Raw genomic sequence first — 71205 nt, 5'->3', positions numbered from 1 at the left:
GTCAAGCTCTCAAATCAATCATGACTGCTATGCTCAGATTGCAAATGAAATGGCTTCTGTACGTGAACAACTCTCAGATATTGAGAATAAACAGTCACGTTTAATAGATCAGCTACAGGTCAGTGGATTACCGGTCACAATCTATAATGTCTTTGCCCAGTTTACAAATTTATCGATGCTCTATTCAACCTTTTCATCTTCAGGATGCGTGCTCTCAATATCTCACCATGATTTTTTGAACTGTCTTACACCATCCTATGCTTAAGAAATGGCTGGTAAACATGAGGGCAAACTAACATACCTTTTTCTTCTTCTGTTAAACTTTTAGGCCTTTTCAACAGGAATAATGAACAACTTTTCGGTTCTTCAATCCAAGGTGTCAAGCTTAGAATATGCAGTGGAGGGGATAGCTCAGAACGTTGTCCTGCATACAGATATATCAAACTCCAATTTTGTGAAGCACAACCAAGGTACCCAGTCACCGAGGCTCTCTAGTTGCACTTCAAGAACTTCTATGGATATCCGCAATCGGCAATCTACATTATCATTTTCCAAGTACTCGATGACAAGGGAGAACAAAACACATGGAAGAAGCAGACTAAATGAATCACAGGGCATGGAGAAGACGAGGGGTAATCCTTCAGGTAAGACTGGTCAACAACATACTAGAGAGGACATTTGGAACAACATTGGACAGGGGAGACAAACATTGATCCAGACCAGGACATCTTCTGATTCAATTCAAAGCATAAGACAACATTACGCAGAGGTGATGAGTGGATCAAGGAAACCTGTGACAGGTGTTTCCTGTGAAGATGTTGTTGAATCAGAGTATATAGAAGTGCTTTCTTCTGGTGATGAGCTAGCGCTTGTCGAGCTTCTTGACAGAACCGGTCCTGTGCTGGAGAGTATGTCATTGCAGACCATAAATGAAATTCTCAGTATACTCCTGTCATACCTCCTCGAACGAAGATTCATGAATTCAATACTTCCTTGGTTGCATCAGGTAAGTTTGTTGAAATCATGCTGGATTTGCTATCACTACTACTACTGGAATAATCTTTCTTGAATTCAACTCTATTACTTCAACTAGGTCGCTGACTTGAGCACTACAAACGGAGCTAATTATCTTATTCCATCTGCGAGAAAGAGAGCCCAAATGTTGTCTGCAATTCAGGAGGCTTCAGGCATGGACTTTTCAAATCTTGCTGAGAGGAGAGCAGTTACTCAAATAGCAATGAAGTTACGTAAACTATGGGGTAAGCTATGATCTCTCCTTGCACAGAAAACTTGCTTATATGTTTATAAACATTGTACATTCATAGAAGCTGTAATCGTTAAGACGTTACACTATTAAATCCGGTGTGGTTCAGCAAGTAAAATCTTTTACTTTCAAATTAAAGACATCTTTCTTCTTTGCAGGAAAATGCTCCTGATCATTAGGCGTTCTGAAGTAAACAAGACAATGTTTAGCTACAAGCAGATGTTTTTCCCAAGTAGTGGAACTAAAACTTGTCAGTGTGGATTTTTTGAAAACTTTTTAGTTCCTTACCCTTTATCCCCCTGTTTTCCACGTGCAAACCACAAATGAGATCATTTGGATTAACCAAGTGTGTTCTAAAACTTTAGATTTCACTTACTACTCACCCACACAGCCAACAAAAAAGATTGTCTTCAAAAATTCATTTGAATTTCAGAGAAACATCAAATTGCATATTGCACTAATATTTGTAATCCCAAAAAACAGATCCCAAAACGAAGACTCAACTTATTTATACATTAAGCCAACTCTGCTACTTTCTTATCTTACAGTCTCAAATCACTGGTGAATTCTTTTTGTCTTGAGTCTTAAATTTTGGTAGTATCTGGTTCTGAAAGAGCAGAAACATATTTGTCAGTGTCGACTGAGGCTTCGCTCTTGCTTCGACCACTTTCCGGTCTTCTCCTCCTCTGTCCATCCCCATCTCTCGTGCCTTGGGAATCACTAGAAGCATCATATAAGGTTACAGACTTGCCCCTACTATGGAGGTTAGTCATGACATCCTCTTGAGCATCATCACCATCATCCTTGAGAGTCTCAAGAACTTCTACAACATGATTCATGAGGGGCCTTCCTTTCGGGTTTTGGCTTAGGCATTGGTACGCCAAACCAGCTACTTTCATCAACGCCTTAGTGCCATACTGTCCATCCATTCGAGGGTCTATGATCCTCAAAAGCTTTTTGTTGTGATTCAACAGTGGTCGTGCCCACTCTACCAAGTTATGCTCCCTGCAAGGTCTGCTTTTGTCCATCGCCCTCTTCCCAAGGAGCATCTCAAGGAGAAGTACTCCAAATCCATAAACATCACTTCTGGATGTCAAGTGTCCTATTACAACAATCAAATTTTTGACCCATTTACAAAGCGATTACCTAATGTGACAATATCAGTATGCATATATTTTAAAAGGGTCATTTTTAACACTGGTAGAAGAACCAGCTACGATTTCACTAGGTACTTGACAGTTGACCATGCTGACATCGATCTTATTTTACCAATTATGAATGCATATGGAAAAATAGTAAAGACAGACCTGTCATTACGTACTCAGGAGCAGCGTATCCGTAAGTCCCCATAACACGTGTTGAGACATGTGTTTGATCTCCTCTTGGACCATCCTTTGCTAGTCCAAAGTCAGAGAGTTTAGCATTGTAACCCTGCACAAGCATTACAACTTTCAGGGGCAGACAAATTGGAAAAGTAGAAAACAAGGTTATTTCAATGACAACTCTATGTCTTTGTAGACTACCCCTATTGAAGAAATCTATGTAATTTCAAAACAAAGGACGCAATAGCTGACCTCATCTAGCAATATATTTGCAGTCTTCAGATCCCGATATATGATGGAGCGTTCAGCACCATGTAGAAATGCAAGACCCTTGGCTGCATCAAGAGCAATCTTCATTCTTTTCGACCATGTCAAAGTGCATCCAACTCCTGCCAGTGAATTCCAAAAGAAGACACATATCGTCACTACTCCATTTATAACAGTCATTTTATTTGTAATAATTTTTGTTCAGAAACATTAACATCACGTCTAACAACTCGTCCGAACCTTAAATCATTTATTTTTGCTTCATATTTTACCAGTTACTAACTCCCACCTCATCTTAAACTACGCCTTCGTAAGTGGTTTTTACGTTAAACTATTGGGTACATATAGTCTATTGACTGTTCTTTAGAACACTAGAAAGTGCTTGGTTTGCAAAGCATATTTCAACAATGTATTTAGTCGGTATTAAAAGATCTTGTTCATATGATGCTTTATTCTTTCTTCAAGAATATTTTACTTAAAAGACTGGAATAACTCAAACTCAGATATGCTCCATCTTCAACAAGTATATGCAATGCAAGAATGGCATTTAATATGAAAGTGTATGTCAAGAAAAACTAAAACCAAAATCTCAAGGAAAAAAAAAGTCATTTGTGGTTTACGATAAAGCAAGTACAGTAAAGAGGGCATACTTAATTTCAATCTTCACGTTTTAGATTATGGGAAACTTACTTCGGAAAAGATGTTTCTCAAGGCTCCCCATTGCCATGTATTCATAGACTAATAATCTGTGATCATCTTCACAGCAGTAGCCAATGAGCTTGACCAAATTCGGGTGACTAAGCAGTCCTAAATAGTTGACTTCAGCCTACAGGAAATGAATATCACATTCCCAAGTACATTTAGTGTGCCAGTCACTGCTTTTTAAGTTTTTGAATAAAATAAAAAATAAAAAAGACCAATTTTACCAGCCACTCTCGGTCTCCCTGGAAGCCCTCTGGATTAAGCTCTTTGATGGCAACTTTGGTAGACTTGTAACCAGCCCTGACAGACTCATCTATAACTCCTTTATAGACCACTCCGAAACCTCCTTCACCAAGAATATAATCTGGCCTGAACTGCTTAGTAGCAACCTTCATCTCCTCGTAGGTGAAAATATCAACATTTTCATATCCTGGATTAGACTGAAGATCTTTAATGTTTTTAGGAGCCAAAGACAAGCCACCACTTGCACTCACTTTACCAACAGAAGAAGAATCTTGACAATCTGACTTCATTAGATACACAGCTGATTTTTTCCCTGCTGTCCCAACAAAACCAACATAGTGCAGAAACAACACAACGCATCATCAGCACAAGATAAGTTGAAATTTTTCAGCAAACTACATCCAAATTTAGTAACTTTTTTTTTTTTTTTTTTTTCTCTGGAAAATTTTAATACGAAATCACCATGATCCCAATTTACCCAGAAACCTAAAGAAAAAAAATTGAAAAGTTTTCCAATTTCATCCAAATTCAGTAACTTTTTTTGATTATTAAGAAACCCAAATTTGTATTTTTCCAATAGAACATCACCAGAGCCCTAAAAGAAAAAGAATCCTAAGAATTGGAAAGAACCTGGTGTTGTCTTCTTCTGATAGTTTTGCTGTTGAGAGAATTGGTACTGCTCTTCAGCGCTAAAGCAAATCCCCATCCGAATCTTAAAAAATTCGTTTAAAAAAAAAAAAAAAAAGAAACACTCTCGAGGGCAAAAAGGCGTTATGTGCTATTCGATTGCCATCACATTATCCGAAGACAGATCCAAAAAAAAAAAAAAAAGCAAACCCGATCTCTGACGGGGCTCCGAGAAACTCTGAGGAGATATGATGGGTTTCTCGGAGGGCGAGGTCGGAGAGAGAAGACAAAATGATGAAGAAACAAAAAAAAAAAAAAGAAAAAAAAAAAAAAGGGGAAGAAGATAATTGTAGAGAGAGAAGGAGAGAAAATGAATGATCCGTTGGAATCGATGGATTTGAGACTAGCCGCCAAAAACGCAAAGCCAAGCGACCCTGACGACAACGACTTTTTCTTCCCTTCTTCAACGGTTAATACGTTTATAAAATAATTTATTATTTTTGTATGCTTTATGTAAAAAAAACTCTATTTTTTTTCTTTTTTCTTTTTAGGTTCGAATGGTAACTGCGGATTTTGTAGTGCGGGACAAATAATTTGATAGTGCGGTACGGTTCAACTGCGGTACGTGCGGGACAAATGTATTTGCGGGATAAGTGCGGTTACTCTAAAATAAGCGGTACAAAATAAAGTTTGATTGGTGAAAAACAATTTGCAGTGCGGATTTCATATTATTTTATTAATAACTAATGATTCTATATTTTAATTTGTTTTGTATTTATAAATAAAAATTTTGATTTCTGTAATTTGTTAATTAAAATAGAGATTATTTGTAAATTATATATATTCTAAAATGATACTAAAAAAAACTGTGTTAAAAAATATTCAACAAACTTATTATTTTTTAATCGAAATTTTTGTTAAAGAAAAAGATTATCAAATTTTTTTAACAACATAAGCTTAAAACAAAAAATAAATATACTAAGAAAATTTGTTGTTATGAATATTTTTTTTATAAAGAAAATCTTCTTTCGATATTATTTTCCTTTTTATAAACATTTTCTTTCAATTATTAAGGCTTTATCATACCAAATAAACGATATATATTGCCATATAAATACTGGTTATTGCCATGTAAATACTGGTTATACACGTATACAATGACAAAGCCTTAATAATAAATAACCAGTATACACGTTTATTATTGCCATATAAATATTGCTTATTTTTTTCTAAATGAAAATATGATAAAAGAAGCCACGTGTTTCTTAGAAGTTAAAAACCCTAATTGTGCTTCTTCTTCTCCCTTTATTACTTGTAGGCTTGTAGCCGTCTATGGTTTTTCTTCTTTTTGATAAAATATTTCTATCTTTTTTTTTTGGATTTAAACTCAAAATTCATCTATTTCATCTCGTGTAATCAAAATTGAACAAGCAACATACAAAGATTCAGTTAACTTCACAAGTGGCTTTGGTCATAACGCTTCCATTCATTTCTCATACTTTTCCAGATCGAAATCTTGCGATTCCTTTAAGCTTCCAGATTGTCTTTTCTCAGAATCGCGATTCTGCCATGCTTCCATGCGATTCCGGTCGCTTCTGATTTCGTTTCCGATTCAGAGTCGGGAATTGACGGACGGTCTACCGATGCTTCCGTGTAATGTGGATAAAATTTTTTTTATTTATTATTATAATAAAACTATAAAAATTTATACATTGGCGTTTTTCAGAAAAACCGCTGGTTAAATGGTGTGTCTCTCTGGGAAAGCGGTCCAAGGCTTAAATCAAAGGCTAAAACCGCATGTGCGTTTTTGTTTTTGTTTTTTTTGGAAAAATGCAAATAATAAAAAAACTTATGATTGGTGTAAGGAAAGCGGTTTTCATATAAAACGCTTTGAAATCCGTTTTGAGTGGTTTCCAATCACAACCTTAAAGTAATTTCATTCAAATCTGATTTTCATTTAGAATTTCCATAAAACTGCACCTACTTCTTACCAAATTTGTTTTTTTTTTTTAAATATACAGTCAGTTGTTATAAAGTTTCCAAATCTATGTACATGGGAAAATATTGGTCAACGGTCAATATTTTGAATGTTGGTAATGCATTAATTAGTAACGTTAAACCACAAATTTTTTAATTTCTTTTGGAGAATTTGCAAACAAAGCAAAATTGTTTCTTTTTCTTCTCTTGCATGGTTATTTTTTATTATTATTTTTTTTTACAACAAAAAATCAACTCATATGAGCTAATGTAAAAGAAAATCGTTTACAAACAACACATGTTGCATGGTTATTTCTTTTTAAATTCAATAAATTTTTATTTACTTTTAGTTGAAAAAATTAAATACAAACTGTTTGGGAGCATACTACACTTCTAGAATCTTTCGACAAAATTGAAGCAAAACAATTAGGAATCGATTCTAACAAATGAAAACCTAAATATAAACAAAAAATATTGTTTGTTAATCCACCGACTAGACATAGCTTTCCTATATACGTAAAAGATACAGATTTTTCAGTCTTTTGATATGAAGTCATGGCATAACTATATCAAGAACAACATCGAGTACACATTACTAATCTCTGCCATAAGAAATTTTATTCACCATCGTTTCCAAATCCACTTTCAAAACCAACCGTATTACCCGCCTCATTTGGACTATATATAGGCCACAAAAGACACCCCATAGTTCTGCCATCCATGTCGAGCGTATCCCTATGTTTAGTGTAAAACCTACTCGTCAAACCCTAGAAGCATCCCACAACACACCCCCAATCGTAGCCAGTCCCAGGTTTCCATGTGATGCCTCATCCGTGTTAAGTTTCATCCACCCCAACCCTAAGAGACTCCATAATACCATCCCTTCCACTCGCACGAGGTTCACCCTCGAACCTCGTTTCACCAAGTTAGCCTTCAAGACTTCTCTGGTTAGATCTTTAACAAACTGTACTGTATCTCGACATTTGTCACTCGTACCAAAAACTTAACCTCATCTCCACTTCCAACCCCACCAAAGTGTCATTCCAAAAAGGATACGCCAAGAACATGACGCTGAACTCCTTTTCCCACCCAAATTCCCATACATCCATTCGAGAAAGGAGGTGTTAAAAAATTGATGCTTTTGTCTTGTCGGAATAATACGCTGCCATAGGCCAGCCATAGTCAGACAATCTCTCAAAATATGTGAAACACACCTATTTTTTTAATTAGTTATCTAATATTCTCATAAATATTAATTAATTTCCCAATTATAATCATGCCAAAACCAACACAAATTAAAACAAAAAAAAAAACTAAATTCAATATTAAACATAAATAATCCAAATTTCAACAACAACAACTCTAACGAAATAGACAACATGCAACCACCAGTTTCAACAAATCTCAAAAATAAAGCTGGAAACATAAACGAACAACAAAAAAGCGAGACCCTAGATCATCCTCATCTCCTCACTATGATTCCATAGTCAGAAATCGCACATTTTCATTTCTTTCAACATAAAAGATATGTGTAAGTATTTTGACAATTACTTAGTGAGGCGATCCTTCCATCTATGGGCTATACACACAAGAAAAAATTAAAAACAAAACAACCGAACCATGAGTAATTAGGAAAAATCTGCACAATCGCTAGCTGATGGTGTCAACCGAAACCTACCCTCGCTTTCGTGCTGGTGTCGATTAAACTGCAATAAAATCCACTTTTGCTCCTCGTCTCCCTCGACAATAGATCTTCCACCACCTCGTTCTCCCCACGAACAAGCACACACAAGCACATTCACAAAACCAAAACAAGCCACCAACACAAAGGAATCATTCCATACATCAAAACAAACAATCTTAATTACATGGTCACACATTCAACCCAAAACAAGAATTGTCTTTGGACAAGAAAATAGCAACACTAGTCAATGATGGCTTCCTCCTCACACCAACAGCTCGATCTCCTCTCTTTCATACACCAAAAATCTAGCTCTTCTCCCCCATTTTCTCTCATGAAAAAGCTAAGCTCTTCTACTTTCTCTCTCACTTGATCTCACAAAGCCCAATTCTCATTCTCTTCTCTAAGGGATGGACAAAGGCAACTGGGTAGAAAAGAGAAGATGCATCAAGTTTTAAAGAGAGTAGTTGATAACTCTCTAATTTACATGTTTTAGACACCCTTTTTTGTCCATATTTTGCATTAGATATAAAAATGTCCTTAACTGTAGGAATTTGCATTTAGGCCATTTAGGGTGCTGCATTGTTGCATTTGTGCATTTTGGATAAAAACAGGTGCTTTGGAGCCCAAAATGGGGAAGAATGAGGTCAAACCCGAGCATGTAACCGAAGGAGCGATCGTGCAAGAAGAACAGTGCAAACCTCAACCCGATTAATGAGGATCTAAGAGCAGGAAGAATAACCCAAAGACTTACCCAAGGAACTACCCGACTTGAACCTCATGCACCGCCTCGAACAGACCCTCGGGCAGAATTGAGCAGCTAGGTTAAATGGGTTTCCATATATAAACCCCCTCTTCTTCTTCTCGCCCTAGCACGCCGCAGACACTCAAACCAGAGAGCGAGAGCTTCTGAGAGAGAGAGAGAGAGAGAGAGAGAGAGAGAGAGAGAGAGAGAGAGAGAGAGAGAGAGAGAGAGCGATTCAAACACTTTTTCTACTTTGTTAGGATTCGATTTTATTTCTTTTTGCTATTCTTTTCAGTTTTGATTCTGTACTCTATTACTTTTATTTTTTTTTCAATACAATACAATTTTCATTCATTTGTGTTTTTATGCTTTTTGCCATGAGATTTGAGTAGTGAACCAAGGTTTCTAAAGATGGATAGACAAGTAAGTGTTCTTGATCGATTAGGATGTCTTAGCTTGAATGTTTATTTTATAGAATTTCCTTTCTAGATTGGTGTTTTTAATGCTATTTTCAGACCGAGAGGTTGAGATTAGATCTAGGGTGTTTTGCGATCGAGAGATGTTGTTAAAATGCTTGAATCAATCAATGCTAGAGATTTACTCACTTAGACTAAGAGATTAGATGTGTAAGGAGTTTATTGACAATAATGAATATGATTTTAATGCCTGCTTAGTCATGTTTCTCCAACGAGAGTTGGGTAGGGGAGTGAATAAGGTTGATTTTTTCTATCACGAGAGTGTTTTAGCAAGGTTAGGAGATTCTTTGTCTAGGGAATATTTGCTTGAGGCATGTAAGACATCCCAAATTTATCAGGAGCACTTGTGAGTCGATTACCCCATCCTTAGGAGCCTTCTTATCTTGATTATTTAGTTTTTATCTATAACTTGACCCCTTACCCGAACTGGTACTCGATCACCAACTTCGTGTATACTTTTGAGCTGTTCATCCTTGTCTTCTTGATCCGATCATCCCACCCGATCCTGTATCCGAATGCTTGCATCGGGTACTTAAGTCGTGTGATTCTTGTTCATTTTATTTACTTTTGCTTATTTTAGGTTGTTAGAAAAACCCCATGACTTGTATTGTTCTGATCATATCTTATCTGCTAGCATAACAACCATTTGGATTGATAACCCTTCGTACTACAACTGCATAGGAAATTGATACCCTGGGTGAAAATCCTGTTATCAGGAGTCTAGGGTTTTCACATCATGGAACTCATTGCTCACAATTCACACCATACCACTCCACTCTCACACGCAAAGTCTTTCAAGTTCTGGGTATCCCATACCACTCTGCTCTCAGGCCAATAAAAGGAAACATGGATTTTTGAACTACATATAGTGACTATATTTAGTCACCAATGATTACATATCTGATTTTCTCCTCTAAGATCCATCTCCAAGCTCTATGCTTTTTTCACCATATGTTCCCAAACTCTTGAGAGCTTGCCAATCCCCCGAGCACTTCAGATCCTCTTAAGCTCTATCGTTTCCTATTCCCGAGCTCTTTCGCCTTCTGGCACCTCTTGTGACACATGTCGCCCTTTATCTATAATGAGTTTCGACAGAGGATCCATGCTTGCTTAAGCATGATGAAGTTTATGGTTATTACAGTTAGAGTTTATTAACCAATGGTTACAATTATCTAATATAATAAAATAGGCTTACACCCTCTAAGAAGCTCTATCTATCTACCATGTGACACCTCTAAATCCTCTGTTTTATTTTTTAACGTTTTATCTCATGTTTAAGCCAATTGGTAATAGGCTGTAAATGGTTAATGGACCACATAATTTTTTCGACTTCTCAAAAAAAAACCAAAAGAATCTCTGAGTTACTAAGTAAGCTACGTTGTCATTGATCTCTTCCTCTTCTTTTCTTCTATTTTACAAAAAAACGAGAATATATCTTTATTGAGACTTCAAATGTTTAGCTCTTCCGCAGCTTTGGCCAACAGTTATAATGAGCACAGTTTTTTTAAGAAACGATTCACAAAAGCTGAAGAGAGGAAAGATAGCGAGAGGGTCCCAGCTAAAAACCACCGACAAGGTCCATCTGGTATGAACTTCTTCTCTTTACTCTTTGTTTTAATGGAGACTCTATTAGTTTATTTAGATAGCTTTGACGGACAACGTATGCGAGAGAGAAAACAACACACATTTGCTTTCCACAACACCCACCACCAACAGAAAAGGTGCATCACAAAGAGAAAAAGGTATCCTTTCTACAAAAATATATTTATACTCAAATTAATAAAATAGCAAAATTAGTGAAATGAAACACAAACCTCAACCAGATAAATCAACTAAACGGAGGACCAAACCAAAAGGATAGGAAACGATGTCAAGCAATACAAGACCAAGGTAAATGAAGATCATCAAAGAATACAACCTAAAAGTATCTTTAACATGGGGGACACCCAAAGTATCCTTATACTCGATATATTTATATTTTCACACTTCACTTTATATAATCTGTACATATACCAGTGTATTGTTTTCCTTGTGGGGACACACACCTACTAGATATACAACTAAATAGAGGATACAAAACTACATATCCATATGCCATTACTTCAATTCCAAAACGCGAAAGAGATGAGAATGCAGAGAAAGCCAGCCTCACCTAAACTGTTTCCCCAAAGTTTTATTATATGATTTCCCCTACTCTAACTTCATTACAAATAGATGTATTTCTAATCTGTAGGCAAGTCATTAACGTGTAAACAACATCAGAGGTGTTTTCCAACATATTTTAGTGGATGTTGAGAGGTCAGTCTCTCCACAGACGTAGTGGCTGCCACCTTGAACTGGGTTAACAAAAATCTTTGTTTTTTCCCAATTTTATTCAAACTACAAAAAGATAAATTTAATCAACCAACCAAATAAAAAGGCTGGAAAAATAATAAACAGTATTCATAAAACCAACAATACACGACCTGTGATAAACAATAGATTGTCACTTCAATTTTTAATTTTAAAAAAACCTCCGATTATCAATTTAAATTTGAAATCAAAAACCACAAAAAATACAAACACACTGAATATACACAGGATCGCAAGTAAACAACTAAATCAAAACAGACACAATTAAATGCCCAGTAATTACAAACAACTATATGACCACAAGCAAACTGAATATACACAAAATCTTTATTTACACAAATATAATATTCTACAAAAAATAAAAAATACAGAGTTCCTTAAATAAAAACCACAAAGATCCCAAAAAAGAAAAAACACAAACAAACGGGCAGATCACCATATATATAAATACCCACACAAAAAAAGACAACAAAAACAAAAGATAAGCACACCTATCACAAATAATTCATATCACAACAAAGAGGGAAACAAATGTAATTAAAAAAAAAAAAAACCAATATTTCAATTAGCGTCTACTGAGGTATTCTCTCTTGTAATAAAAAAATATTTCAAACACTAACACTAAAATAAAAGGAAAAAAAAACCATACACTTTTAATTAAATAAAAAATGTTAACGAATTTTACATAATATAACAAATATATGTAACTATCTTATTTTGGAAAAAGTAAAAGTACTATTGATGCAAAACTAAAAATACATAACTATATTTTAATATATATATATATATATATATATATATATATATAATACTACTATCTTATTATAGTTGAGTTTTCAAAGTTAGCCAATAACATGATCATGACACGTGTCAAGTATACTGATGAGATATTGACATGTGTCAAAAAAAATTATTATTTTTTAAAACAGCTAATTAAGATAATAACATAAAGATTATTATTTTTCAAACAGCTAATTAAGATAATAACATTAAATTTATATTTTTATATCTAAAAAAAATTCCTAAACTAAAAAAAAAATTGACAAGACTAATATATTTTCCATTGTACGCTAATTATATTATATGTGTTTTTTCAATTAGATTTTGACATGTATAAACAAAAAATAATTCATTAAGCATGTATATTACTATTAATCAAGAATAGTGAATAATAAATCTAAAAAAATAACATAAGTGAAACGATCTGACCCGTTTTTTTTTAGTAAAATAATAAATAATAAATATAAAAATAATAATAATAAATAAACTACAACTAGTGGTTCCATATCCACTAGCCACCTAACCACAATCACAATTAATAGTGAAAATATTCAATATCAATATCCAATAAATAACCAATAATAAATAGCTAATATTCAAAACATAAGCATATCCAATAACCAAACAACAGGAATCATAGAACCATCAACCTAGCAATGTTTCTAATGACCCAACTCTAGCAACCTAGCAATGCCAGACAACAACCAATTGAGTCCCTAGAACATCCTCCTCTTCGATTCCATGATCACACTTTGCCTATACCTGCACCACAAACACAAATTGCAATGCATGAGTATTTTATAAACACTCAGTAAGGCAATTGATGTTTATACATTTCTCCTTGTTTTACCTTAGTTTATTTACATCTTTTGCATGATTTACTATCTAGTTTAGCCATTATTGAGTAGTTTAGGACTGTTTGTGCGTTAGAGTAGAATTGCATTGCATTTGTATGGTTTCTTGCATAAACAGGTGATTTGAGACTCAAGGAGCATGGAGAAGTGCTGAAGGAGAGTTGAGCCATCAAGTGAAGCAGATAAAGGAGCTAGAGCAGAAGAGAAGCAAGGTCCGGAAGTCCACTCGACCGCAGCACTCGACTAGACACTCGACCGTGTGCAGAGAAGGACTCGACTGACTGGAAGAATCAGAAGAAGAAGTTACTTGACCGAGCACCTAGTCGAGTTCACCGAGCCGCCTCTCTATTTTGTCTTCTAGCTATTTTAGGGCTTCCCCTATTTTTTATATAAAACCTTGTACCCTGCAGCCACCAAAGAGAGCCACTTTTTAAAGAAACAATATCTAGACCTAGTATTTACCCTTTTGGGAATTATCTACTTTTTGTTTTTTTTTTTGCTTAGATCATTAGCCACTTTTGTATTGTCTCAAGAAATCTTTGATACTTGTTGGTTCCATAACTTTCTAAGTATTGAGAATTTGAGTTTGATTTCTTCTTCAATATTGTAGATCTCTATCTCATCTATCTAATCATGCAAGTTTCATTGATTTCTGGGTTTAGGATTTTGTGTGAGTAGTGTGTAGAGATCTTAAGGATGGATTAGGCTGGATAAGGGTCATGGTTGTTTAGATTGGTCAAGCTTGCTTGTTTATAGATCTCTTCTAGGTTAGATGCACTCTATGCTATTCTTATACTGAGAGGGTAAGGATAGATCTTAAACTTCTTAGCATCACACCAATGTCTAAGTTGTTAGATAAGGCTAATACTAGAGATTATCATGAAGCATGCTAAGAGATTAGATGTTTAATATGATTTTTGACATTGATGATCTGGTTGTTTATTGCCTGCTTTTATATGTTCTTAGCTAGTGAGAACTAGGTCTAGGAGTATCTAAGCTTGATTGTTATTGTCATGAGAATGAATTAACAAGTATTCGAAGATCATTGTCTAGAGATAGCTCATGTTTGATTGAGGTTTGTTGACCAGTTTAGATAACCATAACTTAAGTCCAGCCCATGAATCCATCCTTAGGACCTTTCTTTGTCTATTGATTTCTTTGTTTAAATCCTGTTAATCGCTTGCTGTTTGATATGCTTTTGTTTTGCTCTGTTTTAATTGTTGACTTTGTTTCTGTTCTGAGTTTTCAACCCACTCGACCCTAGTACTCGATCGAGCATCAGATCGAGTGCTTGCTCGAGCACCATCCAATGTTCTTGTTTATGTTATGCATCTTTCCTGCTTCATTTCCTGTTTCATTCTAGTTTCATTCCTGTTTCATTGCATTCGTTCCTCTTCAGTCCTATTTCATTACTTGTCTTGCATTAGTTTAATTCTTGTTCTTGTTTAGTATCATCTCTGCTTTGTTTACATTGTTTACCTTGCATTTAGTATCTTGTCTTAGTAGCTTTACATTCTGCATTTTATCATTATCATTAGGTTGCTAGTTAAAAACATTCATCATATTTGGCTTAACTTAGATAAGTGTTCACATCCTGATTGCTTGCATCACACTCATTATGGTTTGACATCCTTTATGCTACAACTACATAAGGGTAATTGAAACACCTTGCATTCCATCACTCATCATCTCTATCTTCATTCATATCATCATCCACACAAAAGTACTTGTGTTCAATTTGGTGCTGTTGCCATTTGAGTGTTTGTTTGTGACATTTAGGATCTACATAAGTCTAAGATTAAGTTCTATTGTTCCTTTGATCACTACTAATTTTGATTCTTCATCTGATTGGTTGTTTTGAGTCTCAGGTACCAACTCGACCATCCAATCGACCGTCTGCACGATCGAGTACCTGATCGAGCCACAACCCGAATTCAAAAGGAATACTCGTCTCAGTCAGTTCGACCTTCAACTCGAGCCAGTGCTCGACCGAGTGCCTGTCCGAGTTAGTGATCAAAGGAACAATAGAACTTAATCTTCAGAGGTACCTTGATCACATCAACCGACTACCAAGAGACCTGAGACAGTAGAGAACAAGAATCCTCCAAGAACAAGAAAATCAGTTGCTAATGGAGCAACAAAATAATCAAGATCAAAGGCCAAGGAACATTGGTGCTGGAGATGCACCAAATACACATAACCAAAGAGCTGGCATAGTTCCTCCTGCAGTTGCCAACAACAACATGAGATCAAGAGTGGTCTAATCACCATGATTCAAGCTAATAAGTTCCATGGTTTGCCAATGGAAGATCCCTTAGATCATCTTGATGAGTTTGATAGGATTTGTGGACTCACCAAGATCAATGGTGTTAGTGAAGATGGCTTCAAGCTTAGGCTGTTTCCTTTCTCACTTGGAGACAAAGCTCATCTATGGGAGAAGACACTTCCAACTGGTGCTATCACTAGATGGGATGCTTGTAAGAAGGCCTTTCTAGCTAAGTTCTTCTCCAATGCAAGAACTGCAAGGTTGAGGAATGAGATTTCTGGGTTTGCACAAAAGAACAATGAAAGCTTTTGTGAGGCATGGGAGAGATTCAAGGGCTTCCAAACTCAATGTCCACACCATGGATTCAGCAATGAGTCTTTGCTCAGTACCTTATATAGAGGGGTCCTACCTAAGATAAGGATGCTTTTGGACACAGCCTCCAATGGCAATTTCCTCAACAAAAATGTAGAAGAAGGCTGGGAATTGGTAGAGAATCTAGCTCAATCAGATGGAAATTATAATGAAGACTATGACAGAACAGTAAGGTTTGTCTCCAATGATCAAGAGGAGAAGTACAAGAAGGACTTGAAAGTAGTCAATGAGAAGCTATATAGAATTCTACTCAGCCAACAAAAGATCATTCACTTCATTGGTGAAGAAGACTCTCAAGTTCAAGATGGGGAGAGAGAGTTTGCTGAGCTCTGCTACATGCAGAATCAAGGAGGATTCAAGGGTTACAATCAATTCAAGAACAACAATCTCTCCTATAGAAGCACCAATATAGCCAGTCCTCAAGATAGAGTTTATCCACCTCAACAGCCCCAACAACAAAAAAACTATGCACACAAGCAACATCAAGAAGGGTTCCAGCCTCAATTGTGTCCCCCTCCAGGGTTTCAGACCTTCCAAGGCCAAGAACCAGATTTGAGAGCTATGATGCAGCAAATGTTGCTTGGACAAGCAAATGGGTCGATTGAGGATGCAAAGAAGTTTGTTGAGTTGAACCAAAAGCTGACTTCTCAATATAATGATCTCAACATAAAGTTTGAAAGTCTGAACTCTAGAGTCAAGTACATGGAGAGCAACATTGCTTCTACTTCAGCTCCAAAGCCTAATCAACTTCCTGGAAAAGTTATTCAAAACCCAAGGGAGTTTACTGCTAAAGCTATTCATCTCTATGAGGAAGCTGTCACTAAGGACAGTGAGGTTCAAGCTAGGGAGGATTTGTCACTTATTGAAGCCCAGAGTAAAGGTTTTTCAAAGCAGACTGAAGCCGTCAAAGCACTCGACCAGGTGCTCGACCACACACATGATCGAGTACCTGATTGAGTGACCGATCGAGTTGTTGTCACAGAAGCTGTTAAGCCTGTTAGATACATTCCTCCTGCTTACAAACCACCTCTGCCATTCCCAGGACGTTTCAAGGAACAAAAGCTGAAGGACCTCATGGAGATAATTGAAAGGAAGGAAGTGATGGCTTTGAAAGAAGAGGTTATCATAACATTCAAAGAAGAAGAGAGAGGACCTGCTTTGGAACAGTATGCTCCATATCCTCTCTACCAAGATATGCTACTTGAGATGTCAAAGCAGAAAGCTCAGAATCAAGACAAGAAGGATCTTGAGGAGATTAAGGGAGTTATCATCCCAACTAAAGTTGAAGACCCAGGTCCATTCAATCTGCCTTGCTCCTTTAGCTATCTTCACTTCAACAAGTGCTTATGTGACTTGGGAGCATCTATCAGTGTAATGCCTTACTCTATAGCACAAAAGCTTGGACACACTGAATTCAAGTCCACCAACCTTCACATAAGTCTAGCTGATGGATCAAACAAGGATGTGGTTGGTAAATTGGAGAGCCTCCCAGTCAAGATAGGCAAGGCAAGAATTCCTACTGATTTTGTGGTTATAGAGATGGATAAGGAGCTAGAAGATCCTATCATCCTAGGGAGACCATTCCTAGCCACTGCTAGAGCTGTTATTGATGTTAAGGAGGGGCTGATAAGTTTGAACATAGCTGAGGGTTTGACCATGAAATTTGATATTAATAACTCAACCAACTTGCCCTCCATCAAAGGTCAACCTTTTACTATCAAGGAAAAAGGTGATTATGAGGTCTCAAGTGAAGTGGAAACTTCAAAAGCTAAGCTCTCATCTCATGAGGAATCAGTTGAAAAGCTCAAGGGTTCAGTTCAAGAGTTGACTGATCTAGTGAAGGATCTTCAAGTGCCACTCAACAAGAGGTCTTTGAAGAAGGCAAGACCAAGGCTCAAGATTAAGAAGAAACAAGGTTCAAGTTTTAATGAGGTAGTAATCAAGAAGGAACACCAAAGTGATCAAGTTGTACCAAGGAGGATCACCTCCTTGATCTCTAAACCAAGCCTGAAAAGGCATCAAAGTCAAGCTTAATGACTTAAAACAAGCTCACTAGGGAGGAAGTCCCTAAGGTATCATTGTATATATGTTTAATTTTCCTTGTAGTTTTGATCTTTTTGTTTTATGTTTGTGTTGGGCAGGCTATTTTATGAGAATGTAGATGGGTTTGGAGAGAATTGGACTTGTAGAAATGGATTCGAAAGCCCACTCGACCAGCCCACAAGAGGTACTCGATCAAGTGGAGGGAGAAAGGAGTTCGAATTCAAATTTTGGTCAAGCACTTGACCACGTGGGGTCGAGTGGCAGCAAAAGTGAGTCAAAGATTCCCAATTCAAATTTGAATGGTATGGACGCTCCACCCTTGTCTCCTTGTCCCCTTAGCTTCTTTATAAAGAGCTAAACTCGATCCTATGCTTCTCACACTCTCTCATTTGCTTAAAACAATAAAAATCTAGCTTAAAATCTCTCTCAAGTTCATCTTCTTGCTCAAAGCTTAGTTCTTTTGGTTTTTGTGTCACTAACCTATTAACTTTGAGTTTTGAGTCTATTTCTTTCAGTTCTCTTTCAAAATGTCTTCAAGGTATACAAGAACATCACAACAAGCTGCTGATCGCTCCTTGGATTGACGTGATGCACAACTCACTTCAAGAAGAGAAGCTGGTGGAAATACTCGACCACCTACTCGAGCAGGCAAACGACCGAGTGCTGGTTCAAGTACTCAGTCAAGTGGCGTGACGAAGAAGAAACATCAGCCAGTTGAGGAGGATCCTGAGCGAACTGAAAGTGAAGATGAGATGGAATACACTCTTCAAGAGCACATGAGAAGGAACAAAGCAAGGGGAAAGAGGCCAGCAGCTGAAGTTCAACAAGAAGAGGTTGAAAGTGAGAGTGAAGAAGAAGAAGAAGAGGAGGAAGAAGAAGAAGAATCTGGTGGTTTAACTCCAAGACAGTTCTATGAAGCTTTCATGAAGATGAGCTTTCAAGGAACTAGATATCCACACAAGCAGACCATGGAAAGGCTAGATATTGCTGAAGATGTAGAGTTTCTCTTTGAGAAGTGCAATCTAAGCAAGTTCATGGGATTGTGCATGGAAGGGTATAGAGAAGAGAGCTGTGAGTTCTTAGCCACCATCAAGTTTCACTTCTTCCCAAGGATGGATAAAGAGTTAGGAGCTGGTTGTTGTGACTTCATCACCAAAGAGAAGAGATATGAACTTTCATTCAAGAAGATAGCCAATATCTTTGGATTTGAAGTTGGTAGTGAGAGGAATATGGTTACACCAAGGAAGAGCTCTTTGCTGTTTGGGAAACAATTGGAGATAAAAACATCTACTCATCCTCCAAGTCCAAGAGCTCAAAGATAAGGAGTCCAGTCCTAAGGTACTTCCACAAGGCCTTAGCAAATACTTTCTTTGCTAGAAAGGAAACTGGAAATTTGAATGAGGGAGAGCTTAAGATGATTGATGTAGCACTCAATGGCATCATCCTTCAAGCAAGAGATGGGACCATTATCCTTGGGAGTAGTGTGGAGACTGATCTTGCCATGGTCCTCATTGACCAATTGATCTATTATAGAAGCTGGGTGAGCAAGCTATACAAAAGGGGCTCAACTGGAGTTCTAACCATTGGAGGCATCATCACTCTAATGCTAGTAGCTGCCAAAGTACCACTTCAAGGAAAGAAGGCCAAGCCAAGATGGATTGACACCAACTATCTTACCTCCACTCTCATTCTATCCAAGGAGATGCACCATGGGAAGCACCTCTTCAACTTTGAGCTTCCAATACTAGGGAAGACTCAACTTGTTCTACCCAACAAGGCACTTACCACCATAAGTGAAGGACTAAACATTGATTTTTGGCCAGCTGCTGAGTTTTTGTTTGATGGGACAGCCCAAGTAAGAGTAGATCAATTTGGAGATGTGGAGATGGCTGATGGGGAAGATCAATTTTATTTTGAAGATTATGAGCCAAGTCCAAGAGATAGTAGAGGAGTGAGAGAGACTAGCAAGAGGTTGAAACTCCTACAAAAGTGGAACAAGTAGCATGGCAATAATTTTGACAAGTTGAAGAAGAAGGTGGGAAGGATGACTAGGTCTATCAAGGGTTTAAAGAATGAGATTGCTATATTGAAGAGTGGGAATTCTTCACCAGCACCATCTAGCCCATTGAGGAGGAGTAGCTCAACTAGAGCATTGTATAGAGCTGAAAAAATGGTGGAACCAGCAAGAGCTTTGATGCATGAGCCAATTCAGAGGAGGAGAGGTTCAAGTCGCCCAGAACAACAGTTTCCAAGGCAATCGACCGGATCACTCGAGCACCCACTCGACCTAGCACCTCTAATGCACTCGGCCGAGTACCTTCCCAGACCTCCTTATGGTTTCCCAGCTCCAGCAGGCTATCCAAGCTATCCCTATGGCCAAGCTTACCCTTCCATCCCTCCCCAATACTTCATGGATCCAGCCCTCTTGCAGCAATACTACCAGCAGCAAGGACAACAATTTTTCCCACCACTACCAACTCGACCAGCCCACTCGACCGAGCACTCGACCGAGTACCAGTCGATGGCCATCGTCGAGTTGCCTCCTTCTCCCTCTCCAAGTCAGCAAAAAGACCCCAACTACACATTTGAAAGCATGAATGAGGATGTGGACAGCTTCTTCCACAACCCATGAGGTACCAACATCACCTTTTCATTGTAAATACCATTGCATCTCTAGTTTTTATTTTGTTTTGAGTCTTGAATCCTCTTTCAAATTTCTCTTACACAGTGGACTGTGTAATTTAAGTTTGGGGGAGGGTTTGAGATAGTATTTGATGCTGTGTTTTGTTTTCTTATTTCACATTTTAGCATTATCATGTTAGTACTTGCATTTCATCTAAGGCATAGAATAAACAAAATTTTTTTTGAAATTTTTTGCAAAAATCTTTATAAAAATAAAGTGTTCATATAGTTTGCATTGCATATTAGGATCTTGTTTAACATGTTTCATATAGGACTGTTTTATATTTTTGCATTAGGGATCTATGATGAGTTTTGCCTTGTTAGCTTGTTTAAATTCACTAAACTAGGATCAATGCCCAAGTTAATAGTACTTTGATGCTAGTTGAGTGGTTAGAAGCATAAGATTGAACCAAGCCTTGAATTCCTATATTGCATTTGATCTAAATTGAAGCATGTTGTGATTTGATGCTATTTCCTATTTATAAGAACCTAATATTGACTTTTAATTATCAATTTGTGCATTGCTTTAAACTCATGGATACCATATAAATATTTGGATCATCTTTCTCCTTTTTACCACTCTTGTTGATCCAAGTAGCTGATTGCACCATTAAAATCAGTTTCCCCTACCCTTCTTTCAAGCCATGTTTATTCTTGTGTGTGTAAGGCCTTTTTAGGATTGAGCTTGGTAGAAAGTGTTAGGTTTGAGCTGACAAGAGTAAAGCCTTGTGTAGTTCTAGTTTACAATTTTCAAACTAGATAGGACTAAGTGGTTCAATTGTTGGGTTTGGGACTTGGTTGGTTTGAAAAAGAAAAGAAAAGAGAAAAAGAGAAAGGAAAAGGTTAGAGTCTTTAGGAGGGGAATGTGTTTAAGAGAATTTAAGTTCTAGTGAAAGAATGGGAAGTATAAGATTGTTAAAGATGGTTCTAGTAAAAAAAAAAAGAAAGAAAAGAAGAGTCTAGCAAAAAGCTTTTATGTCTTAAGAAACAAGAAAGAAAGGGAACCATAGCAAATAAGAAAGAAACCCCATTCCACTAGATGATTCAAACAAGAAACCTCTCCTAAGACTTGAAACAAAAGAGAAAAGGTTAGGATCATCTAGCCTTTGGGTACCTTTGGGTAGACAAGGTTTTGTTTTTGTATATGTCTAAGTGTTCTTACCTTTAGCCTTCTTCTAAAGCTCAATCCGTTTTTATGAGAGAACCTTGATATTGATAAGCCCCACTCTAAAGAGAGACCATCATTGTCTGTAAGCCTTTATTACCAAGCCAAATGAGTTTAAACATTGCATAAGATTGATTCATGTTCTTGATTAATGAATGTTAAAGGAAATGGTTGATTTGAATGCATGTGGATGTCTAAGGCTCAAATCAATAAAGGTTGTGATAGGCTTGTCTAAAATCTTTAAGTACAGCTCATTCAACTTGCATCATAGTACTAGTAACTTGGACATTGATTCTAGCTAGTTTATTAGCAAGCTTTAGGAGCTGAGATCCCATTTTCAAACCTCACCTACCTTCTTATGTTTTGTTTATTTGCTTGAGGGCAAGCAAAGACTAAGTTTGGGGGTGTTGATGTTCATATATTTCTCTTTGTTTTACCTTAGTTTATTCATATCTTTTGCATGATTTACTATCTAGTTTAGCCATTATTAAGTATTTTAGGACTGTTTGTGCACTATAGTAGAATTGCATTGCATTTGCATGGTTTCTTGCATAAACAGGTGATTTGAGACTCAAGGAGCATGGAGAAGTGCTGAAGGAGAGTTGAGCCATCAAGTGAAGCAGATAAAGGAGCTAGAGCAGAAGAGAAGCAAGGTCCGGAAGTCCACTCGACCGCAGTACTCGACCAGACACTCGACCGTGTGCGGAGAAGGACTCGACCGGCTGGAAGAAGCAGAAGAAGAAGTCACTCGACCAAGCACTCGACCGAGCACCTGGTCGAGTTGACCGAGCCGCCTCTCTATTTTGTCTTCTAGCTATTTTAGGGCTTCCCCTCTTTTCTATATTAAGCCTTGTACCCTGCAGCCAGTAATGAGAGCCACTTTTTAGAGAAACAATATCTAGACCTAGTAATTACCCTTTTGGGAATTATCTACTTTTTGCTTTTCTTTTGCTTAGATCATTAGCCACTTTTGTATTGTCTCAAGAAATCTTTGATACTTGTTGATTCCATAACTTTCTTAGTATTGAGAATTTGAGTTTGATTTCTTCTTCAATATTGTAGATCTCTTTCTCATCTATCTAATCATGCAAGTTTCATTGATTTCTGGGTTTATGATTTTTTTCATCATGTTTAGTGATTGTGAGTAGTGTGTAGAGATCTTAAGGATGGATTAGGCTGGATAAGGGTCATGGTTGTTTAGATTGGTCAAGCTTGCTTGTTTATAGATCTCTTCTAGGTTAGATGCACTCTATGCTATTTTTATACTGAGAGGGTAATGATAGATCTTAAGCTTCTTAGCATCACACCAATGTCTAAGTTGTTAGATAAGGCTAATACTAGAGATTATCATGAAACATGCTAAGCGATTAGATGTTTAATATGATTTTTGACATTGATGATCTGGTTGTTTATTGCCTGCTTTTATATGTTCTTAGCTAGTGAGAACTAGGTCTAGGAGTATCTAAGCTTGATTGTTATTGTCATGAGAATAGATATACAAGTATTAGAAGATCATTGTCTAGAGATAGCTCATGTTTGATTGTGGTTTGTTGACCAGTTTAGATAACCAAAGCTTAAGTCCAACCTATGAATCCATCCTTAGGACCTTTCTTTGTCTAGTGATTTCTTTGTTTAAATACTGTTAATCGCTTGCTGTTTGATTTGGTTTTTTTTTTTGCTCTGTTTTAATTGTTGACTCTGTTTCTGTTCTGAGTTTTCAACCCACTCGACCTAGTACTCGATCGAGCATCCGATCGAGTGCTTGCTCGAGCACCATCCAGTGTTCTTGTTTATGTTCTGCATCTTTCCTGCTTCATTTCCTGTTTCATTCTAGTTTCATTCCTGTTTCATTGCATTCGTTCCTGTTCAGTCCTAATTCATTACTTGTCTTGCATTAGATTAATTCATGTTCTTGTTTAGTACCATCTCTGCTTGGTTTACATTGTTTACCTTGCATTTAGTATCTTGTCCTAGTATTTTTACATTCTGCATTTTATCATTATCATTAGTTGCTAGTTAAAAACATTCATCATATTTGTCTTAACTTAGATAAGTGTTCACATCCTGATTGCTTGCATCACACTCATTATGGTTTGACATCCTTTATGCTACAACTACATAAGGGTAATTGAAACACCTTGCATTCCATCATTCATCATCTCTATCTTCATTCATATCATCATCCACACAAAAGTACTTGTTTCAGCAATCCTCCCATCTACTGGACTATACACACAAGCAATAGAGACATCTCTAACCATCAACCAACAATCAACAATCAACAATAACAATCCAAAACTCTGCATCGACCGACACCGAGTATGCATCGACCGACACCAGTTGGGGGTTGCGTCGACCGAAGCAAGATCTGCATCGACCGATGCAAGGTTAACTTGCATCGACCGATGCAAGGTTAAATTGCATTGACCAATGCAAGGTTAGCTTGCATCGACCAATGCTCCCATTGCCTCGACCGATGCATGCTTGACATAGCACAAAAAACCTAGATTTTGCATGCCGTCCTTGCATTTGCATCGACCGACGCACAAAATGCATCGACCGATGCAATGCCGAGCATCGTTTTCCCCCGAAGCTTCTCGCGGGATCTTCGTTCCTACAATCACAAAACTCAATCCAATGCCGCAAGAAAGCTTCCTAACGTCCCAAATAACAATCTAACAAGCCTAACAACACATAACAAGCAAATCAGATATATCTACAGCTTATATAAGCCATGGTCATGCACTTACCTTTGCCAAGAAGTTTCTGAACCTTAAACAAGCAAGAACACGCTCCTAGGAAGCTCCTACAACGATCTCAACTACAGATCTCTACAGGAAACGCCTCCAATCACCAGAAATCACCAAAAACACTCAAGAACACTTAGGGAACTTTTCTCGCCTTTCTTTTCTCTCAAAAGCGGCTAAACACGACTAATGAGACAAAAAAACTCGAGTTAAGGGTTTTCCTAACCCAAAACGCAGCGTTTAACTTTAACTCGTCCGCAGAAAACCGACCTTGCATCGACCGATGCACATAGTGCATCGACCGATGCAACCACTAAACCGGAATTTTGGTTCGCGGATGTTACAATTCTCCCCCACCAACATAGATTCGTCCTCGAATCTCGAACAACCATCGGCCAAGGACTCCCGTGCAACCGTCTCCCAGCCTGCACTCCTCCGACCGATCTACAAAAGGTCACCTCTAGGCGATATATTCACTCTCCAGGCATTATTTGCTCTCGACTTTTGGACTTTACTTTACTCTTAGGCCTAAAACTTGATTTTTTATTGGCTCCTCATCAGGCCTAAGCTTGCATGCTATAATGTTGGCTCCTCATCGGGCCTAAGCCCGCATGCCATAATATGTAAGGAAAAATCCAATATTCATCTCTCGGGTTGCCACCCTACAGCGCGCCCCCGGATCGTCATCCGAAGTCGATATACCAACCATACTCCCAAGTCACAAAGTCTCAGAATATGGTAGTACTAGGAGAACCAAAGTCCCCTAAGAGTCGCGAGCAAACAATTTTGAACACGTCTGAGTCCTATCCCTATCCAGGTTTCCTTCATGTGGCTCGCGTAAAACATCACAACGTCCTACCAACCACATATCCCCTCTCTGGTGGTCATGAACATGCCACAAGGCCAAACAAATGTTCTAAACAGGACCGCCACAAAGACCAAACAAATGTCCTAAACAGAACCGCCACCAAGGCCACTCGTCCCGAAGGACCGTCACTAAGGCTACTCGTCCCGAAGGACCGTCACAAAGACCACTTGTCCTGAAGGACCGTCACAAAGACCATACATCCCGAAGGACCGCATAAACATGCATCACTGGCTAAACAGCCCGCCACAAAGGCCACACAATCGGCTAAAAATCCCGCCATAAAGGCCACACAATTGGCTAAATAGCCTGCCACAAAGACCACACAACTGGCTAAACAACCCGCCACAAAGGCCACACAATGTCTCAAACGACCGCCACACACGGAAAAAAGACTCAAAGATCTGTCACTAAGGCCACACAAGCCCCTCCAAGGCTCTCCACCACTAAAATGGACAAATTATAACTCACATAAAACTTTCCATTTTTAGCTCTTTCCACGTTTGGAAACTTTTCACTTTTGGAGACCTCTATTCCAGGAAACTTTCCTCCAAACCCCGCTTCACGGGAATTCCGCGCCCCAAACACCACCTCATTTTGTTACTTTGTCGCACAACCAACCACCCCTAAACGACAAAGTAACAAGAGAGATGGGCTGGAATACTCCATTCCCACTCCAGCCACGGATTACAACTAGGACCAGACTATACAAGCTCAAGTCGCGGCTTGCTTCTCATACCACTTCTTAAACCTTGCCTTCATCCTCATCTCTGGTTCCCAAGTCTGCTCCTCAACACCATCATAGTCCCAAAGGACTCTCATCAAAGGAATCTTCTTCTTTCGAAGTTCCTTGATCCTCCTCTCGAGAACCATCACTGGTCTCGCTTCCAAAGTCATGTTAGGCTGAAGATCTTCAGGAATCTTAGCCAACAACTGATCATCCTCCCAGAGACACTTCCACAACATAGAAATGTGGAAAACCTTGTGGAACGCATGCATAACCTTAGGCAACTCCAGCCTATATGCTACCGGTCCCACCCGCTCAATCACTCTGAACGAACCCATAAACCTCAGACTCAACTTAGTCTCTGTCAATGACCTGTTCGGACCCTGCAACATGGCCATCTTAAGGTACACTCTGTCTCCTACCTGAAACTCAAGATCTCTCCTCCTCCTGAGCCCCCTTCATGTTCAGCTTGAGAACCCGAATCTTCTCTGAGGTCTCCTGAACAAAATCTGCCCCGAACATGCTCCTCTCCCCCACCTGAGTCCAGCATAACGGTGTACGACATGGTCTCCCATACAAAGCCTCATAAGGATCCATCTTAATACTTGCCTGATAGCTGTTGTTGTAAGCAAACTCTACCAGGTTCAGGTGATCTGCCAAATGGCCATCCCAATCCAACACACACATCCTCAGCAAATCCTCCAGCGTCAGGATCGTCGTCTCTGACTGTCCCTCTGTCTGGGGATTATAAGCTGTACTCATATGCACCTTAGTACCCATCTTCGCCTGAAATGCCTTCTAGAACACTGAAGTGAACTTAGAATCCCTGTCAGACACAATGCTCGCGGGCACCCCATGCAATCTGACTATCTCCTTCACATACTTCTTAGCCAAGACCACTGCTCCATCAGTCTTCTTAAAGGCCAGAAAATGTGCTGACTTAGTCAACCGGTCCACAATGACCCAGATAGTATCAAAAGTCCGAGACACTGGCAATCCTACCACAAAATCCATAATGATCATATCCCACTTCCACTCAGGAATGGGTAGACTCTTCAGTAACCCACCAGGAACCTGATGCTCAGCCTTCACTAGCTGACACACATCGCACCTCGCGACCCAACTAGCTACATCCTTCTTCATCCCGACCCAGTGATAGTACCTCTTGAGATCACGGTACATCTTAGTCGCTCCTGGATGAATAGAAAACTTGCTCGCATGAGCCTCTCTCAGAATCTCTTGCCTCAACTCCTCTTCCTTGGGCACACAAACCCGACCGACATAGATTCGTCCTCGAATCTCGAACAACCATCAGCCAAGGACTCCCGTGCATACGTCTCCACGGCCCACACTCCTCCGACTGATCTATGGAAGGTCACCCTTAGGCGATAGACTCATGTTCCAGGCATTATTGCTCCCGATTTTTGGACTTTCCTTTACTCGTAGGTCTCAACCTTGAGTTTTTATTGGCTCCTCATCAGGCCTAAGCCTGCATGCAATAATGTTGGCTCCTCATCGGGCCTAAGCCCGCATGCCATAATATATAAGGAAGTCCAATATTCGTCTCTCGGGTTGCCACCCTACAGTGCTCCCCCGGATCGTCATCCAAAGTCGATATACCAACCATACTATCAAGCCACAAAGTCTCAGAATATGACAGAACTAGGAGAACTAAAGTCCCCCAAAAGTCGTGAGCAAACAATTCTGAAAACGTTTGAGTCCTATTGATAAACATGTTTTTTTACCAGGGTATCAATTCCCTATGTAGTTGTAGTACAAAGGGTTATCAATCCAAATGGTTGTTTATGCTAGCAGGAAAGATGCAATCAGAACAATTAAAGTCAAGCCAAGCAAGTAAGGGTTTTGATCTAACAATCCTAAAATAAATAAGAGAAAATAATATAAACAAGAAACCACACGACCAAAGCACTCGATGCAAGCATTCGAGTACAGGATCGAGTGGGATGATCGAGTATGCAAAGATGGTATGAACAGCTCGAGGGGTTACTCGATAAAGGTTATCGTGTACCTGGTCGGGTAGGGATCGAGTAATGAATGGAAATGCCAGCAATTAAAATACGAAAGTTTCTAAGGATAGGGTAATCGAATCCTAAGTGTTCCTAACCAGTACAGATGTCTTACATGCCTCAAGCAAATATTTCCTAGACAATGAATCTCTAAAATCTTGTTAAAACACTATCGTGATAGAAATAATCAATCTTGAATCACTTCCCCACCCAACTCTCGTTGGAGAAACATGACCAAGCAGGCATTAAGATCCGATTCATTATTATCAGTAAACCCCTTACTCATCTAATCTCTTAGGCTAAGTGAGTAAACCTCTAGCATTGGTAGATTCATGCATCTCATCTACACCTCTTGGTGGTAAAATACCTTAGATCTAATCTCACCCTCTCGGTTTGTTGACAGCATTAAGAACACCAATCTAGAAGGAAATCTATTAAACAAATACAATAAACTAAGACATCCTAACTGATCAAGAACACAAAATCATCTATCCCATCCCTAGAAACTTTACTACACTACTCGGACATAATAACAAGAAACATAACAGCAAATATGAACGAAAATTGCATTATAATAAACGGTAGAGTAGAGTAGAAAGAATACAAGATATAAATCTAAAGAAATGATAAAAATTTATGGAATAAATCTAAGCAAAAAGAAGAATAGCGTTTGAGTCGCTCAGTTCTCTCATAGAAGCTCTCGCTCTCTAGTTTGAGGGTCTGCGGCGTGCTCGTTTGCGAGGAAGGAGAGGAGGGGTTTATATATGGAAACCCCTTTGACCTAGCTTCCTAGACCTGCCCGATGGTCTGCCCGATGGGGTACACGAGGATGAAGTCGGGTTACTCCTCGGGTAGATCTTCGGGTTGTTCTTCCGGCTCTTGGATCCTCCTCGATCGTGTTGGGGTTCGGACTTGTTCTTTCAGCTTGATGGCTCCTTCGGGTACATGCTCGGGTTTGTCCTTGTTTTTCCCCATTTTAGGCTCTTTAGCACCTGTTTTCATCCAAAACATGCAAATGCAAAAATGCAACACCCTAAATGGCCTAAAAGTAAATTCCTACAATAAATGACCTAAATATGCTAAGTTAAGGGTATTAACAATAAAAAATATGGACAAAAAAAGGATGCTATAAATATGTAAATTAGAGAGTTATCATCTATCCCTAACTAGGTTCCCTTTCCATGGTTCGCGTAAAACATCACAATGTCCTACCAACCACATATCCCCTCACTGGAATATCTCATGACCGCACAAGGATCATATACATGCCACAAGGGCCGCCACCAAGGCCACTCAAATGTCCTAAACAGGATTGCCACCGAGGCCAAACAAATGTCCTAAACAGGACCGCCACAAAGGCCAAAAAAATGTCCTCAACAGGAACGTCACAAAGACCACTAGTCCCGAAGGACCGTCACGAAGACCACTTGTCCCGAAGTACCATCACGAAGACCATACATCGCGAAGGATCGCCTCAACAGGCCACACGTCCCGAAGGACCGTCACGAAGACCATACATCCCGAAGGACCTCCTAAACAGGCAATTTGGCTAAACAGCCCGCCATAAAGGCCACACAATTGGCTAAACAGCCCGCCACAAAGGCCACACAATTGGCTAAACCTCCTGCCACAAAGGCCACACAATTGGCTAAACTGCCCGCCACAAACGCCACACAAAGTCTCAAAAGACCGCCACACACGGGAACAATGACTCAAAAGTCCTCCACTAAGGCCACACAAGCCCCTTCAAGGCTCACAACCACTAAAAATGGACAAATTCTAACTCACATAAAACTTTCAATTTTTAGAACTTTCCATTTTCGGAAAATTTTCACTTTTAGAATCAAAACATCGCCTCACGGAAATTTCGCACCCCGAACACCATCTCATCTTGTTACTTAGTCGCACAACCAACCACCCCTAAGCGACCAAGTAAACAAGAGAGATGGGCTGGAATACTCCATTCCTGCTCCAGCCACAAATTACAAACGGGACCAGGCTAGACAAGCTCAAGTCGAGGCTTGCTTTTCATACCTCTTCTTAAACCTTGCCTTCATCCTCGCCTCTGGTTCCCAAGTCTGCTCCTCAACACCATCACAGTCCCATAGGACTCTAATCAAAGGAATCTTCTTCTTCCGAAGTTCCTTGATCCTCCTCTCGAGAACCCTCATTGGTCTCGCCTCCAAAGTCATGTTAGGCTGAAGATCTTCAGGAAATTTAGCAAACAACTGATCATCCTCACGGAGACACTTCCGCAACATAGACACATGGAAAACCTTGTGGAACACACGCATACCCTCAGGAAACTCCAGCCTATATGCTACCGGTCCCACCCGCTCAATCACTTTGAACGGACCCATATAACTCGGAATCAACTTAGTCTCTATCAATGACCTGTTCAGACCCCGCAACATGGCCATCTTGAGGTACACTCTGTCTCCTAACTGAAACTCAAGATCTCTCCTCCTGTTATCAGCATAACTCCTCTGTCGATCATGGGCTTCGTTCATGTTCAGCTTGAGAACCCGAATATTCTCCGAGGTCTCCTGAACAAAACTAGCACCATACATGCTCCTCTCCCCCACCTGAGTCCAGCATAACGGTGTACGATATGGCCTCCGATACTGTTGTTGTAAGCAAACTCTATACGGTTCAAGTTGTCTGCCCAATGGACACCCCAATCCAACACATACATCCTCAGAAAATCCTCCAGCGTCTGGATCGTCCTCTCTGACTGTCCATCGGTCTGGGGATGATAAGCTGTTCTCATATGCACCTTTGTGCCCATCTCTGCCTGAATGCCTTCTAGAACACTGAAGTGAACTTAGAATTCCTATCAGACACAATACTTGCTGGCACCCCATGCAATCTGACTATCTCCTTCACACACTTCTTAGCCAAGACTGCTGCTCCATCAGTCTTCTTAATGGCCAGAAAATATGGTGACTTAGTCAACCAGTCCACAATGACCCAAATAGCATCAAATGTCCGAGACACTGGCAATCCTACCACAAAATCCATCGTGATCATAACCCACTTCCACTCTGGAATGGGTAGACTCTTCAGTAACCCGCCTGGAACCTGATGCTCAGCCTTCACTAGCTGACATACATCGCACCTCGCGACCCAACTAGCTACATCCTTCTTCATCTCGACCCAGTGATAGTACCTCTTGAGATCACGGTACATCTTAGTCGCTCCTGGATGAATAGAAAACATACTCGCATGAGCCTCTCTCAGGATCTCCTCCCTCAACTACTCATCCTTAGGCACACCGTGCACCAAAATAGTACCATTAGCTGAGACCTGATACTCTGAGTCAACATCCTTAGAGGAATTCAACAGCCCCAAATCCTTTTCCTGAGCCAACCGCACCCTACTTAGAAGATCTGCTCTATCATCCGCCTCCAAACCCAATGGCTCCTGAGAAACATCACACAACCTCAAAGCACTGATCTCTTCTACCAGAGAATCCATCTCCTGCTCTTGAGCCAAAACTACACTCTTCCGACTCAGAGCATCTGCAACCAAGTTAGCCTTACCAGGGTGATAAGCTATCTCCAAATAATAATCTACCACAAGTTCCATCCACCGCCTTTGCCTCAAGTTCAGCTCGGGCTGAGTGAATATTTACTTCAGACTCTTATGATCTGTAAACACATGTACCTTTACACCATACAGATCTCCAAATCTTCAAGGAAAAATATACAATAGCCATCTCCATATCATGAGTAGGATAGTTGTCCTCATGCTTCCGCAACCGCCGCGAAGCGTAGGCAATCATCTTCCCATCCTGCATCAACACACACCCCAAACAAACTCTGGATGCATCTGTATAAACCACATAGGGTTCTCCCTGCTCAGGCAAAGCCAATACTGGCGTAGTAGTGAACATCTCCTTCAGGCTTGCAAAGACCTCCTCATACTTCTGTGACCATATAAAAAGAACATCCTTCCCTGTCAACTTAGTCATCGGGCCTGCTTTGCTCGCAAAGCCCTACACAAACCTCTTGTAATAACCTGTCAAACCAAGGAAATTTCTGATCTCTGTGGCATTATGCATTCTAGGCCAATCCCTGATAGCCTGAATCTTCATCGGATCTACAAAAACTCCCTCTGTAGAAACAATGTGACCCAGAAAACCCATCTCACGTTGCCAAAAACTACACTTGCTCAACTAGGCAAACAACTTCTGCTCCCGCAGATTCTCCAGAACTGCCCACAAATGCACTCCATGCGCCTCAGGACTCTTAGAAAATACCAGGATATCGTCGATGAAGATGATGACAGACACGTCCAGAAACTCCTGAAACACGCTGTTCATCAACCTCATAAATGCTGCTGGCGCGTTAGTCAACCCAAAAAGCATCGCCACAAACTCATAATGCCCATACCTCGTCCTGAATGCAGTCTTCCTCACATCTGTCTCATCTATCAGTATCTGAAGATAACCTGATGCCAGATCTATCTTGGAGAACCAAGTAGCACCTCTCAACTGATCCAACAACTCATCGATCCTGGGAAGAGGGTACTTGTTCTTCATATTGACCCGGTTCAAACCTCAGTAATCAATGCACAAGCGGAAACTCCCATCCTTCTTCTTAACAAATAACACCGGCGCTCCCCACAGTGATACACTAGGACAGATGAATCCCTTGCTCAACAAATCCTCTAGCTGCTTCTTCAGCTCTACCATCTCTGCTGGAGCCAGCGTCGTCCCCAGTTCCAGTTTAATCGTGAAAGGATCAGACCAAGATGGTGGTAACCCCTACAACAACTGGAACACATCCTCAAATTTCTCAACAACCTGAATACCGCTAACTGTAGACTGCCCCACTGACTCTGACATTGATATAATAACCAAATAAGCCTCACGGCCCTTCTCGATCATCTTCCCAGCCTGCATGGCTAAGATCACGAGACTCCTCGAAGTCGATCTAATACCCTGAAAAACCAACTTCCCTCTTGGACGCTCAAACTCCACTCTACCCCGATTGCAATCCAAATGTACCATATGGTGATGCAACCAATCCATCCCAAGGATCATCATACAACTCCACTGAACTGATAAGAAAATTCGCTGGCTACGACTCTCCTGCGATCTGAATATCCACTCCCCTAGCTCGTCGAATGACCCTCAGAAATTTGCCTCCCGCAACTCTGACAACTTCTGTACGCTCCCTGGGATCCCCTATGATTTCTACACTCTATGCACACTCCGGAGTAATGAAGCTATGAGAAGCTCCAGAATCAAACATAACATTGGACTTAAACCTGCCCACCAACAAGGTTCCTACACAAACCTCATGTGTTGAGAACCTAACACTTTATCACAGGAAAAAATAAAATCTGAACCTACTGAAATTCACAAAGTTTAAGTACCAGAAATTATACCTGTGATCGCCCCAACAATGGTTCCACCAGGCTCGTCCGTCGTTTACACCCGTGGTGTAGTGACCCTCACCAGGGGTAAAAATCCCAAAAATAAAAGATCGAGGAAATGGACCGGAAAAGACTCAAAAAGAAAGAAGATGTAAAATAAAGAAGAACGACCAGAAGAATTTCGAAGGGCCCTTAGGTGTAAAGAGTTGAGAGTATCTCAAGAGATCCTTGTTACGATTATAAACGTCTCTGGTGGTGAGATTGGAGGAGTAACGAGTTGGGAATTTCTGTGTGTCCCTTGTGTGTTAGAGATGGCCTTGAGAGGCGGGTATGAGTTAAAAAAAAAATGTTTAGAGTATATTTTGGGCGTTGTTCGGTCTATTTGCGAGTTTAGATCATCGAGAGGAGTCGAATGGATCTAACCTCACTCGCTTGGTGTAGTTTAAATTGCTTCCGCTATTGTTTCCGGCTGCGTTGCTTTGATCACAAGCTAACCGTTTGCATTGCTTGTTTTCTTTGCTTGCCGAGTAGTTGGGTTGGGAAGGTAGAATCCCGGGTAGAAGAGAGAGGTACCCAGGCTCACTGAGTAATCCTAATCCTAGATTACTCATGTTTTTATTTTTCGGTCTTGCAGGGAAGCCTAAGTGAGTCTAGAGCCGGAGCAAACGTAGGGTACCGGATAGGGTTTTCTTGTGTTCCTTGTAAAACCCTATAATTTCATAAACGATTATGTAAAATTACCCAACTATCTATATATATTACTTTGATGATTTATTTTCGATGAAATATTTTATTAAAGTGATATATACGGTTTCCACGGAAAGCATGGCAAGTTGCAAATGATACTCGGCCTTGTCCGGGCTAACACAACGCACCAGGCCGCGAGGGTTGCAAACCCTAAGTAACCTCAGTTGCGGGTGGAGTTGTACTGAGGAAGACTGGTCGGGAAGTCTGCTGCTTCCTTACAACGACCGGACCACTTCGGTGCAGTTCCCATCGTAGCGTTCCGAGGATGTCCGATGGCCTTCGTGGTCCTAGGACGGTTCGGGGGCGTTACAACGGTGGTATCAGAGCGGTGTTTTCGAACCCGCGAGCACTTGTGCATTTCAAAGTTTTATCGAGTAAATGTGTCGCAAAAACACAAAATATTTTATCCGGTCGTTTGCTTGTCTAGTTTTAAGTTGAACCTTATAATGGACTAAGCATCTTACCTTGTTTCTTGTGGGTGTTAGATGTCTTCAGGCGATTCAGGTTGCGGAGACGGTTCAGGGAGCGAGGGGCCGAGGCATGAGGATTGTGGGCATCACAACGGGTATTTGTTGACGGAGTCAGAAAGTGGCCAAGGGCCAAATGATTCGAATGATTGGGATGAGGACGGGGTGTTCGACGCGGACGACACCAATTGGTCTGTCGAGACCGATCCGTCCGAATGTTTAGAGGAAACAGAGGAGTTGGAAGCTGATCAAGATGATCAAACGATAGTGTTGGAGATTGGTGAGCCAAGTCGTCTTCAAGTACGAATGGACGCGCAAGGGAAGTTTGAAACTATTCCCGTTGGAGATCGTGGAGAGGTGGAGGTGGAGCTCGCCGATAGGTTACAAAAGTTACTGTTTGATCTTGTGGAGGATCAGGGCGAGGATATTAGCCCTGAAAATTATATGAGGGAGTATCTGGAGGCCATTGATAAAATCTTAGACTTCTTGACGGATGTATATGTGCCAGAAGATGACGGTGTTACTAGTGGTGCGAGAGTTGTACCCGAGACCGGTGAAACTAGTGGGGAGCGACCCGCGGAGGAGAAACCCGAGACGGTTTCAAGGATCCTCCTAATGCTTAATGAAATGCGCTCACCGGGGAGAACGAACGAGGACGATGGGGAAGTCGTTGTACCGGAGGCCAAGGGAGAAGATAATCCGACCGAGGAGGACTTTAAGTCCGAAGAACCAACAAGAAGAAGAGAGAAAGTTGTGGAGGTGATTGATATCTTGTCAATTGATGATGAAGGGATTTCGACTTTTGTAGTGGAATCAAGAAATGATCAAGACCCAATGCCAAGGGATCAAGACCGAGAAGGAGAGGCTAGTGTAGAGCCTAGAAAGTATGTGAGAGAACAAGGAGAGTCAAGTCAAGTTGCGAGAAACCAAGGCAAACCAGAACTCTTAATGCCAGGTCAAGTCGTACCAGACCCAGCGGAGCCGAACCAAATTGTGCTAAGGCGTAATAGTCCCATACGAGCTGTGCCATTACAGATGATATTACCGGGGCAAGAAGAGGAGCCGATGGACCGAGATTTGGAGAGGATTGCTAGGACATATGAGTTAAGGAGTAACGACATCACAAGTAAAGGAGGAGAAGGTGTGAGAATTCAGGGACGAATTCTTATAAGGGGGGGGGGGAGAATGTAGTGACCCTCACCAGGGGTAAAAATCCCAAAAATAAAAGATCGAAGAAATGGACCGGAAAAGACTCAAAAAGAAAGAAGACGTAAAATAAAGAAGAACGACCAGAAGAATTTTGAAGGGCCCTTAGGTGTAAAGAGTTGATAGTATCTCAAGAGATCCTTGTTGCGATTATAAACGTCTTTGGTGGTGAGATTGGAGGAGTAACGAGTGGGGAATTTCCGTGTGTCCCTTGTGTGTTAGAGATGGCCTTGAGAGGCGGGAATGAGTTAAAAAAAAATGTTTAGAGTATATTTTGGGCGTTGTTCGGTGTATATTGCGAGTTTAGATCATCGAGAGGAGTCGAATGGATCTAACCTCACTCGCTTGGTGTAGTTTAAATTGCTTCCGCTATTGTTTCCGGCTACGTTGCTTTGATCACAAGCTAACCGTTTGCATTGCTTGTTTTCTTTGCTTGCCGAGTAGTTTGGTTGGGAAGGTAGAATCCCGGGTAGAAGAGAGAGGTACCCAGGCTCACTGAGTAATCCTAGATTACTCATATTTTTATTTTTCGGTCTTGCAGGGAAGCCTAAGTGAGTCTAGAGCCGGAGCAAACGTAGGGTACCGGATAGGGTTTTCTTGTGTTCCTTGTAAAACCCTATAATTTCATAAACGGTTATGTAAAATTACCCAACTATCTATATATATTACTTTGATGATTTATTTTCGATGAAATGTTTTATTAAAGTGATATATACGGTTTCCAGGGAAAGCATGGCAAGTTGCAAATGATACTCGGCCTTGTCCGGGCTAACACAACGCACCAGGCCGCGAGGGTTGCAAAGCCTAAGTAACCTCGGTTGCGGGTGGAGTTGTACTGAGGAGGACTGGTCGGAAAGTCTGCAGCTTCCTTACAACGACCGGACCACTTCGGTGCAGTTTCCATCGTAGCGTTCCGTGGCTGTCCGATGGCCTTCGTGGATGGTTCAGGGGCGTTACACGTGGCGCCTGCTTAATCCGTGCCCCCTGCTGCACTCCAGGCTGCGCCACATGCTGCACCGTTGCCACTGTCATCTGCTGCAACTTGGGACAGTTGGGCTTGATGTGCCCATGCTCCCTACAATGATAGCATACACGAACAACTATCGTCCGAGCACTCCTATGGGGACAGCTATCTTCCTTGTGATCCATGCTCCCACAACCAAAGCACCCTGCACCACTCGGTCTCTGCGTAGCCTCCCACTTCCTCTTGGTTCCCTGCGCAGGCTTGCCGCCCTTGCTAGAACCTCCCTGATGATGAGCCTTCTTAGGCTGCACCGCTGGACTAACCGTCACTCCCTGTGCCCGAATATCCTCCTCAATCTTTGCTGCAGTCTCAACCAGCTCTGCACGCGAAGCATAACTCTGTCCTCTACAATGGACCCTCAAGTTATCACGAAGAGCCCTCATAAACCTCCTGATCTAGGCCTCCTTAGTGATGTCACTATATTTTACCATATTTAAGGCCTTGTTTAGTTCATGTTTTGCACCATATAGAAGTGATTCCTTAGGTTTTATATTCATTTATGTCCAAATATGCACTAAGGATATTTAGAACCATGCATTGCATACATTTGTGCATTTGGAGTATTATTAGGTGTTATTGAGCTCTAAAAGGCTAAGGAAGGACTTGGTATTATTTCTGGAGCTAAACAAGAGGACTAGAAGCATCAAGAACGTAAAAGAAAGCACTCGAAAACAACACTCGACCTCGTACACGGTCGAGCATACAGTCGGATTCATAACGAGCTCCTCAAAGATTGATCCGAATGAAGATCTTCCGTTGCGATTCAGCTTCAGCATCCTTCATGAGAGTTGTAGGACATTGAGTTAAATTTCCAATGCCGGTGGTTTCAAGTCAATCCGAGGTAGTTCAAGAGTTATCCCGATTTTACTGAACAGATATCATCCCAGATCGAAGACTCGAGCTATGTGACGGACCAACCACTCGATCACCCACTCGACCGTGCAAATGGTCGAGTTGACTGAGTCACCTCTCTATTTTGTCTGCTAGCTGAATTAGGGCTTCCCTTCCTTCCTATATATACCTATTGTACCCTATGGCTGCCCACAAGTCATTTTTAGGGAAAAATAATATCTTTTAGCCAGAGAAACCTAGTTTTTACACTTTTGGGAATATTTGCTTTTTTTTACATCATCTGCCACTTTTTCTCTAGATTTTGCATACTTGTTGGTTCCATAACTTTCTGAGTATTGAGAATCTGAGTTTGTTTCTTTGTTCAATATTGTAGATCTCTGTCTTATCTTTCTAATCATGCAAGTTTCATTAATTTTTGGGTTTATGATTCTGTTCATCATGTTTTGTTCATCTGAGTAGTGTGTTAGGATCTTAGGGATGGATAAGGCTGGATAAGAGTTATGCTTGCTAAAACTGATCAAGCTTGATTGTTTAAATATCTCTTCTAGATTAGATGTGCTCTATGCTGTTCTTATATCTGAGAGGGTAAGAATAGATCTTAAGCTTATTAGCATCACACCAATGTTTAAGTTGTTAGATAAAGCTAATGCTATAGATTATCATGCTTAACCTAAGAGATTGGATGTTTAAGGTGATTTTTGACATATGATGATCTGGAATTTAAAGCCTGTTTTTACATGTCTTAGCTAGTGAGAACTAGGTCTAGGAGTGTTTAAGCTTGATTATAGTTATCATGAGAATGGATTAGCAAGTATTAGAAGATCATTTTCTAGAGATAGCTCTTTGTTGATTGAGGTTTGTTGATCAGTTTAGGTAATTATAGCTTGAGTCCAGCCCATGAATTCCATCTCTAGGACCTACTTTGTTTATTGATTTCTCTGTTTGATTGCTGTAATCCGCTTCCTGTTTGATTTATTTGCATCTCTGTTCTTTGTTTTGCTTTTGTTCTTCCGTTATGCATCACTCGACCGAGTGCATACTCGAGCATCAGTTTATTTCCTTTTTTATCTTCTGTTTCATTCCAGTTTTCTTCAATTGCATTTGTTAGTAGTTTTCTTTTGCTTAGCATAGTTTATTGCACTTGTTCTACAGTTTATTTCAACATTAGTATTGTCTTAAGTTACTTTAATCTTCTGCATTTACATTTCTGTTATTAGGATTGTTAGTAACCAAATCATAGTCATTTCTGGCTTAACTTGAATGAATTGATCACATCTTGACTGCTTACATATCACACTCTTTATGGATTGACATCCTTTATGCTACAACATCATAAGGGTATTGAAACACCGTGCATAAATTATGATCATCCATACTTATGTCTGTTTTTCTGATTGTATCATCCATTAATTCATAAGTAAACCTTGAAAAAGACCTTGTTTCAATTGGCCTTGTTGCCGGGGATCAAACCCGGGTCACCCGCATGACAGGTGGGAATACTTACCACTATACTTACCACTCGACCAGGCACTCTGCCGAGCAACCAAAAGCAAACGGTCGAGTGCGTGTTCGAGTACCTAGTCGAGCACCTGTTTAGAGTCTCAAAAATAGAGAAGAAGAGGTGGAAATGGAACTCCCACAGGATCAGAATGAACCTCAAAAGAGAAGGAAGATTGGTGATAGTGATGCTTCCACTACTCAATACTCAGAGATATGGGATAATGCCTCCTGCTGTCCACAACACAACCTTTACAATCAAGACTAGTTTGATCTCAATAGTTCAGAGCAACAGATTTAATGGACTCCCTACAGAAGACCCCCTTGCTCATCTTGATGAGTTTGATAGGCTCTGTAGCCTCACCAATATAAATGGAGTCAGTGAGGATGCCTTGAAGCTGAGGTTGTTTCTTTTTTCTCTAAGAGATAAAGCCCATCAGTGGGAGAAGACTCTACATTCTGGAAAAATCACCTCTCGGATTGATTGTAAGAAGGTATTCCTTGCAAAGTTCTTCACTAGCTCAAGGACTGCTCATTTGAGGAATGAAATTTCATGATTTCTCCAAAAGAATGGTGAATCTTTCAGTGAAGCATGGGAGCGCTTCAAAGGCTACCAGAGACAATGCCCACATCATGGATTCAATAGTGAATATTTGTTGTGTACTTTGTATAGAGGTGTTCTTCCCAAGATCAAGATGCTCCTAGACATAGCCTCTAATGGAATTTTCATGAAAAGAGATGTAGCTGAAGGTTGGGAATCAATGGAGAACCTTGCTTAGTCCAATGAAAATTACAGTGAGGAATATGATAGAAGCTTAAGGGGAGGTTACTGATCATGAATCACCATGGGACTTAGTCATGTCCGTACGGTCGTCCGTACAATGCTCGATAAGGCCGAGTTCTATCAAGACATATGGAAAGGAGTAGAGGCCTGGTCTTCTAAGGCCCATAAGAAGGATCTAGACGTCCTATTGTAGCCGTTAGAAGATAAGGGGGAACATAGTCACGGGTTGGCTTCGTCCTAGGAGACCATGACCGGTCACTATCACCATTGGGATCACCCCTCTCTCTCTCTCTCTTTATGTCTCTATCACCTAGTTGTCGATTCAAATGTGTGTAGCCCTAGTTTGTTCTCCTATTTAAGGGTTGTAGCCGCCATTGTAACACTTACACTAATGGAATTTTATTCTACCATTATTCTCTTTGTTCTTCACTCTCTTCACTAATCTCACTCTCACATTTCTATCTTTACTTCCGCCTAAACTAACATGGTATCAGAGCAAGTTTCTCGATCTTTGATTCTCTAAACTCACTCTTCTTCTTCTTTGCTACTCATATACTCTCATACTCTCGACTCTACTCTCTTTACTCTTTTTTTCTCAAAATATTTACTATGGATAACAACAAACCGATTGTTACTCCAGTGGTGCTCAAAGGAGCAAATTACTTGTTGTGGAAAAGAACCACAAAGACCGCTCTTAGTGGCCGGGGTTTATGGATCCAAGTTGAAACGGACCAACTCCCCAAGAAAGCTATCAAAGAAGACGGTAAGGAGGAAAAGGAAGAAGACAAGGAGGCTGATCTCAAGAAGGAAATCAAGTGGTTCTAAGAAGATCAGACCGTGCTTGCCATTCTCCAAAACTCGCTGGACGCGCCAATCCTTGAAGCCTACTCATACTGCAAGACGGGCAAGGAGCATTGGGAGACGCTTGCGAATGTCTATGGGAACGTGACCAACTTGACTCGAGTGTTTGAAGTCAAGAAGGCAATTAACGGTCTCCACCAAGAAGACTTGGAGTTCACAAAGCATTTTGGAAAGTTCAGGTCTCTATGGGCCGAACTTGAGATGCTCCGACCAAGTACAATCGATCCGGCCATCCTCAATGAGAGAAAAGAACAGACAAGGTCTTTAGTCTCCTTCTCACTCTGAATCCGGCGTTTAATGATCTCATCAAACAGATCCTTCGAGGCGGCAAGTTACCTACACTTGATGATGTATGTTCACAAGTTCAAATGGAACAACGTTCACTTGGCCTGTTTTGTGGTAAGGAGGAATTGGCCACAGCCAACAAGGGTGTCTACAGGCATGAGGACAAGAAGGTGGTGGTATGCGACCATTGCAAGAAGAGGGGCCACATCAAAGACAAATGTTGGATTCTTCATCCCCATCTCAAGCCGGCTAAGTTTAAGGCCAATCTCTCGCAAGAAGGACCAAGTGGTCAGGGTATCGGTGCGGCAAACCAAGGAGGCGCTACGGCTATGGCAGCTTCCTATGGGAATCTTGTGAGGAAATCAGACCTAGAGGCTCTCATCAGATCCATCACCGCACTCAAGGACTCTGGTATCACTTTCTTGGCCTCTAAACCTAGTACATCTCTTGTTGTAGACTCGGGAGCTTCTCACCATATGAAAAGTAACCCAAGTCTTATAAACAACATAAAACCGGCTGTGGGAAATGTAATTATTGCCAATGGTGATCGTATCCTTGTTAAAGGAGTAGGAGACTTGAAACTATTTGATAAGAACTCAAAGGCTTTCTTTATGCCTACTTTTACATCTGATCTTTTATCAGTTAAGAGAGCTACTACTGATCTGAATTGTTTTACTATATTTGGACCTAATAGTGTACATTTTCAGGATACTGAGACTGGAAAGATTCTTGGAGAAAGGGATGCTACAGGAGATCTCTATGTCCTAGGGAAAACTTCATCAAGTCCTTCTAATGTTTTTTCGCTTATGTCAAACCTTAGTAGTATTTCAAGGGATGTATGGCATGCTAGACTAGGCCACCCTCACTCTCGTGCTTTTGAATTAATGTTGCCTAGTGTTTCTTTTGATAACTCAAGTTGTGAGTCTTGTATTCTTGGGAACATTAATTCAAAAGCACGAGTTATCAAAAGATAGAGTTTATGATGCCTTTGTTAATTTATGATGCCTTCTAAAGATAGAGTTTATGATGCCTTTGTTAATTTTCATAATTATGTTACTAATCATTTCAATGCTAAAATTAAGGCACTAAGATCGGATAATGGAGGAGAATACACAAGTCACAAACTTAAAGAACACTTAGCAAAACACGGCATACTACAACAAACAAGCAGCCCATATACGCCTCAACAAAATGGAGTGGCAGAAAGGAAGAACCGACACCTTATGGAGGTTTTCCGGTCGATGATGTTCCACACAAATGTCACCAAGAGGTTTTGGGGAGATGCTGTGATGATGGCGTGTTACTTGATCAATAGAACACCAACAAAAGTCCTACAAGATGTGTCACCTTATGAGGTATTAAACAAAACTAAACCTTCATTGGATCACTTACGGGTTTTCGGTTGTGTTTGTTTTGTCTTGATACCAGGTGAACAAAAAAGCAAACTTGATGCCAAAATCATCATATGTATATTTCTTGGGTACTCAACAAGCCAAAAGGGGTACAAGTGTTATGATCTGACCAACGACCGTACGCTTATATCTCGGGATGTGAAATTTATAGAAAGTCTTGGATACTACAAAAAGAAGGACTGGGAAAGCTTGAAAGACTTATCTCATTCCAACTCGGATCGTGCAGCCAACTTATGTCACCTCCTTGATCATCTTGGCATTACTACACAATCTCCTCAATTGGAACCAAGTGAGGCCAATCACCAAAATACTTCAACATCATCAACACCTAGGGGAACACCACCTAACGTTAGTGATCCCATGGAAGATCTCACCGAGAACGTGACGACTAGTACCGGAGACGTACAAACGGAGCCAATGGCCCTTGATAATGATGGTGGAGATGATAACGATGATGGTGTGACACTTGACTCTCCTATCTCCTAATCAGTCCAGCCTAGGAGAAGTGAGTGCCTTAAGACAATCCAGCCCAGGAGAAGCGAACGCCTTAAGACAGTCAAGCGGGTGTATTACAACAATCAAGCTGTCGCTCATCCTATTCAGGCTGTGTGTTCGCTTGCCTTACTACCACCAGATCATGCGGCTTTTCTTGGGAAAGTGGATGACCATTTCATTCCCCAAACTTACGATGAAGCAAAAAAATATCAAGTGTGGATCGATGCGGTGGCCGATGAGACGGGCGCTATGGTCCGGAACCATACTTCGGACGAAGCCGACTGCCAAAAGGAAAGAAGGCAGTAAGTTCCAAATGGGTATTTACTATCAAATTCCAGAGCAATGGAGACATCGAACGTCACAAAGCTCGCCTTGTAGCTCGTGGATTCACTCAAGCCTACGGTGCTGATTGCACGGATACCTTTGCTCCAGTCGCTAAACTCCACACCGTTCGAGTGGTCCTTTTACTGGCCACGAACCTGTCTTGGGATCTTTGGCAAATGGACGTTAAGAACGCCTTTCTTCAGGGGGGAGCTTAGCGAAGAAGTCTACATGTATCCCCCACCTGGTCTCGAAGACACGGTGGCTCCAGGAAAGGTTCTCCGTCTTCGCAAGGCTATCTACGGTTTGAAGCAGTCTCCTAGAGCCTGGTATCACAAGCTAAGCTCAACGCTTAAATCCCATGGCTTCAAGCGATCGGAAGCTGACCACACTCTCTTCACGCATCGCACCTCTAGTGGTCTTGTGGTAGTCCTTATCTATGTCGATGATAGTATCATCTACGGTGATGACAAGGACGGTATACAAAAGACCAAAGCTTTTCTCCACTCTACTTTTGATATGAAAGACCTTGGTGAGCTCAAATACTTTCTTTGTATTGAAATATACCGTTCTTCAGAGGGTCTATTTCTCTCCCTAAGAAAGTATACTCTTGATCTTTTAAGTGAGACAGGTAAACTTGGTGTGAAACCGGCACCGACACCGCTTAAAGAAGGCTACCAGCCCAAGCGAAAGGGGGAACACAAGAAGAACCAAGATAAAGATGCTCCACTTGATCCGTTGCATGCACCATATGAAGATGTGACAAGATATCGGCGTTTGGTAGGTAAGTTGATCTACCTCACCATTACACGAGCTGACTTGTGTTATGCTGTGAATCAGGTGAGTCAATTTATGAAAGCACCAACCAAGTACCATTGGAGTATGGTGGAACGCATCTTAAGCTATCTCAAGGCGAGCCCGGGCTAAGGCATTTGGATGGGAAAGAATGCAAATACCGAGATCGTAGGATATTGTGATGCGGACTATGCGGGTGATACGCTGGATAGACGATCTACCACAGGGTATTGTACGTTCATTGGAGGCAATCTAGTCACATGGAAGTCCAAGAAACAAAAGGTGGTGTCATGTTCTAGTGTTGAAGCCGAATATAGAGCCATGAGGAAGCTAACTAATGAGCTGACATGGCTTAAGGGTCTCCTCAAAGACCTTGGCATTGAGTCAAAGAAGCCAATCATCATGCATTGTGACAACGAAGCGGCAATTCATATTGCCACCAACCCGGTTTTCCACGAGAGAACTAAGCATATTGAAGTAGACTGCCACAAGGTTTGAGAGAAGATTGAAGAAGGTGTAACACTACCATGCTACACTCCAAGTAAAGATCAACTGGCATACATATTCACTAAGGCTGCATGTTCGAAGGTTTGCGAACATATTCATGGCAAACTTAGGCTTGTAGACCTCACAAGCCCATGATCGACTCCTCTAACACATGGACATCACACTCTTTTTCCCTTAACATAGTTTTGTCCCATGAGGTTTTCTATGTTAAGGTTTTTAATGAGGTGGTGCTTCATGTGATCCAAGCTTAGTCATTTCATTAGACTAAGCTTGAGGGGGAGTACTGATCATGAATCACCATGGGACTTAGTCGTGTCCGTACGGTCGTCCGTACAGTGTTTGATAAGGCCGAGTTCTATCAAGACATATGGAAAGGAGTAGAGGCCTGGTCTTCTAAGGCCCATAAGAAGGATCTAGACGTCCTATTGTAACCGTTAGAAGGTAAGGGGGGAAAATAGTCATGGGTTGGCTTCGTCCTAGGAGACCATGACCGGTCACTATCACCATTGGGATCACCCCTCTCTCTCTCTCTTTATGTCTCTATCACCTAGTTGTCGATTCAAATGTGTGTAGCCCTAGTTTGTTCTCCTATTTAAGGGTTGTAGCCAACATTGTAACACTTACACTAATGGAATTCTATTCTACCATTATTCTCTTTGTTCTTCATTCTCTTCACTAATCTCACTCTCTTCACTAATCTCACTCTCACATTTCTATCTTTACTTCCGCCTAAACTAACAGAGGTGTTGATTCTGAAGAAGGGCATAGAAAAGAATTGCAAGCCTTGAGTGAGAAGCTTAAGAAGATAGATAAACTCCTTTTAACCCAGCAGAAGCAAGTACATGTTGTTTGTGAAGATGGGCAGTTTATGGTCCCAATCTATCCTCCCCAACAACTCCAACAAGCTCCTGCTCTAGATCAAGAGATGAAGAGTATGCATCAGCAAGTCCTACAAGGCCAAGCTAAGGGAGATATGGAAACAAGTTAGAAGCTCACAGAGATGAAAAACAAGATAGACTCCACATATGGTGCCCTTAATATCAAGATTGAAGCTTTAACTTGCAGAATGCTTCACCTAGAGAGCAAGAGTGGATCTTTTTCTTCTGGACAACTCCATGGGACAGCAATTAACAATCTAAAGGAGTTTGCCACTACCCAAGCTATCTCTCTGAAAGAACTACCTTCAAATCTCACTGAGGTCAGTGACAACCAAGATGGGGAGGATTTTCTCCAACCAGAGGTGCAGAATGAGAAGAGAACTGAGCTTGAGACACCACTCGACCTCACACTCGACCATGCACACGGTTGAGCACATGGTCGAGTGCTTGATCGAGTCATTGCTCAAAGTTTTAACAGGCCAGTTCGGTTTATTCCTCCTCCCTATCAGCCACCTTTGCCATTTCCAGGACGGTTTAAAGAGCAAATGCTGAAAAGGTACAAAACTTCTATTGACCAGAAAGCAATGATGGTCTGGAGTCATGAACCTTTGTTAGAAGATGCTGAAATGAAGGATAAGTCACAAGTTAAAGAGCTTGAGCAGAAGAAGCCAACTATTGATGGGCAGACTTTCAGGATTGAAGAGAAAGGTCATGAAACTAAGTCTAAAATCTTTGAGGGTGTGAATGGGGTAGAAACAGATATTTTAGGTCACTCGACCTACTGCTCGACCTACCACTCGACCGTGCACCTTAAGTCACTCGGCCGAGTGGTACCAAGTCACCCAGAATGTCCAGACTTCATCCCTAAGCTTCACCAACAACAAGAGCCAAGAAATCCCTTCTCTGATGGTTTATCTGAGCTTCAAAAGATCAACATTCTACATGATTCAGTGAGGGAGTTAACAACTAAGGTCAAGGAGATAAGTGGACAAATTAAGAAGCTTCATGGTAAAGTCAGAAGTTCCTCTCCAAAGAAAGCAAGGCAAGGTCTCAATATTACTAGCAGAAGCACCTCTTTTAGAATTGACCCAGGAATAAGAGGAGCAATGCAATCTTTGAGAACAAAGGGGACTTCATCACCTCTCTATGACCCTTCCAAAGCATAAGAGGGATGCAAAGTCAAGCTTAGAGACTTTAAGTTTCTTGTTATTTTGATCTTGTTTTCTTTAGTATTATGGTTCAGGTACTAGGAAGGGAGCTTAAGCACTTGGTAACACTTTCATAAATAAATCCCATCCTCAGCCCATCCCAAGTAATACTCCAACTATATCTTTGTATATACCATTGCATTTCTTGTTTTTGTGTTGTTTCTTGATTCTTAAATCCTCTTTCAAATTTCTCTTATATAGAGGACTCTGTAATTTAAGTTTGGGGGAGGGTTTGAGATGACATTTGATGTTGTGTTTTGTTTTCTTATTTCAAATTTTTAGCATAATCATGTTAGTAATTGCATTTCATCTATGGCATAGAAAAACCTAAAAATTTGAATTTTTTTGCAAAAATCTTTATAAAAAAAAAAGAGAGTGTTCATGTAGTTTGCATTGCATATTAGGATCTGGATAGTATGTTTCATCTAGGACTGTTTCATATATGCATTAAGGATCTATGATGAGTTCAGTCTTGTTAACTTGTTTAAATTTGCTAGACTAGGATCAATGCCCAAATTAATAGTACTTTGATGCTAGTTGAGTGAAGCATGTTGTCAAAATTGAAGCATGTTATGATTTGATGTCATTTCCTACTTATAAGAACCTAATATTGACTTGTAATTATCTAGTTGTGCATTGCTTTAAACTCATGGATACCATATACATATTTAGATCATCTTTCTCCTTTTTACCACTCTTGTTGATCCAAGTAGCTGATTTCACTTTTAAATCAGTTTCCCCTACCCTTAACCAACACTTCTTTCAAGCCATGTTAATTATTGTGTGTGTGAGGCCTTTTTGGGATTGAGCTTGGTAGAAAGTTTTAGGTTTGAGCTGACAGGAATAAAGCCTTGTGTAGTTCTAGTTTGCAATTTTCAAGCTAGATAGGACTAGGTGGTTTAATTTCTGGGTTTGGGATTTGGTTTGTTTGAAAAAGAAAAGAAAAGAGGGAAAAGAAAAGAATGGGGAAGTATAAGATTGATAAAAGATGGTTCGGGAAAAGAAAAAGAAAGAAAGAAAAAGAAGAGTATAGAAAAAAGCTTTTAAATCTTAAGAAGTAAGAAGAAAAGGGAACCATAGCAAATAAGAAAGAAACCTCCATTCTACTAGAAAGTTCAAATAAGCTCCTAAGGCTTAAAACAAAAGAAAAAAACAGTATTTGAGAAAGGATGAAGATAAAGGGTAGAACTAGGATCATTTGGGATTAGAATGTTAAGATCAAACACTTTGGGTACCTTTGGGTAGACAAGGTTTTGTTCTTGTATGTTTCTAAGTGTTCTTACCTTTAGCATTCTTCTAAAGCTCAATCCATTTTTTATGAGAGAACCTTGATATTGATAAACCCCACTCTAAAGAGAGACCATCATTGTCTCTAAACCTTTTACTACCAAGCCAAATGAGTTTAAGCATTGCATAAGTTGATTCATGTTCTTGTTTAATGAATGTTAAAGGAAATGGTTGAACTGAATGCATGTGGATGTCTAAGGCTTGAATCAGTTAAGGTTGTGATAGGTTTGTCTAAAGTCTTTAAGTAAAGCTCATTCACCTTGCATCATAGTACTAGTAACTTGGACATTGATTCTAGCTAGTTTATTATCAAGCTTTAGGTTCTGAGATCCCACTTTCAAACCTCACCTTCCTACTTATGTCTTGTTTATTTTCTTGAGGGCAAGCAAATACTACTCAGACTCCATAGCACGACTCCCATAAGATAGAAGTCGACTGAACTCTAAGTCCAGCTCCCGCGCTGACCGCGTCCCATGAGATAACTGAAGAAACTGTACCTCCAACCGGTCTAAAGCCTCTCTCGGAAAGTACTTGCGGTTGAACTCCTCCACGAAGTCAGTCCAAGTCATCTCCCTTTGCACTCTCCTAGCAGCCACTGATCTCCACCACACCTGAGCATCACCAACCAAATTGTGGACCCCTATGTCCACCCAAAACTCCTCCGGACATCTCAGAGTCTGAAAGTTACATTCCACACTTGTCCTCCACGCATCTGCAGTAGTAGGATCTGTACCACCAGAAAACCGCGCAGTATCAATGCCACGCATTTCCTTCAACATAGACAAGTAACGACTATGTGCTCCCACATCTGCACCCACTGGCTGTTGCTCCTCCGCCACCATGGTGGCACTACTTGAGCCTGAGCCGGTACCACTGCTGGTAAGCGCTCCAAAGCCGCAAAATTAATTCCAGAGACTCCACCCGCTGGAACTCCCACACCCGAAGTCCTAGCATCACCGGCCACTCGAGCACCAACACCGCCCACTCCAGCCACACTCAAGGAATCCCCTCCTTGACATCCTGCGACTCGCCAACACCCTCAACTGTCACACTCTGGTCCACAGTATCACTAACTGTTGGGCCTCTGCTCCTACCACGACCACGTCCGCGTCCACGACCAGCAACAGCATCACCTCTACCCATCTGCAGTACCATGAACAAAAGACTAAGCAAGTAATTATATAGAACACAGAAATATAAATCACCGTGGAATCACACAGTAGGCTCGAAGAGGATGTTCTAGGACTCCATGCCACGCACAATTGACTAACTCACATAATCAATCAAAGCATGCAAATCCCAAACATCTACAGCACAAAGCCTAGTGAACCCAAACCTAGAACCGTAAGGGCTCTGATACCAAACTGAAACGACCCGATCCGTTTTTTTAATAATAATAAATAATTATTAATAAATATAATAATATTCAAAATCTAAACTAGTGGTCCCATACCCACTAGCCACCTAACCACAAACACACAACAGCGGATAACATAACCAATATCAATAAACCAATAAATATCCAGTACTCAAATAACCAGTATTAATTCATAACAATTAAACCAATATTCCAAACAACATGAATCATAGAACCAGCAACCTAAACCACATTCTAATGACTCAACTCTAGCAACCTAGCAAGCCAGAGAAAATCCAATCGAGTCCCTAGAACATCCTTCTCTTCATCACCTTGATTCCATGATCACACTTTGCATTTACCTACACCACAAACACAAATTGAGATGCATGAGTATTTTATAAACACTCAGTGAGGCGATCCTCCCATCTACTGGGCTATACACACAAGCAACTGAGATACAAAGGTCTAAATCAATCAGCAAACAAAGCAAACAAATCAGGAAACAAACATAGTCTCTCTGGAAGGGAGGTGTCGACCGACACCAGCCAAGTGTCGACCGACACTGGCTCTTTGTGTCGACCGACACTACCCCATAGTGTCGACTGATGCTCGCTCACTGGTGTCGACCGACACCCATTTGGTGTTGATCGATACTGCCTCTGCAATCACGTTCCGCTCGAAGCTAAGAGTCAAATCTCGCTTCCTAACACCTCCAATCCATCCAATACTCAATCCCAAAGCCACATGAATCCGTAGGAACCCTATAGCAACCATAACAAGCAACAAAACACCACAAACAACACCAAACAAGCAAGACAAAGGAAATCTCAGGCTTTGATAAGCCATGGTCATGCACTCACATCTTTACAGGAAGATTCTGACCAACAGCAACGAATCCAACCCTCCTAGCAAGCTTCTAGCTCCTTCCTAGCATCAAATCTCCCAAGAAAAGCCAACAAATCTTCCAGTCTCCCTCAAAATCTCAAGAACAATATGTTTCTCTCTTTTCTCACAAAACAAGAGAACGACGACAAAAAACACCCTTTTTCGTCGACAATACACTTAAATATCTCGGTTCAATGGTTTTCCCTAAACTAAACCGGTCCAAATAGATAGTCATACCAGAAGATCTTGGTGTCGACCGACACTACCCTTGGTGTCGACCGACACCACCCTTGGTGTCGATCGACACCCTCCTCCAAAACACACAGTTTTGGTTCGCGGGCGTTACAGTCCAACACTCGTTATGTACCTCCATCACCTCGGGATTGCATTCCCGCATATTACTTCCAACATACTCCAATGGCGTAAGAGGCGATAATGCTTCAAGCGTAATATAAATCCTTGAGCTCTTCTGTATATACGGTTCATCAGTGACCGGGAACGTTGTCGTTAGTCCAGCTCTTAACCATAGCTTTACGACCAAAACTATAAAATCACATTCTCGCCAAAAATGCAAAAACACATTTTTCCACCAAAATTACAATATCACAATTTTACCACCACAACCACAATATCACATTTTCTCACCAAAACCGTAAAATTATATTTTCCCATTATAACTGCAAAAACGCAGTTTTCCTGCCAAAAACGCAAAATCACATTTTTCGCTAAAATTGCAAAATCACATTTTCCCGCCAAAACCGCAAAATCACATTTTCCCGCCAAACTTGCAAAAATAACATTTTTGGCAAAACCGCAAAAAAAAATATTTCATGAAATTGAAATTTATAAATGTCAAAAATAATAATTTAGTAATTATTTACTTGTAAATATATTTTATATAAGTAACTGAAATTAATGTGGTTAAAATGAAGTCTAAAAAGAATTATATTAACACATACATATTTTAGTCATTATCAAAGTCATTAGATGAAATGGAACTAAACCAAACAAACACATTTTCATTGATATGCATCATCTAGTTGATCTATTTTTTGGCCTTGTTCGTTTGGCCATTTTACATTTAGATGGATCATTTGGATGGAGATGCCAAATGACCAAACAATCTGTTTTTCCCCTTTTGTGATTCTTATCAAGCTTGGTTGAATCTTGAATCTTTTCCTTCTTTTGCAGGTAGTCTTGTGAGTAATTCAGGTCATCGATCTCCTCCTTCACCTTTGAATGGATCCCCTTTTCGAGATCTACAAAACTCATAAGTAATTTATATTTCTCCCTCATTGTTTCATTCTTTACCTTAGCAATTATGATTAAGTTTAACCCAGTTTCTGATTTGTTTCTCATCATGACAGATCTCTTGTTCTTGTCATGTGTTTATGCGATCTGACGCTTCATCTGCATGTTGGTCTCATTACAAGACAAATCTTCAATCTCAAACAGGTGCCTTACATGTGAGTTTCTCTGTTTCTTCTTCAGCTTTTTCTTGTCTTTCATAGTCAGACTCTTCTTTTTGCATTCTTTCTCATTTTTCCTTTGAATCTGATTCCTCTCTTGAACTTGTTCTTCTTCTTCTTTCTTTTGAACTTGTTCAATTCTCTCTCTTGTAGGTATCTTTTTGCAGCAGCCCTTACAGATTCTCCATCTCCCTCATCCGGTGTGTTGGATATTGTTTGGACCCAATCAGATTATATCCTTACCTCTTTCTGATCATTACTCTGATCGAGTTTGATACCTAATGTCTTTTGAATTCCAACTGCATGTTTTTCTTTGTGAGGCAGGAGATTTGTGACAACGCAACAGATAAGCTCTCCTCATGTTCTTTGACTTCTCCTTGTTTTGATTGTACCTTTGATTTCTCTTCATAAATTTGATCATTTTTCAGTATACATTTTCCCAACTCTGCTTTCATAACATATTGAACCTCTCCCAGGCCAGAGTGTAGTCTTACATATTTTTCCTTTGTATTGACGTGAGAAGCATCTCGATCTAGCAGCTCGTCCATACTCGGTGAGTTATTCTTTCTCTGGTTCTCAGCTAAGTTGTTGTATGTTGGTTCTTTTACATCTTCTAGCACTGTTTTGTGGTTCTCAGCTGATTTCTGACTTATCGCTTTGGTTCCTTCAACCTTCTCTCTTTGTTTAGTGGTTGCCGACTCTTTACAACCGACTTCACCTTCATTCTCTTTCTTCGGGTGTTCAACAGGTTGGTATGTCATCCTTTGAAACTATTCTCGGTAATTGTGGCATTGCTGCATATTACTTGATTCCCCTACTTGAATATACTGGTCCATTGTGGGACATGTTACTCCTTTAACCATACAATGTGACAATCGTTCTTCACTTTTCTGTAGGTTCTCAGATTTAACATTTGAATAGACTTCACCATGAGCTCCAGGTCCATTTTCTACCTACCTCTGTGATGTCTCTCCTTGTTGTTTTTTTTTTTGGTCAAACTCTCGTTGTTGTTTTTAATTTTAATTTCTGGAACTCAATTGAATAGCATCCAGTTGTCATGGGTGCGTCGAATAACTTCTTCCCTTCTTGATTAGTGATTGTTCATCTTGATTGATCCATTGAACATAACACCATAGCCACTTTTCATTAGCTGATGAACACTTAGATAGTTGTGTGCCAAGTTAGGCACAAAGAGGACATCTCTTATTGCCCTTTTTCCCGTTTCAGTCATCATTGTGACTGTACCCTTTCCTTTGGCTTTAATAACATCACTACTGCATAAACTCACATGTGTCCTTGTGCTTTTGTTTAACTCTGAGAACCAAATTTCTTCTTTACCCATGTGGCACGTAGCTCCACTGTCAATCAACCAGATATTTTCATTACTTGTGCTTTGGTCATGAATTGATGTAAACAACCCTTCTATTGGTTATCTTGTTCTTGGTCTTGCATATTCGTTTGTGCTTGCATTTGTGGTTCAGCTTGAGCTTGCATCTGAGTTTGGTTATGCTTGAGCCTCCAATCTCTAGCATAGTGTCCTGATTTTCCACATATAAAACAACCTCCTCTTAGTCTGAATTGAGTGTTCTATTGAGAGTTGGCAGTGTTGTTCTTGTAGTAGCATTCCTCATCACTATGATTGTTCCTCTTGCGTCCATTGCACCATTTCTGTTGAGATGACTCAGATCTGGTTACTCTTTTCATGTCTTGAGAGTGTTGTGACCTTTGAAATCTTGCTGCAAACACCCCCTCTGCATTTCCAGTGTTCTTATCATCTAATCTTTTTTCTTGACCTTATAAGGCATTGACTACCTCAGCCACGGTTATGGTTGCAAGGTCCTTTGTGTGCTCTATGACTCCCACATATGAGTCAAACCTCTCTTGCAAGGAGCATAATATCATAGAGACAACCATGCTCTTTGGTAACTCTTCCCCATGAGATCTCATTTCATTTTCCAGCTCAACTACCTTCGTAGTGAAATCTACAATTGTCTCTCTCTCATCTTGTTTCAGGTTGTAAAAGTTATCCCTTAGTCTCTGCAGCATTATCATGGACCCTTTTGTATCTCCTTAAAATCTGAGCTTCAACACCTCCCATGCATGTTTTGAGGTTTCAGCCACAGAGAAGTACTAAAGATCTCCTTAGTAACAACACGAAAAAATAGTTGTAAGGCTGTTTGGTCTTTCATTTCAAGTTCTTCCCATTCCCCTAATTTCTTTTTCTCATCTTGTCCACGTGTGGACAATTTAAGTGACTCAGACACTCCTTCCATTACAATCTTCCACAATCTTTTAGATTTCAGTAAGGCCTTCATCTTTATGATCCACAAGCTATAATTTTTCCCATCACATACTGGAACAACTTGAAGATTCTACATCTCTACTTACTACAGGTAAGAGATTCCAAATTACCTTAAGTTTTAGCTTCTTGTTTCTTGTTGAGCTTCTTTAACTTGGCTTGTGTCTGTTGTATTCTTTTGTGCAGAAAATTCAACTTTACTAACTCCAAGATCGAAGTAGCTCTGATAGCATATTGATTTGTATTGAAGGAAAAGTTTTAGCCGCTTAGAACTTACTATATCACAACTTTCCTTGTCTTGTTTTTACCATTACAACACATATTTATACCACTAGTTTTAGGTTAATTGTTTGCTTACCTAAACCACAAAACATTATCTGTCTATTATACATAAGTGGGCTTAGTTGATTACATGACCCAATGACCTTTTTGCTTTATTCCCTTTTTCTCCCTACGACAGCTTCTTCTTCTTCCTTCGTTTTTGTCTCTTAGTACTTCCAGTAATAGTGATGTCTATAAAAAAGTCACTACAAAAAAAAACAGACAAACAACGATTGCATTATGTAGTCGCGAATTAGTTGCTAAATAGGGTATAACGACCAAATTAGGACTAATCACTATAATTGTAAATTTTTAGTAGCTAATAAATACTCGTTAAATAGTGTCTATTTAATGACTAATATGTGTAGTCATAAACTTAGTCGCAAATATTTACGACTATGTTACGACTAGTTTATGATTAATACAGTATGAACATGATTAATTGTAGTGTAATTGTAACGTAGTCATTATTTTTTTTTACTAAAGAACTACTACTTTAGGACTACACAACATGAATAGGAACTTTTGTGGTCTAATCGGTAACTCCTATCTATTTCGTGAATGATAAAATATTTCTATTTATATCTGTTAGCAAAAAAAAATTCTAAAATAGCACTAAAACATATTTAATGGACAATTATAACACATATTACATAAACTTCCAAAATAGCATGATTTAACAAATTGCAATATTTTAAATTAATTTTTAGATTTTTGTTTTTAGGTTTGGATTCTCAATTTTACATTTAGATATAGTTTCGAGGGATAGAGTTTAATATTTTAAATTTAAAGTTTAATTTTGAAATATGGTATTATTTTTGGAACTTTAGAGATGTTATGCTAAATTTGGAAATAAAACTTATTTTGATAATTTATATATTTATATATTTTTGTAGCGGTAAAGCAAAAAATAAATCAATATCTGTTTTTTTTTTTTTTGTCAACCATTAGGCCACAACTGGCCTGCCTATTAGCAAAATCCCTACGTTTGTAGGGAGCAGAACTCGATCCCTGGTGTGATGGTGCATACTACAAATAGAATTACCTCCTGCCACTGCACTAAGGTCACTTCACAATCAATATATGTTTATACATACACTTTTATTAGTGTCGGCCGGAACTTATGTGAAACACCTTAAAATATCTCACCTGCGGGCATGAACACTAAATATTAGGCCCGTTAAAAAATGGACCTTGCGGACCTAGCTCAAACGGATTGCGGGTTTTAGCGGACTATACCCGCAGGTTGATGGGTCGGCCCGCGGTCTTCAAATATTAAATAAAAATAAATATATAATATAGATACATAACTATCTTATTATATAAACCTTGATGACAATATTACTTATTAACAAGATCGTGACACGTGTCAATTATATCATTCAGATATTGACACATGTCAATTCATTATTAAAATTTTAAAAAATAAAAATATAAAAATTCGAAACCTAACCTAAAAAGGTTTTGTATAAAAGTAAATAGATAAAATAAAACCTAAATTTATTTAAAAACTAATTATAATATAATATATATATAGATATATACCAAAAAATTTAAAATTATAATATTGTTTACTTATTTTAATTTTTAGTTGCTATATTACAAGAAAAAGATTACTTTTTATATAAGATAAAAAAAATGATTGTGAAAATTATACAATTAGTTACTGTTTCTAAAAAAAATGTAAATACTCACCTTTACATAAAAAAAAAGATTGTTGAAGTAAAAAAAAAAAAAAAGATCGTCTCATATTTTTTTCACCAATCAAATAATTTATTCAAAAGACTGCTATTGTAATATATATGATAGGAGTATGTAAGATTAAACGTATGCGTTTTTGTAACTATAAAAATGTTAAAGTGAAAAGACATATAATAGGTTATTTAATGTGTTCATAAAGATAATGTGTTGGTAGTAGTTAAGACTAAAGAGTATATTTTAATAATAAAATATATTTGCGGGACAAATAAACTTTTAGTGGTAATGTAGACAGTACATTTGTAAATGGTATACATAAGTGTATTATAGCAAAAAAAAAAACAACTATTTTCTATAACTAAAAGTTTATCTCTTTACTTTTATACATTGTTTTGTACTTACGAAAATTATTAAATATATATTCTTTGTTAAATTTAATTTAATTTAAATACTTTTGAACTCATCAACAACTATTTTCTTTAACTAAAAGTGTATCTATTTTTTTTCAAACAAACAATAAAGTAAAAGGAATTTCTTCGGTAAGTTGCCCAAGCCAGAGGGAAGGGGTTTACAAAAGAACTTCAGAGATAAGAGAATGCGAAACACGGGCAAGATAATTCGCCTTCGAATTTGTCGCATGCGGGATCCAAGAGATGGAGAATAGTGGAAAAAACTCCAACGAATTAAACTCATCAAGCAAGTTAAAGAAGGATGGCCAATATTCAGGGGAATGCATCATAGTGAGTAAACTCAACACGTATGCGCTCCATGGCCCACAACAACGCTTCTAACTCTGAATGTAGGGGAGAGGGGCTCTGTCTTAGACACTTGGCCCCCAACAATGAAGTTCGCTCCTCACCAACGCAACACTTCCAGCCCAATCATGAATGCTCATTGGTTGCTTTCCAAGAACCATCAATTTGACAACAAGGTGAAGAAACATCCGAGGACGGAGATGGAGCCGACATGACCGCCGTAAAAGATAGCGCCTCTTTCCAAGCTAACTTATCGCCCAAAACCTGAGCAATTATATAATTTGTCTCGATCTCTAAACTTTAATTTTTTTTATGGCCTTCCAGATTGCCCATAAAAATCATGGTAATTGAAGATGTTGATCAGGATCACCTTGTACATCCCTCCAGAAAACAAAATCCAAATTTGAGTACACTGACTAATATGGAAAATCTCCTGATGAGACCGGAGTTAGAGATAAATCCTAAACTTCCCAAGAGTGAGGGCATTCAAAAAAAAAGTGATTAATATTCTCAACTACAGAGTCGCACCTTTTACACCAGATATTTATATTGGACACTTCAGTGTATCTATTTACTTTTATAGATATTTTTTACTTACTAGAAATACTTACTTTATATTCTTTGATAAATTTTATTTTATTTTTAAAATTTTAAACCCGCACATCGGGCGGGTCCTAATCTAATTTTAATATAATTTTAAATATATATCTTTTAAAAATATGTAGTAACACAAATAAATTTAATGAAAAAAATTAAAACATCTCTAAAAATTAATATAAACATTGATTTTATTTAAAATTGTTTTTTTTTAAATAGTATTTATTAATTTTATGTCATTTTAATATATTATTTATTAATTTTACTTTATTTTTAGTATATTATTTAGGCAAGTGGACCAGCCCGCTAACCCGCTGAGCTTAGCGGATTTGGACATAACTTTTATATCCGTGGCTTAGCGGACCGGTTAGTTGCGGTTAAAAAAATAAAAATTTCCCACTGCGGACAGCCCAGATGTAGGCGGGCAGACCCGTTTGACACCTTGTTAATTGGTTTGTGTTTACACCGGATGTTTTTAATTAGAGTTGAAAATTTACAAATGGGCCGATTGGACTTAGTACCGGGCTGATCCATCTGGAACCCGACCCGGTTGGTGTGAAAACCCGAAAGGTTGTCACTTCCCTTTTTCACCCTAAAACGAAAAGACCCTAGTTTAGAAGCACGTCGGACATCGTCAAAAAAAGAAGCACGTCGGAGTTGGGAAGATCAAGATCTGCAGACATGGCGGACGAAGCGAACAGAGCTGTAAGTTCCTCTTCCGCTCAATTTATTGAATCGGATCCGAATCTTCAAAAAGATTTTGCAGAAAAATGGATTTCTAATTTGTTAAGTGACAGGCTTTTATGGAGATTCAAGCAAGCATGATTGAACTCACTGGGAAGCTGAAGCAGGTGAATCCTCCCTTCCTTTGTACTATCGCCTTGCTAATTTAATTAGTTATCTCTTAAATCGTCGGCTACATTTTGATTTTCCATCTACTGTGAGGTTGTTCGTTTGAGAGACTATGCAATGATGTGACCATAGTTTTAGAATCAAACATGAAAAGTGGTTCTTACTTGTGACTTGTGATTTTTAGTGCTAGATAGATTCTGTAACTGCGTTATGAATATGTTTCAGTGTCACGTTCCTACTTTGAAGTCCCCAGTTTCCAAATTGTAGAACTTTGTTTTGCTTGTGGTTTGTGTTAATATGATTTTGTATTTCTACAAAGAATCTTAGCTCTATCTATCATAAAATAAGATGCCACTGGAGATATATAGAGATGGCAAAAATCATAGACATCACTATTACTGGAAGTACTGAGATTGGCTGTCGTAAGCCATTTTCATGTGGTGGGTAATTTGGTTTGGTGTTGAAACTGACATGTGTATATGCTTGGCTTTTTTAGGTGCAGAATCAGATGCGCAACAAAGAGGGAGATAAAAAGCGAGCTTTCTTAACCTTGGAAGAGCTGCGGCCATTGCCTGAAGATACAAACACCTACAAGTCAATAGGCAATGATTCCCTTCTCTGGTTACATAAAGGATAGTAGCTTTTTGGTTTATCATGTCTAACTTGTGTTATATTATTCTTGTTTTCAGGAAGAACGTGAGTGGTTAATAGTCCATCCAACTAGGACCTTGCGTGAGTTTTGAAGGGCTGATTATAGTTTGCTTCATATATGATGAACAGGTTTGTTCTAGAGCCCAAGGCAGTGCTGCAAGCTGAACAAGAGCAAAAACTCAAGGACAGTGAGGCTGCCATTGTTTCTCTACAGGTACATCATTCCCTCTTTCAATGAAAGATAGATAATCTTTGATGAGTGAAAGGGCTGATGGGTTGTTAGGATATCATTAAAATGCTGGTTTACATAACCATGTTTGCGGGATGATTGTCAGACATCAAAGGAGTACTTGGAGAAGCAAACAGCAGAGGTGGAGAACAACTTGAGGGAGCTGTTGCAGCAAGAACCAGGCATTGCTCGACAAATAATGTCCATGTCTATGTAACTTATCCTCCAAACCTTGGACAAAAAAGTACACTCAACACCTTGAACGACCCGTGAGTTTTGGTGGTTCTGCTTTACCAGGGCTTAGTTTTGGTGGTCTGCTTTACAGGGCTTCTGGGATTGAATTGAAACCATAAGAAATTAAGAACGTCTTTGTAAGATTCTCACATTTTTTTTGTCTGATCAGAATTATTATAAAAAGTATCTGGTATTTTTTTATGACAGTGACTAACATATATATATAACCAATAAATTTGCAATTTTTTTACCTCACACAAGACGTCAGTAGATTAAAAATAATGTAAATGAAATCAGTGTTACAATAGTCAAACTCGGTGTAATGTTCTTTTCAGTAAAAACTTAGTTGACCAATCAAAAGCATGGGAACAACAAGTGTCCAAAGACATACACATACATATCAAACCCCAACAAATACATTCCCTCATGTACATGATTTTACACTAACTCTCAAGGAAATCATAAATCATAATGTCTTGGCATCTAAGCAGTCCACTTAAGATGTCCATAGTGTTGGCTACTAACGTCTAAAGCCGTTCCCAAGAAAAACCAATTCAAGACTGATTGACGTAAAGAACAGGAACAAGTCCTGCCATCTTCCCATCTCTTCCAGGCCGCTTCTTCTTTACCTGTCATAGTTTATAAGTTGATCACGGTTAAGTTTAGGTTTTAAAAATCTCTCCTCCTCACATGACTCATGTGCTGTCTCTCTAAATCAAGTATTACTTACGTAAAACCAGCCATCAACTTCATACTCTATCTCCAATTCCTCCTCTGCCGTCAAGTTTAGCTGTAACATACCCAAAGGTGTTTTAATGCTTACATCATAACACATCTTTCCAGGAATATAGATTACCGCATAGGTAATAACGAATGGATAATATTGAACCACATATCTCTGAATCATTTAACTGGTGTTTGCACAACATACCAAAGGAGAAAGACAAAAGCACGCTTACCTCATCATCTCCTCCTGCGGTGAAGTCATAGAGCGCTGTTCCAAATCTTGTACCAGTAGATTTCCTAGGTTCTTCATCATCTGATTCATAACTTCGAGAACCAGACCCTGCTACAGGGTTCTCAAACGATTCACGACTTTGTGGCTCAGAATATGAATAAGGCGGAGGAGGCTCTTCTCTAATCTGAAAGGGAGTGAAGGAAGAATAAGAAATGGCCATGCTAACAGAGAATCAGCCCATTTCACAACATATACAAACACAGAAAAGAATATCAGCTTACTGGGGAACCATAGCCTTCATATGTGGACTGGTATTTGCTTCCACCCGATTTTGCCTATTTGAGTTACCACATTCATATAGTTAAAATTAGTTGGCACAAAATACTCCATGAGTTCTTATGATCAAAAATAGTTCAGCGTTCTTTATGCTTAAACTATACTCATGCCTTTTCCTTTTAAGACACAACTTGCATGCATATCAATATCTCTGGTTACTAATGTTTATGAAGAACAGACTTGAGGAACATTTTCACAGATATTTATAATTCGTCACTGAAGCAGAATTAGTTTTCATATTCTATAAACTCACTGAAACAAGCTTTTTTCTTGGTTCTCGGTTTTCATTGTGACTAAGACTTAAGACATTTAGAAATAATCAACTGAGTGACAATATTCTAGAACCAAATCATCGTATAACTACAGGAGACTCTTTGGCCCATACTAGGTGGTAATACAGAATGAAATTAAAGGAATAATTTGTGTACCCTACCGTTGCTTGTGAGGAAGGCTTTGAGCTGAACAATGATGGGTAGTTCATTCCACCAAAGTGAGATGATATGGAACTTTCCACTGATCCAGTAGAATCTGGAGACGATGAACCTGATCTAGCATCTTCTTCCTGTAAATACAACAAAAGTCATGTTTTAGCACCGCTATAACAAAGTCATTTTGAAGAAAGCTCTGAGATGGATAAAGCTAACAGTATACCTCCAATTCTGAAGTTTCTAAAAGAGTCTTAGCCCACATGTCATCATAGCCAACTGAAGGTCTAGAGAAGACATTCTCCTCCTCAACATCTGGTGCATCTGTTCCGACTCCAGCAAGGAATTCATTGACCTGACAAGTATTAAATAGGTCTTAGTTTCATTTGGAGAAATAAAATAGTATGTAGCATCTATGATGTAAATATGTATGAAAGAATACCGGTAAATCATAAGTTCACATGACCCGATAATCAGATTAATGGATTAACTACTACTCAAGCCTTAATGGCATGTAATGCAAGTAGAACCACTATCTACTTTTAATCGGAAAATTCAATACTAAAACTTGTCATCACAAGTGCAGTTCCAAAGCATTCAGTATTGACCCCATTCAGACCAGTTCCGAACAAAGGCATGGTACTTTATTGTAATGTGAAATGGTTTATTAAGTCTTGTTTGAAAACGAGGTTTTACTCCAATGGGTAATCCACACAACTATTATTATTTTCTGATTCCTTATCAGAAAATTTATTGTGCCCCATCATATCCTATATCTAACGATTAGAAGAATATTTCAATAGTACACACAGGCTCTAAACTGCACACATGCTAATCTGTTATCTTAAAAAGTCAGATAAAAATGGCAACTGACCCTACTCATTGCTGGGGCATTGTTTCCAAGAAGACCATCATCGCCAAGGTTGGCAGCCCAAGCATTCACCAAATCATCATCCAGACCACTGGAGTTTGAGGCAGCAGGGGCAGGCTGCGTGGACTCATAAATTAAGTCCGAAATCCCGGTAGCAACAACAGCTGGATCAGTGGACCCAGCAGATGCACTGATATTGTGCTTTGTGCGGTATATGTCAATGAGCTTTGCACTTCATAGTTTACAAGTAAGAACAAAGACTGTTATCATATGAAACCAGAATAGAGACAGGAAAGTATGGTTGCGGTAAGCATGCAATGTGCGCAAAACAGGTAGACGCAAGATAACCAAACATGAAATGAATTTTTATAGTACTGTCACAGGCTGTCGCTGGTTGATATAATGAATTCAGAATGCTACCTTATCGGGCCCAGGGGTAAATACTTGGCTCTCGGAATATAGCAAAACATGGATACAAAATCAAGCAGCCTCTCATGGTTTTCGTAGAGTTTTTTCAGCTCCTCGTCCTTCCATTCTTTGTTTGCATTATCGTGATTGCGTATTTCCCTAATTACAATCAAGGAAAAAGTCATATGTCAATGATAATATCATATACAGGTTACATGCATGAATCACATTAAAAAAAAAAGGAAAAGAAGGAAAGATTTCTTCCTTACTTGATTAATTCGTCTTGTCCTATGTACATTTCATCCAGAACTTTTAACATCGGAGTTATTAAAACTCCAAGTCCTGTACCACTAGCTCCTTGGTCTTCCCCATTACTCAAGTGCATTTCAGAAAGTTGAGATTGCACACCACCCTCTGCCAAAGTGTACAAAAACTCGTATATCTGCAGCCTGAAAGGTTCACCAGATCTAATAGCTATCGTAGTAAGAGCTTGAATTGCAACAATTCGGACCTGTGTATGAAAGAAACATTAAAATTAGGCGGGAAACTGTAGAATTAATACTCATCTTTGTAGCGTGTCCTGACGGCATAATCATGTCTATGCTTCAATAAGACTCTAACTAAAGTGCTAGGAAGAACATCATATATTGAATTAAGAATCACAACTTATAAACAGCGATTTTCTATAACAGTAAAGGTCTGGACAGTAATGAAGCTTTAAATAGAAAGAGAGACCATACAAGATCATTGAAGTCAACTTTCATTTGTTTACATTTATAGTTTCTGGTCAGGCACAATTACTCCAGGTTTCAACTTTTGTTTCATGTAAAGAAAAAAATGAAACCTTAAAAAGAATCAGCTAGTAAAACCTAGATAACCAGACCATCCAATTTGTCCGCACTTAAAAAAGGGTCTCGAGCTATGGTCTTCGCTCTGGAGTGTAGCTACAAATAGAGAAAGGTGCACCACATGTTTACCAGGCAAAATGCTCCCAAACAAGGTTTACGATCAAAGACTTAATACAATCAGGTCATATACATATTGATAAGAATGTGGATAAAATATCCCACATTGGATAGGAGAGGAACAAATCAAAGGGCACCCAAATCCTTACCTAGCTTTTATAGTGAGTTCTATCTAAGGGTTTTTGTGGGTTTGGTTTGTGGCCAACTCCTTTGACAAATTGTCCAATTAAAAACAATAAAATTCAAAAAAAAAATATATATGACCAACAAAATATAGTGGTATACCTCCCAGCTTCCACTAAAGGCACATCTCTGGAGGCGAGTTAATGCACCAGCAAGGGTAGGATTGCGAGAACTGGCAGCGGCAACCATTTTATCAGCATCCAACATCATAAGTGCAGTGCCCGGTGGAGTTGCAGATTCCCAGGCGTATTCAGAAGCGGCGTAGTTTGCATTTTCTCCAAGGAACCATACCTGCCATAGTATTAATGCATGTAAGGTAGAATTCTGAGAAAAAGATTACCAAATGCATGTAAAACAATCTGAGGAATGCTTACTGCTGCTTGCACCAATTTCTGCAGCGCGAGAGCTGACTTGGGATCTGATGCAGAGACCCTATCAATTGATGTCAGTCCTGCCATGGACCCCGGCTGTGGAGGTGGTAAATCGAGTACTATCGTGACGGCTTCCAGAGCTGTGTGCTTCCCGTCAGGACCGGCTCCAACAAGACATGTCTAGAAGTGGATCAATAAATAAATTGTATCAAATAAAGTACTAGAGGTAGCAAAAATTCATCACCATATCCCACAATAATTTGAGCCTTACAAATATACTTGCAATTACTTATTTTTTTCCACATCTATCGCTACCAAATATTAACTAGACAAGCATACAAACTTCAAAATGTATTAAACGCAATCAAATATGAAACAGGAGGATTATACAACAGCTGTAAGTAAGTATCAATAGCTTTAGAATTAAATAAGGAAACAGAGTATACCTTCCAAAGCAGCTGTAAGACATCAGCGTCGATTTTCCCCGGAACTTTGGTAGCAAATATTCTGGCAATTTCGAGAAGAATAACAGCCATATCTGGAGTTGCCTGTGAAAAAATAATAAAACGGAGTCAACTAGACAGAAGAAAACAGTGCACATTTTCACTCTTCAAATATTTGTTCAAGTTAATCATCCGTTTCATCACAGCCGATGAAATTTGTCACAAGTTCCTAGGTGTAAACTTTTTCTGCCAGATACCTCTTGTTACAAATCTAAGAAATTAAAGAGATTCCATACACAAGAAAACTACTACAAACGTCCTAGTTATAGGATTTTGGACAAAAAACAGAGCTGCTAAAACTTGTAAGCACTTTGCAAATACAAATCAACAAGTGAAGAAAATATCGTACTTACCTTAAAGCGAGCATGCAAAGTAAGCAAAACATCATTAACAAGAGCTGCGGGCCAAGCAGGATCTGAAAGCTCTGAGGCAATGATTGATTTCAACTCATCCAACGATTCATCCGGACTTTGCATCCATATCAATGCTTTGATAACCATTGCGCGGACATACACGCACTCGCATGCAACTGTTGTTCGAACCACCTCCATTAATGCAGCCAGTAAACTTGCAATTGTATCATTGCGACCAGGCCCTGCAGATATGGATGATGTTCTCCGAATTCCTGTAATAGTCAGAACAAATTTAATTGATAAAAATAAGGGTAAACATGTAAACAAAGAGTGGGAAAGAAGGTAATTTCACGGTGATTTTGGAACAAATTAAAACTCGAAAATTGGAAAGAAACCCTACATCGGTAATATAGCTCGGTAAAGGAAAATCAAAGTGATAGGAAAAACATGTTCCTTTATTTAGGTTAGAAGAAAAGACATGTAAACCATCATATTATTTTGTACGGACATCTGAGCATTGAGTTCACTCACATTTGTAGTTTTGTTACAATTAGAGCTACAATAAAATAGTCAGATAATATTGAAGCACCATCCAAGCATAGATGAAATGACTTAATTCACATTTGTAGTTGGTGTATAATAATACAATAAAAAGATTGTACTCATGGTAAGAGGGTAATGATAATGTACCTTCTGGGTGAGAATTTTCATTGGTCTCACCATCATCTACAGCGTCAGAAAATGCATTTACATGAACGGATTCATCAATGTCCTGTAATCCCATAGCAAATGCTGCTGCCCTGCTCTTTCCCATTTCTTGGACAACCCTTGCTGCTGCATGAAGTACTGGTCTTGAGAAACTGCGAAATGAGCTCTCTAACCTGAAAGAACAAGATCAATTAGCAAAGAACACTTCGTTATAAGGATCATTACAATCCAAAGCAACGTTCTAGTGAAGAAAGGGATCCATAAGATCTGCAATTCTAGATATGGTCTTCCACCAAGCTAGGATTACCTCCTCATTACAAGCTTAATAAGAGGCTGTGGACGCTTAGTTTTGTGAGATTTATCCTTGTATGACAAGGATGGTGCTTCTGGTAACTTAAGGATCTCCCTGGTCAAGCGATACCACCCAGCAGCACGCTCATCCATCCTAAAAGATGCAGTATATTGTGGTTATTGAATACCTTACAAAGAATGAACTAAGAGAAATCAAAGCCATCGAACTCATGCCTCTCAGTGTTATCATGTTTTCCCAAAATGCACAAAATCGCCTCATAGCAGACCCTTTCACTCGGATCTAGGAGTAGCTGATAGAGAATTGAGTTGAACTGAGACCTGATATCAGGCCTCTCTGTAAGAAGATGGAAAAGAAACTAGTAACTTGTAATTCCTCAAAACAACCTCTCCCACATAACCAGATAAAAATAACAGAGCCAGAACAGGCAGTAGAAAGAGAAAGAGCTCGATATACTTACCATCTAACGCCCGAGCTCTAGATATCGAGTGGCACAACCTAGCCAGGGAAACCCTAGCAAGAACATCATTCATATGTAGGATATCTTGCAAAGCTCCTAATTTGGTGTACAGAAGAAAGGTATATCAGCTAACCCATATTTGATCTGAAATCATCGTAATGGTCACATAAATGATAGTTTGCTTGTGACTGGTATCAAGGGTACGTCTCATAAGTGGACCAATTTGTACAATGCAACTAAGACTCATGTTGCAGAGACTTCTTTATAATTAGAACAAGTAAACATGACGTAACCAACAGACAAATTAACTTTAAGAGATAAAAGGCCTAGAAAGTATACCTACTGGAGACGCAAGCTTTTCTGCAACAAAAAGATCAAGAGACACAGATCAAGTTTTCAATGACAAATAATTTTGTGTCTACGCGTAAATAGAATGGACAAACAATTTTAGGGGGAACAGAACAAATTATTCACCTAATGTCATTGCTACTGTATAGGGGTCTCTTGTGGCTAACTCAGATAGAATCTCCAGCGAATGCCTCACCGCAACAGGATCAGCAAAGGAAACACTGCAACATAACAATGAGAATGGCAGAAAAAGTGTTCAACATACAGCAAAATTATGAATAGACTAAAAAATTGCTCTTTTGAGAACCATCTATAATTAACTCCAATATCATCACTTCAGAAAGTAGAAAGAACCCAAAAAAAAGTCTTACCCCTGGGCTGCACGATGCAGAAAAAGTGGATTTCCTGGATCAATCGGGAGTCTTCTCAGTGCACTCATAGCGGCGTATTGCAAGTTACTCCGCATAATCGACTAACAAAAAGGAGACAGAACGCTTAAGTTAATAACAAAGTTTAAGTGTTAACAAGTTGATCATTTGGCTTACGGATAATTTGATACAAGAACAGAATTGTAATGTTTTCAAGAATGGTTTTATCAATTCAACGTTTAACTCAGAGCTTAAAAAGCTGTTGCTAATAGCCAGAGTCTCCCAGATGTGCAAAGTCAAATCATTAAAGAGTAACTATGGTATACTGCCAAGTGCATAGTAGCCATCGACAAGAATTTTGAGAAATCTATACCCCACAGCATGGCAAATAACAGAAAAGAAAACTATTAAATGCAGGGAACAGTACTTCTATGGAAGCCTTGTCTTTTACTGGAGGAACCTAAGAGTTGAGAAACATACATCTTTATCACCCCCTTTTGTCCCAAAGACCCCTTTCTTTCGTTTATGCGGAACATCACCAACCTGAAAGGACATGAAACATATGCTTTAAAGCTGAAACTAAGGTTAAATCACACTGAGCGCAGAAAATGAACTACGCCAGGGCTTATGGAAAATAAACAAAGCATCTTGTTGAGAGCATCAGACAAACCTTATCAAGGATGCCAAATACAATCTCATACAATTTTGACAAAAGCTCAGAATTGCCTGACGGTGAATATGTCAGAGCTTTTAAAGCTTGCAGTCGTCGAGCATGAACTGAAGAATAACACATGATAAGGTTAGAAATTCATCACCATTCCAATGACAGTTGGAAAGTTGCAAGAGAACGCTAACAAAGTAGGAAATCAAGTTCTCTCCACATGATGCCGAACTGTTAATTGTTATTTTCTGTCTTAGATGTTGGTTCTCACTTCCATAACCCCCAAATTATTCCACACCAAAACTAAAACCACATCTTACAAAACTACCTTTTTGCATCACTGCTCTCAGTATTTGGGTCCATTTTAGAGAAATTACAAGGTTACTGGGATATTTCCTAAGAAACATTAAAAAGCAATACAATTATAAAGATAAATCAGATTTCGACAATCCTCAAGACTCCAGTAAAAGCAAAATTTCACAATGAGATACTGACATGGCACTCATCCTCTAAAGCTGAAGATATATATATATATATATGTAAAAGAAAACACTAAAGGCTGAATCTGAAACCATGATGACCAAATGCGATGGAAACTCACATTCGAATTCAGAATTTGTAGCTTCGGTTGTAAGTTGATTCACTATCCGAGGAACAACATCAGCTCTTGTGACTCCTCCACCAGCATCAATATCTGCTAGAGCATCCCAGTTTGGAGTGGGGATACCACCCCCTGGAGTCATGCCCGTATCAGACAAAATTCTAGCTAAGTAATAATAGACATAGCGTAGCACATTCCTGTCTTCACATTGCTGATTAAGCTGTATCAACAACAAGAGAAAAAAAAGAATGCTAAAAACCTGGTGCCTCTCTTTTGACAGATAGTATTCAAAATGCACATTTTTTTTAAGATTCGTGTAACATCAATGGGTAAAGGAAGAAAAAACAACTCTAATCGAAAGAATAATATGTAGATGCACCATGTTAGAGTTAAAACAAATAATACGAGAAAAAATACAGTATTGATCTGAGAATAACTGGTTGTCAAACTAGCAAAGAGTGCCACATACCATAAGAAGAGATGGGGCCAGAGAAGGATCAACGGAGTTGTACACAGCAAGCTTAGGGAACACGTGATTCACTAGTTGTTTCTGAGAACTTTTCTGCTCACTCGTGAAAGAAGAGAAAAGAAGAAACATTCAGATACTACTTTGACCAACAGCGGTTTAAAGACAGTAAGAACACAAACTTAACCTGATCCAAGGTGGCAGCTAATTCGTGAATGCTCCTTGCAAGTTGCGAATAGGAAACTGGCTGTGAAGTCATTTCGAACATTAAAAATCATGTTAACTACACCGAAGAACAAGAAATAAGTAGATTTTGTTCCTCTACTATTCTGCTAACATCGAACAACGACACAGAAGTATATTGTATTCCTCCTATTAACAGTTCAAATCTACAAGTAAGCCTTCCAAGAGTTATGTTAGCTCCAATAGTCCAGGGTTCACTTTGCATAACAACTAAGGGAGCTCAAACACACAAGAGAAATGTGCCAAACAATAGTCCACAACAATTGGCACCCAAAATTCAATTTATAGATCGAACCTTCTTTTTCTGTCTCTGCCTCTGCGGCATGATATTAGCCTTAACAGGATTCAGTGCAGCTTTGGCAACAGATATAGTGTCGTTCTGGATCTGCATCAAAGTGGCTCTCTTCGATTTCTTCTCACCCAGCGTCGTCTTCGTCGACATTGGATGGTGCAGATGTGAAGCCGCCGATGCGGAAGCAGGAGATGGCTGAGACGCCGTGGAAGAGGCGGATGAAGAAGTAGATTGTGCAGGAACCGGGGTTGGATCTGCCGAGATCAGATCCATTAGCGTTTTACCAGACGATTCCTGTAAAACATGAAAATGGAATAAAGGTAAACTTGCATTCGTATCTTGGCCTATGAAGCGTAGAAGAAATACGGTGGAGATCCGGCGATGTTTACCGCCATAACTAGTGGCAGATCGGAGGAGGGCTCTCGGAGAAGATTTTAGTGACGGGCGATTCAACAAGGCAACGCAACTTTAGAATTGAAGAAAATAAAATCAATTCTTAAAAAGTTTTGTTGAATTGTCACGAAGCACGTGAGATGCGCATGATCCTTTATTTGTCTTCGAATTAGGCAATTTAGCCACGGTTCGGTACGACGGGGAGAAATTCAAAACCCAAAATATGGGAACACTCTATCAATTTTTTGGGAAAAATATCATTTAAACCATCAAGTTTCAAATTGTGGTCATTTAAATCATAAATTTTATTATAGGCCATTTAAAACATTAATTTTACTAGCTCTTTTAAACATTAAGTTTTGTTGACCAAGCCAAAAAAGACATGACGTTAAATTCGATAACCGAGCAACTAACTGACGTTATTCTGCCGTTAACACTATCTGTTAGTGACAAAACGGTGTAATTTTGATGAAAATTTTAGTTCGAGAAAAATGTCATTTAAACCATGATCTTATAAATTAAGACCATTTAAACCATAAATTTCAAATATAGGTCATTTAAACCATGAACTTTGTTGTAGACTATTTAAAACATCAACTTTCATTGACTGAGAATTTTTAGACATCAAGTCAAACTATTAAGTTTGCTAACATGTCTTACTTCAGTCGATCACAAAGGTGAATTCAAGGATCAAGATCACAAGCACAAAAAACATTATAAGGGGTCACAAGCAAAAGCACAACAAAGATGCAGTAAAATAACGCATCGAAAACCTAGAATCTTAAAGAAAGTAATTAATTCTATGAAACTAAAAGAAAGTGATCAATCTTTTAAACTCCAGTGTGACATCCTAATAGCTAGAAAAAAACTCAACACACAAACAAAAACACACACAAAAAAAACACGACAAAACAACCAAAACTGAGTACTACACTAAAGACAAAATATGCTAAAAGCACCATATATCACTTGTTTTATTAGCATAACTAATGTCATGTCGAGTTTAGCTTAGTCAACGAAACTTAATCTCTAAAAAGTCTCATTCATTGAAAGTTGATATTTTAAATAGCCTGAAACAAAGTTCATGGTTTAAATGACTTAAATTTGAAAGTTTATGGTTTAAATGGCCTCATTTTAAAAGTTCATGGTTTAAATGGCATTTTTCTCGAACTAAAATTTTTATCAAAACGATATCGTTTTGTCACTAACGGAGAGTGTTAACGGCAAAGTACCGTCTGTTAGCTTAGTTATCGGATTTAACGTCATGTCTTTTTTGGCTTAGTCAACAAAACTTAATGTTTAAAAGAACTAGTCAATGAAAGTTGATGTTTTAAATGGCCTACAACAAAGTTCATGGTTTAACTGACCATAATTTGAAAAGTTCATGGTTTAAATGACATTTTTCCATTTTGTTTTGAATTATTTTTTATTCGAAAAACT

At 39.3% G+C, this 71205-nt stretch overlaps 4 protein-coding genes, 1 long non-coding RNA gene and 2 other non-coding genes across 11 annotated transcripts in view; 3 read left to right on the top strand and 4 right to left on the bottom strand.

Annotated features, from left to right (window-relative positions):
• Positions 1-1623, top strand: part of LOC104747243 (TORTIFOLIA1-like protein 2) — a 4248-nt gene extending 2625 nt beyond the window's left edge. For both annotated transcript variants that reach the window (XM_010468844.3, XM_010468843.3), the window contains 4 exons: positions 1-118; positions 329-1006; positions 1094-1259; positions 1423-1623. The exon at positions 1-118 is cut by the window's left edge and continues 532 nt beyond it. In XM_010468844.3, the coding sequence (XP_010467146.2) occupies positions 1-118; positions 329-1006; positions 1094-1259; positions 1423-1436 (976 nt within the window). In that variant the 3' untranslated portion in view covers positions 1437-1623. The remainder of the gene's footprint in view (positions 119-328; positions 1007-1093; positions 1260-1422) is intronic.
• A 45-nt stretch (positions 1624-1668) lies between these two features.
• On the bottom strand, positions 1669-11029 carry LOC104699511 (putative serine/threonine-protein kinase PBL17). 3 transcript variants are annotated; one of them, XM_087489648.1, is made up of 7 exons: positions 11012-11029; positions 4429-4828; positions 3780-4114; positions 3544-3679; positions 2839-2975; positions 2572-2695; positions 1669-2366 (listed from the first exon to the last, which is right to left on the bottom strand). In XM_087489648.1, exons 2-7 carry the CDS (start codon positions 4502-4504, stop codon positions 1849-1851), a joined length of 1326 nt encoding a protein of 441 aa, XP_087345774.1. In that variant the 5' UTR covers positions 4505-4828; positions 11012-11029; the 3' UTR covers positions 1669-1848. The 3 variants fall into 3 exon arrangements, with proteins under 3 accessions (XP_087345774.1, XP_087345773.1, XP_087345775.1); XM_087489647.1 differs by lacking the exon at positions 11012-11029 and having other exon boundaries at positions 4429-4890; XM_087489649.1 differs by lacking the exon at positions 11012-11029 and having other exon boundaries at positions 3780-4111; positions 4429-4884.
• LOC147926795 (uncharacterized) lies at positions 5740-6399 on the top strand. The gene is made up of 2 exons (XR_015582979.1): positions 5740-6078; positions 6152-6399. It is a non-coding gene; the product is annotated as an uncharacterized LOC147926795 (long non-coding RNA).
• A 4785-nt stretch (positions 11030-15814) lies between the features above and the next one.
• LOC147926794 (small nucleolar RNA R71) lies at positions 15815-15921 on the bottom strand. The gene has a single exon (XR_015583085.1). It is a non-coding gene; the product is annotated as a small nucleolar RNA R71 (small nucleolar RNA).
• Positions 15922-39893: 23972 nt separating this feature from the next.
• Positions 39894-39999, bottom strand: LOC147926793 (small nucleolar RNA R71). The gene has a single exon (XR_015583093.1). It is a non-coding gene; the product is annotated as a small nucleolar RNA R71 (small nucleolar RNA).
• An 18124-nt stretch (positions 40000-58123) lies between these two features.
• On the top strand, positions 58124-59743 carry LOC104747246 (prefoldin subunit 1). Its single transcript, XM_087489646.1, has 5 exons — positions 58124-58281; positions 58374-58427; positions 58925-59049; positions 59209-59293; positions 59415-59743. The coding sequence occupies exons 1-5, from the start codon at positions 58258-58260 to the stop codon at positions 59523-59525; spliced, it is 399 nt and encodes a 132-aa protein (XP_087345772.1). The 5' UTR covers positions 58124-58257; the 3' UTR covers positions 59526-59743.
• Positions 59744-59764: 21 nt separating this feature from the next.
• LOC104748630 (uncharacterized) lies at positions 59765-70043 on the bottom strand. 2 transcript variants are annotated; one of them, XM_087489644.1, is made up of 27 exons: positions 69762-70043; positions 69376-69666; positions 69025-69084; positions 68841-68933; positions 68372-68591; positions 67780-67886; positions 67590-67652; positions 67113-67213; positions 66868-66962; positions 66733-66753; positions 66394-66489; positions 66149-66269; positions 65931-66068; positions 65606-65796; positions 64916-65187; positions 64506-64607; positions 64063-64239; positions 63791-63979; positions 62810-63051; positions 62553-62699; positions 62136-62364; positions 61488-61616; positions 61270-61398; positions 60782-60835; positions 60502-60684; positions 60273-60332; positions 59765-60171 (listed from the first exon to the last, which is right to left on the bottom strand). In XM_087489644.1, exons 1-27 carry the CDS (start codon positions 69765-69767, stop codon positions 60097-60099), a joined length of 3591 nt encoding a protein of 1196 aa, XP_087345770.1. In that variant the 5' UTR covers positions 69768-70043; the 3' UTR covers positions 59765-60096. The 2 variants fall into 2 exon arrangements, with proteins under 2 accessions (XP_087345770.1, XP_087345771.1); XM_087489645.1 differs by lacking the exons at positions 67113-67213; positions 67590-67652; positions 67780-67886; ... (3 more) ...; positions 69376-69666; positions 69762-70043 and having other exon boundaries at positions 66394-66537.
• Between the last annotated feature and the right edge of the window lie 1162 nt (positions 70044-71205).

This window comes from Camelina sativa, chromosome 15 (genome assembly GCF_030686135.1).
Source record: "Camelina sativa cultivar CO46 ecotype springtype chromosome 15, ASM3068613v1".
Taxonomy (NCBI): Eukaryota; Viridiplantae; Streptophyta; class Magnoliopsida; order Brassicales; family Brassicaceae; genus Camelina; species Camelina sativa.
Note: the sequence above shows the minus strand (reverse complement) of the source record. Positions and strands in the feature narration are given on the sequence as shown.

Bases quoted from the DNA above. Each gene is read 5' to 3' on its own strand.
- LOC104748630 (XM_087489644.1), bottom strand. The intron at 65,188-65,605 runs GTACATTATCAT...TGACTATTACAG, and splicing joins TGAAAATTCTCACCCAGAAG to GAATTCGGAGAACATCATCC. The intron at 60,685-60,781 runs GTAAGCTGATAT...ACTCCCTTTCAG, and splicing joins ATGAAGGCTATGGTTCCCCA to ATTAGAGAAGAGCCTCCTCC.
- LOC104699511 (XM_087489648.1), bottom strand. From the start codon at position 4,504: ATGGGGATTTGCTTTAGCGCTGAAGAGCAGTACCAATTCTCTCAACAG. The intron at 3,680-3,779 runs GTAAAATTGGTC...CATTTCCTGTAG, and splicing joins AGGGAGACCGAGAGTGGCTG to GCTGAAGTCAACTATTTAGG. The intron at 2,976-3,543 runs GTAAGTTTCCCA...ATTCACTGGCAG, and splicing joins TGAGAAACATCTTTTCCGAA to GAGTTGGATGCACTTTGACA.
- LOC104747246 (XM_087489646.1), top strand. From the start codon at position 58,258: ATGGCGGACGAAGCGAACAGAGCT. The intron at 58,428-58,924 runs GTGAATCCTCCC...TGGCTTTTTTAG, and splicing joins TCACTGGGAAGCTGAAGCAG to GTGCAGAATCAGATGCGCAA. The intron at 59,294-59,414 runs GTACATCATTCC...GATGATTGTCAG, and splicing joins CTGCCATTGTTTCTCTACAG to ACATCAAAGGAGTACTTGGA.